The sequence below is a fragment of the Schistocerca piceifrons genome, chromosome 1, assembly GCF_021461385.2.
Source record: "Schistocerca piceifrons isolate TAMUIC-IGC-003096 chromosome 1, iqSchPice1.1, whole genome shotgun sequence".
NCBI lineage: Eukaryota > Metazoa > Arthropoda > Insecta > Orthoptera > Acrididae > Schistocerca > Schistocerca piceifrons.
Window position 1 is genome coordinate 1146602729 of NC_060138.1, and position 72089 is coordinate 1146674817.

The following is a 72089-nucleotide window of genomic DNA, read 5'->3' on the forward strand; positions in this document are numbered from 1 at the left end:
GAAACAATTCCCACTTAAAAGATTCGAGAACTTCACGAGTGGCATTTGCCGTGTGGACCCGGGCGTTGTCGTGAATCAGCAAGATCTTTGAGCCCAACTTTCCCCTGCGCTTGCTTTGTATTGCTCTTCTGAGGTTGTGCAGAGTTTGGCAATACCTTTGAGAGTTTATTGTAGTGCCTCTTTCCAGGAAATCCGCAAAAATCGTATTTCTACAGGGTTACTGATTAACCACGTGGTTGAAGGCGCAGGCTGCCGAATTTCACGACGAAGGAATTTCCAAGCTCGTCCATCGCTACGATAAGTGCCTTAATTTAAATGGCAACTATGTAGAAAAGTAGTATTTAAGTGTGGCTTTCATCTGTATATAATAAAAAAAATTCCAATACTTAATTTATTTTTAATTCCAAAACGTAATGTACTTTGTGGATAACCCTCGTAAGTCCATATTCCTTTCCAATGTGTAAACTGAAACATTTCTTGGTTTTCCTAAAATCATTTCTCCTGGAAAACTTTTTCTGTTTCGTGGAAGAATTTTGTATTTAAAAAGTAATAGCCTCGAAAAGATATACTACATTTTACTTCGTAACGTCGAAGATGCTGATTCATACTCCAAAAAATTCTTCTCAGACTAATCAGAATTTAATTTTGTAAAAATACGTTTAGTTTAGCAAAAGCACATGTTGTCATTATTTACCGCAACCAGTTAAAATTACTCATTTCATCTGTCATGATGAAAATCGACACCAATTTTGTTTTGCATGAGCTGTCCATTGTTACATCGAAAAGTTACTTCTTTTTAAAATGTAAATCTGCAGATTGTAAATATTTTATTTAAAGTTATTATATATGAAAACTGTAGTATAAACGACTGTCGTTTTGAAAGCAATGTTGACTCATTTGGTGTTTCATTTATCGAACGTGAATATCCTTTTTGCTCAGACTCCATGTTCATTTTTTGTTTGCTCTCCCTCTAACCCATTTGACAGGATTTCGTCCGTCCATTAAATTTTCGTTGTCTCTCATTTCTGGTGTTAACACCTGACAGTCTTCACATTCCTCATTGCGAACTGTATGGAAACCATTTAGGAAACCCGTACGCTTCTACACCCTCCTTCACCCCCCCCCCCCCCCTCCCCACACATACTGTAAAATCGTACTAATCGTATACTGTGCACGTTTATCTGATATAAGGATTGCAATGATAGCTACCCAGGAAGTAAAGCAAATTATAGCACTATGTACTTCCTGTTGGATGCGATACGCCTGTTTTGAAACAGCGGATCAGCCAGCGTTGTATTTTCTCCTTTCCGTTAATACGACGGCTTTGCAATTTGAGTGATACATATGTAGCGGAATGAATAAAGCGAATTATAATGAGCGCATTTCTCGTTCAGGAATGCTGATTAAAAATGTGTATCAGAGCGCGGCGGGATTCATTCGGATTTATGGCGCGAGCCGTTGCCCGCTATGTTACTGGTTTTTACTCTAAGCAGCTCCTCCTTCGAAGCTAGACGTTCCCGCTTCGACACTCACTTGCGCGAAGAGGAATAGCAACTCAAATTCAAAATAAGATGGTAATAAATCTTAGGAAAGAGAGAAGAGTAAAAAGTTTGAATATACTCGACGAGAATTCTCTCACCGAAATCTTGTTCGGGAGAAGACAGATTCTGTTCCCAGTAAGGCTATCCTATCCGAAATCGCTTTAGGCGAATTCCAGGCTGGTTTCTACAACTAGCCATGGCAGATTTCTTACCACGTCCCATGCAGCTCAGCCACTGCTGTCTCTGATATTCATGTAGTCGAGACGTTAGCTGTAACTTCTCTTTCTTGTACTAACGCATCACCTTACGGTGAACCCCACGTAGCGGTATAATTAGTCCCCTAGTCCCCCTGCGTGAGCTATTCGCGACTGCTGGCTGCTACAAGAAAAAAATTAAAGAAAGGACGTTGCCTGCACGTTTCTGCAAGAACTCGAGTACTCTCGTTGCTGTTGTTACAGGACATGTGTTATTGTAAGGAGAGATAGTAATCAGTTCTCGGAATCACCTGTGAAAACAAGTTTCAGAAACTTTTAAAAATTGTCCATTACGAGCAGGTGGTGATCGACCTTTCTCTTCCAGCGGCACCAGAATCTGACTTGTATTTGTGATGTCCGTGATGAAGAGACAAATTAATCTGTGTCTTGTTAAATTAAATATGGAAGGAAATAACAGTACGCATTTACGTCTGATTTTTGTTTTGTCGTGGAAGTAAGACTTTTCTGATGTGTGGTTCCCTTTGATTTATGGTGTGAAATTTCTTTTATTGGTATGTCATGTTATGCTGGAGTCTTCTACGTTGTCCAGGTAATAATAATAATAAAGTGCAGGCAAAATTGTGTGCGTTTCTGGAAATAACTTCTGTTGTCGAGTTAGAATAATTTTTTTCTTTGGTAAAATGTCTAGTCTAGGTTGAGTGTCTTGTTCTTGCTGAGGTTGCTGTCGTGATTTATTTTTTTGCTTCTGTTCGATGTGAGTGATGTATTAAATGGAATTGAGTGCTGTATTGCGTGTCTTATCTAATTTTAAGTGTGAAAGCTCAGATGGGAAATTATTTTTTTGTGCTTTAATGTCTGATCTTACTGAAGTAGAGGAATATGTGTTATTAGTTAGCGTGGAACAATTTGTTTGATGATGAAGATGATTACTAGTGTAACCAAGTGATAGACGAAACCAGTACACGTAACGCCAATATGGCGTCATTCATAAACCTTTGAACAATAGGGGAGAGAGTGTCACGGACATGATACAGGATTTGGGATGGGCGTCATTAGAACAAAGGCGTTTTTCGTTGCGGCAGAATCTTCTCAGGAGATTTTAGTCACCAACTTTCTCCTCCGAATGCGAAAATATTTTGTTGACGTCGACCTACATAAGGAGATCATCGTAATGCGATAGGGAAATCAGAGCTCGCACGTGTTCGTTTTCTTCGTGCGCTGTTTGAGAGTGGAATAATAGAGAATTATTGTAAAGATGGTTCGATGAACCCTCTCGATGAACCCTCTGCCAGGCACTTCGGTGTGATTTGCAGAACATCCTTGTAGAAGTATATTATGGAAATAAGCCTCTCGTGACTCCGCACGTAACGAGACAAAAGAATCTTACAGAAGGTGCAGCATAAGCGATACGCAGAACAGCTGATGTGAGCGGCACAAGCTGAAAGAACATAGAGGAGCGCGAGTCCTTGTCTATACAGATGCCAGCCGCGTGCAGACGGCACGGCGGAGGCTTCCCATAGTGGATACAGTTGGCGGTCGATTTAACTACACACGCACGGCGGCACTATACTCTGCTCACGCACACTCACACGCACTAGTAGGAGGATACGGCATTACTTGTTCATTTGTACCATCATTCCGGGGAATTAGTGCTGAAGTTTAACGGCTCATGAACGGAATGTGTGTAAAATCTTATGGGACTTAACTGCCAAGGTCATCAGTCCCTAAGCTTACACACCACTTAATCTAAATTATCCTAAGGACACACACACACACACCCACGCCCGAGGGAGGATTCGACCCTCCGCCGGGACCAGCCGCACAGTCCATGACCGCAGCGCCTGAGACCGCTCGGCTAATCCCGCGCGGCCTGTGAACGCTTGGTTGGACTCGAAATCGAAGACCTTTTATTTGAATGGTTTGCAGAAGTTATTTGAGTGTGCCCGCAAGTGTATTAGTGTACATGGGTATTATATCGAACAATAAATTGGTATTAAGAAATTTCTGTCAGGCTAGAAACTTTTCGACCCTCCCTCGTATGGCGGCGACCACAAAGTTCTCGCTTCAGTGACACCGGTGATATCGTATACGGTATCGCCAGTCTAGTAATGTATGTCTCTATTTAATCATAACGATAGTAGCCATTGCGCCAAGTTGTCGTTCAGGAGCGGTGAATGGATAAAATGGGTGTGAGGCGTTTCGCAGCTGTGCGTTTTGTCGCCTCGCTCACTGTGACATAGGTACAGAGTAGCAGATGCGGGCACGGCCGGAGCTAACGTTTGGCGTCGGCAGAGCGGCCGCCCCCCACAATGCGGCTTCATCAGACGCCGCCGTTCATCCAGTCCGCCCCTCCCTTTCCGGTTCCGCGCCGGCGATCCTCTTTCGTTCGACAAGTGCTCCCTAATTCAGACCGTCCTGGCTGTCGCAGCGCAGTATTCAAGCTCATCTTTTGACAAACTCCCCGCTGTTAGGATATCGTACACTGCGAGACGTTTCCACTGTTCTATTCTTTTTCTTACCACTCATCCGCAACAACAGGTTATTCACACTTGCTCTACTGGACACTCTTCATAATTTAGTTTCGTTTTCCTCCCTCAGCTTCCGGAATGTAACTTCATGCTTTTGCCTCGAGATTTACTTTTCTAACATCACGTTCACGTACTTACTCCACTGTATATGCCATTTCTTTGTGCGATGTAAATGTTTTTTTAAGGGGGGACCTAGGAGAAAATACACGGATACATATAAGCTAAAGTAACTTTTACTGTTGGAGAGATAACTGAACCAAATTGTGCATGTATTTTCATTATGTTATTAGCTGTAAACTGGATATTTTTCAGTATTTTTTGTCAAATAAGTTGATCAGGACATTGCCGGACACTTTCCGAACACATGCTATCGAATGAGGAACAGTTCCTCAAAGGTTACTGCAATTATCTGTTCGTAAATTTGGTAGGTAGTTCGTAGTAATTAGGTAAACAAATCCATGTTTTTTAACGTCAGTCTTAGAACACTCGTAACAGCTTTTTAAATGTATGTGTATCGCAAGTTTAAACTCGGCACTAATGCACTTTGAAAAATTTTGTAGCATAGGAAGCTGTGTTATAGTATTTACAAAGTCTGTAGCAAACCTCAGCCTTTTATGTGCGCCGGCCGGGGTGGCAGAGCGGTTCTAGGCGCTACAGTCTGGAACCGCTACGGTCGCAGGTTCGAATCCTGCTTCGGGCATGGATGTGTGTGATGTGCTTAGGTTAGTTAGGTTTAAGTAGTTCTAAGTTCTAGGGGACTGATGACCTCAGAAGTTAAGTCCCATAGTGCTCAGAGCCATTCGAACCATTTTGAACTTTTATGTGCAGTGGTTCAGCAGAAAGTGTTTCTTATACAGTAGAAAATGAAAGTTGGGAGAAATGCAGGAAAAATATTTTATTAGCATTTGTGCCAACAACAAGTACCGTAATTTGGCCATAACCACACATTTGGTCTTTTTGGTCTTCATGTAGCTCTTTTCTTCTAGTCTGATTCTTCCGGCGTGCCCTTTTGACAATATCATTCACTGACATCTCATAACTGCGAATACGGACATCATCAGTTTTCTTCAGTAGGTTTTCCATGAAGCAACCTCAGTCTTATAAGGATCCTGATTCTTCCAGCCTTACCTTCCGTCACTGAACACAAAACAAGCGACGTATGTCGAACTTTTAACAAGAGTAGATGTGTAAATGAGGTTATTAAAGCTTTCGTTCGGGTTTTGAGTTCCACTACGTGCACATTTCTTGAATAAGTCACAATTAATCGCATGGTAAGTAGACTCTCAGCCTTCTATAGTCTACAAATGTTGTCTCTAATGGCAGAAAATAATAAAATATCTCAAACAAAGCCAGAGTCGTATACAACAAGGGGGCGGGGCACTGCGCATTGCTTGTAACAAGATAGGTCTTACATCATTTGTAACATGAATTAAATTCTAAAAATTTGAGATAATATTTTTTAACATGGTCTAGTGGAAAAAAGTTTCAACATTTCGACCAGTTTTACGTGTACACCCCCTCAACGTGACCGTTCTTCAAGGTCCCTCAACCGAGCGAGGTGGCGCAGTGGTTAGCACACTGGACTCGCATTCGGGAGGACGACGGTTCAATCCCGCGTCCGGCCATCCTGATTTAGGTTTTCCGTGATTTCCCTAAATCGCTCCAGGCAAATGCCGGGATGGTTCCTTTGAAAGGGCGCGGCCGACTTCCTTCCCCGTCCTCTGACGAGACCGATGACCCCGCTGTTTGGTCTCTTCCCCCAAACAATCCAATCCAATCCAAGGTCCCTCTAAGATTGGATTATGAACTGAATGCATAAAAGGTTTAGAAATGCTATTTTTCAATTGTAGGGTGGAAAGAGCGGAATTGCGTTTCCAGCCGTGTCTCTTGGAAACGGGCACCCACTGCCCTACTTCCTACCCTGACCGTGTCTAATGTAAGAGTTTCATTTCCTACTGCTGGCGTAATTCGACCTTGTCTGCATGATCGCAAGGAAGTGTACCCGAAGCGATGTAGATTAAGGACAGAGAGGGCGGGGGGGATAGTCCAGCTCCACTGAAATTGTAGTCGACTAGAGACTATTTTAAACAGCAGTAATTTGATAAAGGAAGGATCATAATTGCATCAGTAATTGAATTCATACAAGATACAAGGATCACTGGGTGCAAGACAGAGATTACTCTACGGGAGACAACACTTGGTCAATGAAGAGAAACTAAACATAAATAAAAGGCACTTACACAAGAAAGAAATACAAAACATAATTGAGGGCGAATGAAAGATATACGGTCTGATGATGGCACACGGCAGTAGAACGAAACAGTTTACCTCGCGGCTGCGTAGGAGGCGTCCATGGTCCGGTTGCGATGCAGTTAAGAGTGGTCATTGTAATTCCAGATGGTCAGATTGCCGCAACTAGCGGGCAGCACGACCGTGCATTGCTTCTCCGACTAACCGCTACCATTATAGCGCCCTCCTGACGCGTGTAACACTCGATTAACTACCTGCACACGGCACCTAAACGGTAGGAGCATCTGGTTTGGACCGACTGTACCAGCCGTCTACACTGCAGACAAACTCGGCTCCCGATGAGGCAGAGCTCTTGCTGTCGGAGCTTTTTAACACTTCTGATTTGGACAAAACTGCCGACTTCGTGGAAGGCTTTGATTTTTACAGCCAATTTAACGGCGCCCATTTGCAGAGTTTGAGTCAGGCTAGAAAGTTAAGTTACGTTGGCTAGCACTGCCTTCCTGTGACGGTCAGGATCGCTTCTGTGGCACCCTTGGTGTACCCCTGCAATAATGACCATTCAAACTAGACACGAAGGGCTCCCTTACAACGGTAAAGACCATCTCGGGCGAACATTACCAACACCTGAATTACTAGCAAACACAGGTTGTAAAATTTATAGACCATAATCCTATGCTGTGGCATCATCACTACTTGTTTTGTATCTGTCGTCCTCTGTCGCAACCACACAAAATCGCAAATAACGTTTGATTAATATTAAATAATTTATATTACAATATCTTGCATAGCATCAAAGGTTGATTAGGCTTTAATCGAGATGTGGTGATAATAGCTTGCCACCCGTACAGTGTGTGCTATCAACTGTGTGGTATCACAGTAGCCTTAATAAAAGCCAGAGAGTCACGATTGCCTAAAGAATCTCACCTTGTAGCACATAACTGTTGAGGCTTTCGTGGTCACTCGTTGAGTATTTCTTGTTTCGTCTCTGGGTCTTCGACAATGCCGGACACTCGTGCTGCCGAAACGTGAGACCAATCATTAAACAAACCTCGGCCAAAGATGCAACACGAAATCCGTTTACCTTTGACGACTGTAAACTACTTTGTTTTCCTTCCGGTTTGGTCAACTGCTGTACCACATGACACTTAAAATTCCTTCTCATTTGTAATATTCTTTTATTCTAATATTCTGTCACATGTTCACCGTGTCTCTCTTTTTCTTTCTTCAGAGTGCTTAACACCTGCGTGAATGTGGACTTTCCCGGCGTGTGCTACTGATGAAGAGTTCTAGCGTTTCCAGTAGCGTGGCAGTGTTAACACGAGCGCGCCTGTTCACTTGCTGCTTCTGTCTTGTAATCCTTTTAAATTTAACAATTTTCTTCTGAAAATATCTCTTACTTCTGCTTCCCCTACTTTTATGTTGTGAATTTCTAAATCTTTACTTTTCCCAGAGATACTTGAAGGTTCCTTTTCTGGCAGTCTGTAGTCACTTATCTTGTATAAAGATCCAAAATTTGTCTTCTTTTCCGTTACCTTTTTTATATTTTAGTGTATTTCACCATTGCATGTTCAAGTCTTTATATGCATATAACACACACACACACATATATAGTGGGAAGAATCAGTTGTATTTCGGAGAAATGTAGGGATTTGTGCGGCAATACTGAACATTCGACTTATCTTAGAAGACAGGCCCAAGAAACGTAATCTTCCGTTTGTATTGCCTGTACATTTATAGAAAACTTTGACTGATCTACGCTCTTCGAAATTCTGAAGGTAGTAGGGATGAAATACATGGAGCGGAAGGTTATTCACAACTTGTACAGAATCCAGATTGCAGGTAGAAGAGTCGAAGGACATGAAAAATAAGCAGTGGTTGAGAAGGGAGTGAGACAGGGTTTGGTCTACCGCTTATGTCATATGTTTTGTACATTGAAAAAGCACCGAAGAAAAGAAAGGATACATATGGAAAGGGATTTAAGGTTCTAGGAGAAGAAATAAAAACTTTCCGATTTGCCGATGACATAGTAATTCTGTTGACAGGCCAAAGGATTTGGAAGAGCAGTTGAACGGAATGGATAGCGTCCTGAAAACTGGTAATAAGATGAACAACACTACTGGAACTAGGATAATGGAATATAGTCGAATTAATCAGGTAACGCTGAGGGAATTAGGTTATGAAATGAAGGATTGAAAGTAGTAGTTGAGTTTTGCTATTTGGGCATTATAATATTTCACATGACCGAAGTGTAGAAGATATGAAATGCAGACTGGCAATAGCAAGAAAAGCATTTCCAAAATCGTGACATTTATTCGTCTACATCTACATCATACTCCGCAAGCCACCTAATGGTGTGTGGCGGAGGGTACTTTCGGTACCATTATCTGATCTCTCCAACCCTGTTCCACTCGCGAGTAGTGCGTGGGAAGAATAATTATCGGTACACTTCTGCATTGGCTCTAATTTCTCGAATTTTATCCTCGTGGTCAATATGCGAGATGTATGTGGGGGTAAGTAATCTGTTCTTTGACTCCTCCTGAAAAGTGCTGTCCCGAAATTGCGATAATAAATCTCTCCGTGATGCACAACGTCTCTCTTGTAACGTATGCCAGTGGATTTTGTTTAGCATCTCCGTAACGCTCTCTCGCCAGCTAAACGATCCAGTGACGAAACGCGCCGCTCTTCGTTGGATCGTCTGTATCAGCCCTACCTTATAGGTATTCCAGATAGATAAACAATACTCTACACCAAATTTAAATTTCACCGTTATGGAATATTTCTGAAGTTGTCTGTCTGGAGTGTAATCTTGTAGGGATACGAGACGTGGTCGATAAACAGTTTAGACAAATGGTTCAAACGGCTCTGAGCACTATGGGACTTAACTTCTAAGGACACCAGTCCCCTAGAATTTAGAACTACTTATACCTTACTAACCTAAGGACATCACTCACATCCATGCCCGAGGCAGGATTCGAACCTGCGACCGTAGCGGTCGCGCGGTTCCAGGCTGTAGCGCCTAGAACCGCTCGGCCACTCCGGCTGGCCAGTTTGGACAAGAAAAGAACAGACGCTTTTAAAATGTGGTGCTAGAGACGAATGCTGAAGATTAAATGAGGAGGTACTGATGCAAATTGACGAAAAAGGAAATTTGTGGTACAACCGGACTAAAAGAAGGGAGCGGTTGATACGACACATCCTGAGGTTATTACACAGTTGTCAATTTGGTAATGGAAGGAAGTGTGCGTGTGGGGGGTTAAATTGTGGAGGGAGAACACGGTGTGAATGCAGTAAGCGGGTTCAAATGGATGTAATCTACAGAAGTTACGCAGAGATGAAGGGGCTTGCACTGGATAGACCAGCGTAGAGAACTGCACCAAATCAGTCTTCGGACCCAAGACTGTAGCAGCAACAGTTGAATTTGTGTAATAACTCTTAACAACATTTAATAACAGCAGTTTAATACTCTAGAAATTATTCTTCACATGACAGTTGCAAAAGTATGACTTGTATTCCTCAAGTGCAAGAACAGTTAACCTAGAACTTATACTGCAACACTGGCATATTCTTGGTGGTAAAACAAACATATTTCAAACATGTTAATAATTGTCAACGAATGTTGTACAATCGCAATAAAGTCAGCTCTGCTTCAAGACTGCTTGTGTCGCAGTCATATGTTTGTGATGTCTGAAGGTGGGTGTAATCCGGAAACGCGTAACATGTTCTAATAAAAGAGTCAATGGAACATATCATGACTTTATTACGATTGTACAGCATTGGTTGCCAATTATTAACATAAAAATGATCGCAGGCCTCAGACGGAATTTTATGTCCTGTATATCATATTTCAAGCAGTTAATTCAAAGCGTACCACGAAATGGCCAGTGATTGGAGCCGAACAGTATTATCAGATTGTACAATACCAGCATATCTTCCTAACATTAATTAACAGATTAATGGTGTTTGAGGTAAACAATTGAAACAAAATTAAAGAAACTGCCAATTTCGTAGTTTTTAGGCCTAAAATCAAGGAAAAAACTACGAACTTACCCGCCAGACTACAGACCAACATTGTTAACATCGGTTTGCTGCAGAATTCCAGAGCGTATTCTAAGTTAGAATATCATATGTGTCTCTCAGAGAGAGAAAAGCTTCTGTCCACGGATTAGCACGTATTTAGAAAGCATCGCTCGTGCGAAACTCCGTTTACCGTATACTCAGATGATATCAAAAAATGGTTCAAATGGCTCTAAGCACTATGGCACTTATCATCTGAGGTTATCCGTCCCCTAGACTTAGAACTACTTAAACCTAACTAACCTAAGGACATCACACACATCCATGCCCGAGGCAGGATTCGAACCTGCGGCCGTAGCAGCAGCATGGTTCCGGGCTGAGGCGCCTAGAACCGCTCGGCCACAGCGGCCGGCTCAGATGATATCTTGCGAACCATGGATAAAGGGCAACAGACAGACTTCATATTTCTAGAGTTCCGAAAAGCATTTGACGCGATGCCCCACTGCTGAGTGTTGACGAAGCTACAAGCATTTGGAATAGGTTACGAGATATGTGAGTGGCTCGAAGAATTCGTAAGTAACAGAACTCAGTATGTCGCCCTCGACCCGAGTGTTCAAAAGAGACAAGGATATAGGCAGGAGTGCCCCAGAGAAGTGTGGTAGGACTGCTCTTATTCTCTGTGTACACAAATGGTCTGACTGACAGGGTGAGCAGCAATGAGGGTCCGTTTGCTGACGACGCTGTGGTGTACGGCAAGGTGTCATCGTTGAATGACTGTAGGAGGAAACGAGATGACTTTGACAAAATGTCTAGTCGGGAACCACGAATGCAAGAGATGTTTGAGCTCCTGCGGAGGCGTATGGACAGTCGTTTTTTCCTCGCTTTATTTGCGAGTGGAACACTATAGGTAATGACTATGTCAGTACTTGTTCCAGGGGCGTTTGAAAAGTCCGTGCACAAAAAAAAAAACTACTTACGTGTTTGGGATAAACCTTTTTTGTTTTTCGACATAGTGACCTTGTAGACTTATAAACTTCGTCCAACGCTGTTCTAATTTTTTGATCCCTTCCGAATAATAGAAATTGTCCAAGTCTGCAAAATAGCTGTTGGTTGCTGCAATCACCTCGTTGTTTGAATAAAATCTTTGTCCCGCCAGCCATTTCTTCAAATTGGGGAACCAATAGTAGTCCCAGGGAGCCACGTCTGGGTAATAGGGGGGATATGAAACGAGTTGGAGTCCTGTTTCCATTAATTTTGCGACCACAAATGCTGAGGTGTGTGCTGGTGCATTGTCGTGATGGAAAAGGACTTTTTTTGCTGTCCAATCGCCGGCGTTTTTCTTGCAGCTTGGTTTTCAAACGGTCCAATAACGTTGAATAATATGCACCTTTAATAGCTTTACGCTTTTCCAGATAGTCAATGAGGATTATCCCTTCGAATCCCAAAAGACAGTCGCCATAACCTTTCCGGCCGAATGAATGGTCTTCGCCTTTTTTGGTGCAGATTCTTCCTCGGTAACCCATTGTTTGGGTTGTTGTTTGGTCTCAGGAGTATAGTAATGTATCCATGTTCCATCCACAGTGACGAAACGACGCTTAAAATCCTGCGGATTCTTCCTGAACAGCTGCAAACCATCCTTGCAACACTTCACACGTTTCCGTTTTTGGTCAAGCGTGAGCAATCGCGGAACCCATGTTGCGGATAGGTTTCTCATGTCCAAATGTTTATGCAAAATATTACGCACTCGTTCATTCGAGATGCCCACAGCACTAGCAATCTCACACACCTTAACTCTTCTGTCATTCATCACCATATCATGGATTTCATCAATGATTTCTGGAGTCTACGGGGCGTCCAGAACGTTCCGCATCACTTGTGCCCATATGACCACTCCGAAAATCTTGAAACCACTTATAAACTGTTCTAATCGAAGGCGCGGAGTCACCGTAATGTTTATCAAGCTTCTTGCTCTGAGCACTATGGGACTTAACTTCTGAGGTCATCAGTCCCCTAGAACTTAGAACTAATTAAACCTAACTAACCTAAGGACATCACACACATCCATGCCCGAGGCAGGATTCAAACCTGCGACCGTAGCGGTCACGCGGTTCCAGACTGAAGCGTCTAGAAGCGCACGGCCACACCGGCCGGCCATCAAGCGTTTTGCCTCTCATAAAATAATATTTAATCACCCCACGAAATTCTTTTTCGCCCATTTTCTGACAATCTCTCGACTTCCTTGATTCACACGAACGTCAAACACAAAGGAATAGACCAATATGGCTGAAACGTGGTGTGTGTTCTTTCCAAAGATGCTACTGACTAAACATGGCCTCGATACGCGCCGGTGGTGCAATCTCTCGGACTTCGCACGGACTTTTCAAACGTCCCTCGTACAATATAGCCCTAGTGTCAACAATTCACAATACGGTGGTTTGCGGAGTTCCACTACTGATGTAGATATTTTAACAGAAATAAATCGAGACGTATAGAAGATAAGAAACCGTCGTCGAAACATCTTTGGATAATCATCCAAAGAAATACATCGTCTTCAGCAGAAGGTAAAATTAAAAAAAGAAAACCAAATTTAATTCAACCACACTGCTGGTTACGTACCTTTTCTGAGTCATCTCTGATATCGTAAGGCGAATTGCCGCCGAATCCCTTGTGTATACTGAGGAAATTGTTTTCTCTTACAGTCAGTGAACATTTGCTGCCTTAAATTAGCCATTACTACTTAAAGGTATCTAAAATACTGCAACAATTCAGTTACGGAACTCAAAGTAACAAATGAGATTAATATGTCGACCCCATTTGGCTGCTGTCACGGGAAACAAAGTGCTTGATTTGCCAACGACGTGCTCTGGCGCTTGAAATGCGTACCGTTATTTAGAACCGAACTCAAGCCCTCTGTATCTCAAGGTCGACTGCTGCTACACAGTTGGCCCAATATATATAGCCTCAAATTAAGTACCGTATTACGCCCGAGCGAATGCGAAAATTTTTATAGCGTATAATGAATGATGGTGGAACAGTAATTGCGGTGTAACAACTGGGAGAAATAACAAGAAGTGATAACAAATGTAATGGTAGTGTGAGGTTAATTACAGGGAAATAAATTAGTGCTTCGATTAACTGAAAGCGTGAAGAATAATTGTAGGTTATACGCAATGAAAGCAGCTTGGATAACATTCGATTTTCTGTTAGGCCTAGGTCACGTTGTAGTGGATGGTAGTGTTTACAGAACTAAGCAGTATAAAGAGTTAAAAAACATAAAATGCATAATTAATTTAAAAGCAACTGAAAAAAAGTTACTGGATTGGAGGTTCTATAGCTCCCCTTACTAATGAAATTATGAGTAATAGTTAATAGTACTAGATACGTTTTCTGGTTTTATTGTTCAGAGCTGCGTCAACAGTAATAGTACAGAAGCATTCTCAACTTGATCCGGAAAGGCGTTACCATCGAAGTTTTCCCGGCGCTGGTGAGTTCCTCTAGCGGAGTGAAAAGTTGTCTATTCTATTCCCTAGCCCGATACAGAGTAGACATGTGACTGCCGTGACCACCTAGCCACCTAGCACGGCACGTAGAAAGTAAGATCGTCACTAGAATGCCCTAGGTATCGAACATTAAGACTTGAAGTAAACCTGATATCAAATCAGTGCCAGGTCGTCTTGAACAAAACACACACACACACACACACACACACACACACACACACACACACACAGAGAGAGAGAGAGAGAGAGAGAGAGAGAGAGAGAGAGAGAGAGAGAGAGAGACTTCCCGTTCGAAGTCCAGGTCCAGAGAGCAAGGTGGCTGTGGTATTTGCGAATCGTGTTACGGAAACGAACTCACAATCCTGTCGCCACGACGGTTATGTATTTCCTGTTGTGGAGCAACGGCCACCCGTATGTGAGGTGTTTACTGCAGCCGCTGCAGGCGGAACTATCTGCTATAAAGATAATATGAAGTTGTGGGTATATGAAAGTTTACATGACACATTAGACCGTCTGCGCGTCGGTTTTAGGGAGCTTTGGGCGCCTTTCTGGGCAGATATTGCATTCACTCCCCATTCACTTCGCAAATGCGCATGAGCTAGAGAGAAGAGGATGAAAATACAAATGTGCCTTTTTTCATTTTTTTTTTCATTACCTAACTTCTATCTGGAGTTTAATGTACAGGATAAGAGGAGATTTTTTTTTTAAGAAAATGTGTTGTAGTCTACAATTTGAAACGTATTCCGATGTTCTTGAAACAAGTAGCATGAAAAACTAAAAATGGAAAATCTTCATTAATGCATTAAAATTCGAAAGCAGCAACGTTTCAACAGACCATACGAAACCTATTTTCCAGAATTACATTTCACTCAACACTGATAGTAAAGTAATGCGTACAAGAGAGCTTCTACGGAATTTTTAAAGAGAGTACGGTGGATTCCAGGTGGGATCTGGTTTATACGAGGGTTGGAACTTAAGTAGTGGCAACTATTCACAACCGATACAAAAGAGTTACATGTTTGCACTTGTTACTGTCCTTCAAAGTAGTCACCAGCGTTGTGTAGAACCCGTTGCCAGCGATATGGAAAGCTTAGGGTTGTTACGTTGTTTTCTATTAGTGATTGTATTACAATCATTTTGGTAGGAATCCAAGAAATGGTGGTAAACCGATAGCATAATACCGTCACAGTCGCACACGAGAATCACCATAACTTTCACCATATTGGGACTCTGACGCACTTTCGACTTTCGCGGCGACCCATAATGACGCCATTCGTTAGATTGGCGTTTCAATTTTGGCTCGTACTATGTGGCCCATGACTCATCCAGTGTTACGATATGGTGCAAGAAAGCCTCTCCATGGCGTTCATAGTGCTGCAAGTGCGTCTGAGCAGCGTCGTAACGCAGCCATTTCTGCATTTCCGTCATGCGGAGCCCATCGTGATGCAATTTTTCGCATGCCCAGGCGTTCCTTCAGGATGCGAAGTACAGTCGTATGCGCTAATCCGGTTTTTGGGCGAGCTCACGAATCGTATGGCGTCATCACTGTCCACTGACGCGGCAACAGCATGCACGTCTTCTTCAGAGACGCTAGGACGACCTGCCCGATACATGTCTGCCACAGTTTGCCGACCTTCGTTGAAGGCTTTTACCCAACGTGCCACTGTTCCGTACGGCAATGCCGATTCCCCGCACTCCTCTTGAAGACGTTGATGACACTGTCGTGCTGTACGACCTCTGGCACATTCAATCTTGATCCAACTTCGTTGTTTCTGTTTCGAAAACATAGGGACACCGTTACGTTAGACCGCTCGCTCACAAGTGACTGTGTTTCCCTCGATTGTGCGCACGCCGTTGACGTGGGACGGGCGAGTCCATTTGCTCGGAAGTAAGGTAGGTAGGTATCACAAAGCAAACTCAACAGATTTATTTTTCCTAACCCAGAAGTTGGATATAGATAAAACTTAACAAAAGAAATGAAGATATTTTGTAATGTTTTAATGTACAAAGCGAAATCAGTAAACCCATATATCCCAGCCAAGTAACTGAAATGTTACTGTGTATTCATGGAGATAAGATAGTCGGTTTTAATTCCGTCTCTGACGTAAACTCCCGAAAATACTTTTGTTAGTGAGATAAACATCTAAAATACTAAGCTGACCAGACTCCTAAAGCAAAGGTTCCGAGTACAAGTCTTCCAGGAAATTTCATATCAGTGTACACTCCGCTGCAGAGTGAAAATCTCATTCTGGGAACATTCCCCAGGCTGTGGCTAAGCCGTGTCTCCGCAATATCCTTTCTTCCAGGAGTGATAATTCTGCAAGGTTCGCAGAAGAGCTTCTGTGAGGAGGGCTAGTTCTGCAAGTTTCGCAGGAGAGCTTCTGTAAAGTTTGGAAGGTAGGAGACGAGGTACTGGCAGAAGTAAAGCTGTGACGACGGGGCGTGAGTCGTGCTTGGGTAGCTCCGTTGGTAGAGCCCTTGCACGCAAAGGGCAAAGGTCCCGAGCTCGAGTCTCGGTCCGGCACACAGTTTTAATCTGCCAGGAACTTTCATTTCAGCGCACACTCCGCTGTAGAGTGCAAATTTCATTCTAGCTTCTGCGATGTTTGGAAAGTAGGAGACGAGGTACTGGCAGAATTGAAGCTGTGAGGACGGGTCGTGACTCGCGCTTGGGTAGCTCAGATGGTAGAGCACTTGCCCGCGAAAGGCACAGGTCCCGAGTTCAAGTCTCGGTCCGGCATATAGTTTTAATCTGCCAGGAAGTTTCAGACTCCTAAGTCTTTAAATAAAGATGTTTCTTCCGTGATCCGATTTTTATTAAATAAAGCCTACATGTTCACCCAAGCTACGCTCAAGTTACTTTCTAAAAACCACTAAAAAATTCAATTTTAGATTGACCTGTTCAAACAGAAAGACAGAAAAAAATTTTAAAAATTGTCTTACTGTATTCTCTTGGGCTCCCTAAATCACCTGAAATCAGTTTTTGGCAAATTTTTTCAGTGTTCATACATGACGATTTTTAAGTTTGATCATTAGAATAGATTAAATCGTGCAAGTGGTTTTTGCCTGACTTGGCCCCGTGGTTCGTGAAACCGAACCCAGCTCTTCCGGGATGCCAGTTGTCCTTGCAAACACTGTGTTTGTCATAGATTCTACGGGGAAGTAATTACTGAAATGAAGACTTCCTCGCTTGATGACTCCGCCCCGTATCGCCCAGCGGCTGTGAGCCGAGATTAGAACCTGAGCGGTGTGCTCAGTGTGTTTCTGCGCCCACAGAGACGCGTCTTTATGGCACGCAATCCCGGAGCCGGGCCGTTTGCGTCCGCAGCGGACATTATGACCGCCGGACCTCTCCGCAAACACTGCGCCGTAAAGCCCGTGACGTCATAATGCCGGGTCCCGTCCAGAGGCTTGCGGCCGGCGTCTGCAAACGCCCGCGGGTCCGGCCCGCCAGAGGGGCGCGGCGCACGGAAGGCTTAATGTCCGGCTGTTAGTCGAGATCACGCGCAAACTGCCGTCGCCATGACAGTGCGGGATTAGAAGGGGGGGGGGGGGGGGTTCTGTGGCGAGATTACGGCGGCGTTGGGCCAACCCAGCCCAGACCAGCGCGAGCGCACAGCGGAATCTGTCCCTGAGGTCGGCCGCTTTGTCGGGTCAAGGCCTCGGCCAGAGCGGAGGTCTCTCCGGATGTCGGATCGACAAATGCCGTGATGGCGCTCTAATGAACATGTCGCTGACCTGCCAGAGAACTCAGCAGTGCACAGCGTGTCATTAAGGGCCGATTGGATAAACATCGCTGACTGGAGACCAAATTTGACATTAGATCAGAAAGTCAACTATGTTCAGGACTCAGCTCCATTGTGTAAAGCTGAACTTGTATCCACCGAAGCAGCTTCAGATTTGCTCTGAGCTTTCGGCACCACTCTGCCATTGTCAGCGTGTTTTCGTTTTTATTTATTCTGCAATGTGAATATTTTTGTTAAATGATTATGAAATTATGTGGATATTTAGTTCAAGCAATAGATCGTTTCTTTTTGTAAATACCTTTACATTTGGTGTGCATGACTTTCCGTTTTGGTACTGAGAAAAAACGGTGTATTGCATAACTGGCGGACCTCACATTCAACAATTTTAACTGCAAACACGGCCGACACAAGGAGCTGCAAATCAAAATGACGACTACTTGAAAGTTTCCTGTGCCGTGGAATCTTAAGGTTAACAGCAACATGCACATTGCCGTTATCGATTGGTTTCTGTTCATTGGTTTCATTAGACAGTCTCTCAGCATTAGTTCCAAAATTGCTCTACGGTACTTTTCTCCAAACGGAACCTCAGTTTAAATGACTTGTTATTTAGCTCCAAGAGTGGAGTTCGCCCTTTCACAGAACGTGCAGGGAGCTCGTTGGATCTCGTCATCGTCATCCTCTGCGGACTCATGTGAATGCTCAGATATCTTAAAGTCAACGGAAGGAAACTGTAATTCACATGGCGTAGGGTCATTACAGACACCATTTTGCCCAACAGTGGTACAGAACGCTTGGAAAACGGAAAGCATGGAATGGCTTCAGTGGTATGGCATGGTAATGTTATAATTATCTTTATGACTAGTAACGTAGAGAAAGTAGTAACAAGTGGAAAAAAATTTCAAGGACTGACTGGGGTTCGAACAAGCGATCCTCTGCACTGCAGTCCACAACGCAACCTCTTTTTCGTTTTTTTTTTTTTTTTTTAAATTCTTGTTTGATCTCGTTTTTGTTCTAGATTGTTCGTTGTATTTTGTCGGAGCGGACGTCGCTTGACACCCGTTCAGGTTGTTCGTTGAGCCGTTCACTCAGTTTTTTTTATTAATTTTTATTACCGAATACGCTGAGTTACCGTGCCGGCGCCTGTGAACCACCGAAGTAAATAAAACAAAGTTATGTGGCTCGTGTATTTCAACATACTTGCTTATGTTCTCTTTATCAATACACTTTGAATTGCCATAGAAGTTTACGGACGTGTACCGGTAGTTAAAAATTAGATACGAATTGCATAGTTACGGCTGCTCGAGCCGAAAGAGAACATATATAAGTAATGCTGAACCGTTATTGGCTGCTGTCAAAATTCGCATACTTAACTGTTCACTGCAAATACTCCGAATTTTTTTAATCAAATGAAACAACAAGTTTACTGTTACCAGCCACGACAGAAGAGGAAACATTATCACAAAGTACAAAGAATACACATCGTAGCAATATTATTACAGAATAAATTTTAAATGATTTTGGTGATGTTTGTTTTGTAGTGTCGAATACATGCATTGGAATAAATATTTCAGCTGGTATATAAATCCGATTTTTACAAGTTAATATTTTTTCTCATGCCTTTGAACTAATCACTTAAATTACAAGTCGTCTGCCAGGAGCTGTTATGAGATTGATCCTTAAGTACACACGGTAGCCGGTAATATCCTTTACATAACTTTCCATATCGGAAAAACGTATTTCGAGCATCAGCGGAGTGGGAATGGCGTAGTCACATATTTACTTCCCATTTTTTGTGTTAATAACAATTTTTTTATAATTTCAGTTGGTACCCGATAAAAACAAAAGCGATGAGTCGTAGCGCCATTACACTATAAACTATTAGAGCTCAACCTAACTTTGAACGCGAATTATCGCCAGTCAAATATAATCCGTCATCACGGCGACATGATCTAGGATTAATGTTTATACAACGCAGATGACCAGGTTAAGTTTCATCCCTAAGGAAGACGGCTACATAACATACTGACTCGTCCAGTATCGTAATGCTGAACCAATACTCGGTGGAAGGTGTTAACACCATTACTTCACGTCATTCGTAGTTTTCAGATACTTATAAACAATTTTTTACCTGCATTTTCAAGTAAACTTCGTCACTATTAATGGTTATTTATGATTTTGTACTGAATAGGGACAATTTCTTTATGTTGTTGTTGTTGTGGTCTTCAGTCCTGAGACTGGTTTGATGCAGCTCTCCATGCTACTCTATCCTGTGCAAGCTTTTTCATCTCCCAGTACCTACTGCAACCTACATCCTTCTGAATCTGCTTAGTGTATTCATGTCTTGGTCCCCCTCTACGATTTTTACCCTCCACGCTGCCCTCCAATACTAAACTGGTGATACCTTGATGCCTTAGAACATGTCCTACCAACCGATCCCTTCTTCTAGTCAAGTTGTGCCACAAATTTCTCTTCTCCCCAGTTCTATTCAGTACCTCCTCATTAGTTACGTGATCTATCCACCTTATCTTCAGCATTCTTCTGTAGCAACATATTTCGAAAGCTTCTATTCTCTTCTTGTCCAAACTATTTATCGTCCATGTTTCATTTCCATACATGGCTACACTCCATACAAATACTTTCAGAAATGACTTCCTGACACTTAAATCTATATTCGATGTTAACAAATTTCTCTTCTTCAGAAACTCTTTCCTTGCCATTGCCAGTCTACATTTTATATCCTCTCTACTTCGACCATCATCAGTTATTTTGCTCCCCAAATAGCAAAACTCCTTTACTACTTTAAGTGTCTCATTTCCTAATCTAATTCCCTCAGCATCACCCGACTTAATTCGACTACATTCCATTATTCTCGTTTTGCTTATGTTGATGTTCACCTTATATCCTCCTTTCAAGACACTATCCATTCCGTTCAAGCGCTCTTCCAAGTCCTTTGCTGTCTCTGACAGAATTACAATGTCATCGGCAAACCTCAAAGTTTTTATTACTTCTCCATGGATTTTAATACCTACTCCGAACTTTTCTTTAGTTTCTTTCACTGCTTGCTCAATATAAAGATTAAATAACATTGGGGATAGGCTACAACCCTGTCTCACTCCCTTCCCAACCACTGCTTCCCTTTCATGCCCCTCCACTCTTATAACTGCTATCTGGTTTCGTACAAATTGTAAATAGCCTTTCGTTCCCTGTATTTTACCCCTGCCACCTTCAGAATTTGAAAGAGAGTATTCCAGTCAACATTGTCAAACGCTTTCTCTAACTCTACAAATGCTAGAAACGTAGGTTTGCCTTTCCTTAATCTAGCTTCTAAGATAAGCCGTATGGTCAGTATTGCCTCTCGTGTTCCAATATTTCTACGGAATCCAAACTGATCTTCCCCGAGGTCTGCTTCTACTAGTTTTTCCATTCGTCTGTAAAGAATTCGCGTTAGTATTTTGCAGCTGTGGCTTATTAAACTGATTGTTCGGTAATTTTCACATCTGTCAACACCTGCTTTCTTTGGGATTGGAATTATTATATTCTTCTTGAAGTCTGAGGGTATTTCGCCTGTCTCATACATCTTGCTCACCAGATGGTAGAGTTTTGTCAGAACTGGCTCTCCCAAGGCCGTCGGTAGTTCTAATGGAATGTTGTCTACTCCTGGGGCCTTGTTTCGACTCAGATCTTTCAGTGCTCTGTCAAACTCTTCACGCAGTATCATATCTCCCATTTCATCTTCATCTACATCCTCTTCCTTTTCCATAATATTGTCCTCAAGTACATCGCACTTGTATAGACCCTCTATATACTCCTTCCACCTTTCTGCTTTCCCTTCTTTGCTTAGAACAGGGTTTCCATCTGAGTTTTTGATATTCATACAAGTGGTTCTCTTTTTTCCAAAGGTCTCTTTAATTTTCCTGTAGGCAGTATCTATCTTACCCCTAGTGAGATAAGACTCTACATCCTTACATTTGTCCTCTAGCCATCCCTGCTTAGCCATTTTGCACTTCCTGTCAATCTCATTTCTGAGACGTTTGTATTCCTTTTTGCCTGCTTCATTTACTGCATTTTTATATTTCCTCCTTTCATCAATTAAATTCAATATTTCTTCTGTTACCCAAGGATTTCTACTAGCCCTTGTCTTTTACCTACTTGATCCTCTGCTGCCTTCACTACTTCATCCCTCAAAGCTACCCATTCTTCTTCTACTGTATTTCTTTCCCCCATTCCTGTCAATTGTTCCCTTATGCTCTCCCTGAAACTCTGTGCAACCTCTGGTTCTTTCAGTTTATCCAGGTCCCACCTGCTTAAATTCCCACCTTTTTTTAGTTTCTTCAGTTTTAATCTACAGTTCATAACCAATAAATTGTGGTCAGAGTCCACAACTGCCCCTGGAAATGTCTTACAATTTAAAACCTGGTTCCTAAATCTCTGTCTTACCATTATATAATCTGTCTGAAACCTGTCAGTATCTCCAGGGTTCTTCCATGTATACAACCTTCTTTCATGATTCTTGAACCAAGTGTTAGCTATGATTAAGTTGTGCTCTGTGCAAAATTCTACCAAGCGGCTTCCTCTTTCATTTCTTAGCCCCAATCCATATTCACCTACTACGTTTCCTTCTCTCCCTTTTCCTACTACCGAATTCCAGTCACCCATCACTATTAAATTTTCGTCTCCCTTCTCTATCTGAATAATTTCTTCGATTTCATCATACATTTCTTCAATTTCTTCGACATCTGCAGAGCTTGTTGGCATATAAACTTGTACTGCTGTAGTAGGCATGGGCTTCGTGTCTATCTTGGCCACAATAATGCGTTCACTATGCTGTTTGTAGTAGCTTACCCGCACTCCTATTTTCCTATTCATTATTAAAGCTACTCCTGCATTACCCCTATTTGATTTTGTATTTATGATCCTGTATTCGCCTGACCAAAAGTCTTGTTCCTCCTGCCACCGAACTTCACTAATTCTGACTATATCTAACTTTAACCTATCCATTTCCCTTTTTAAATTTTCTAACCTACCTGCCCGATTAAGGGATCTGACATTCCACGCTCCGATCCGTAGAACGCCAGTTTTCTTTCTCCTGATAACGACGTCTTCTTGAGTAGTCCCCGCCCGGAGATCCGAATGGGGGACTATTTTACCTCCGGAATATTTTACCCAAGGGGACGCCATCATCATTTAACCATACAGTAAAGCTGCATGCCCTCGGGAAAAATTACGGCTATAGTTTCCCCTTGCTTTCAGCCGTTCGCAGTACCAGCACAGCATGGCCGTTTTGGTTAGTGTTACAAGGCCAGATCAGTCAGTCATCCAGACTGTTGCCCCTGCAACTACTGAAAAGGCTCCTGCCCCACTTCAGGAACCACACGTTTGTCTGGCCTCTCAACAGATACCCCTCCGTTGTGGTTGCACCTACAGTACGGCTATCTGTATCGCTGAGGCACTCAAGCCTCCCCACCAACGGCAAGGTCCATGGTTCACGGGGGGAATTTCTTTATGCCTAATGTAAATTGAGAAACAATGTATATTGTGTTGTTCATGAGTACCTCTGGGATTTCAGAAAAAGACTGCACGAGATCTGCAGGAAGCATATCAGTGGGCAGAACATCTCTTCAACTTTCGGTTCGTAACACGCACCTTGGCGTAGTTGCACCAGGTCGCGGGCATTTGAGGGCATTTAGACCAGGTCGGTCAAGGCGTACCGAACTGCACCCGAGCACGATGTGCGGGGTGAGGCTTGGACTCTCTCGGATTTCGGTCGGCTGTTGTAGGAACTGCTTGATACAGTGCGTCATTCTATTTACCATTGCGGTGCGTTACTTCTCGGTCGGCGTGACTTTCTTCAATTCAGCAGAATTTCAGCGCTGTTTACACTTCGCTATTTCTTCGAGGTATAAAAGAAGTACACATGTCCAGCGGCTAAAAGCTCGCAATATCTGTTAAAGCATATACGAGGGCGTCTTGAAAAGTAATTCCTCCGAATTTTTAATGTGAAAAATCAGGACTTTTTAAATGAAACAACTCTATTAATATTCTACTTCTTTATTCTTCATGTGTACATATATACACACATCAAAAAAAGTTTTGCATCACCTCGGTTCCGAGAGTTCCGGAACCTGTACAGAAAATTGAAATAGAGATAAACATAAACATCATTTCCGCCCTTTTTATTGGTCATAAAAACCACACATTGCAAGTTGTACCACCATACAGCGAGACATTCAGAGATGGTGATCCAGATTGTTGTACACACCGGTACCTCTAATATCCAGTAGCACGTCCTCTTGCATTGATGCATGCCTGTATTCAAAAATGGTTCAAATGACTCTGAGCACTATGGGACTTAACTTCTGAGGTCATCAGTCCCCTAGAACTTAGAACTTCCTAAACCTAACTAACCTAAGGACAGCACACACACCCATGCCCGAGGCAGGATTCGAATCTACGACCGTAGCAACAGCGTGGTTCCAGCCTGAAGCGCCTAGAACCGCTCGGCCACAACGGCCGGCTCGAATCTAAAATTTGGAGTCATCTAGCGGTAGAGGGCTCTAAATCCGTAGGCACGAAGAATAAAGATGTAGAATTTTAATATCGTTTACTTTAATTAAAAATAACTTTAAAGAGTTTTCGTGTAAAAAATTCGGAGCTATTAGTTTTCTGGAAGTCCTCGTACATTCGCACATTCGACGAGTACCGCACATTACATCACCATACAGAAAGTGTATAAAGATTTGACAGTGAATGAGTAAAAAGGATAGCTGCTCGGCTGTTGTCATCCGTCTCCAGTGTTGTGGTGTTCACATCGCAACAGCCGACTGTGATCTTCATACCCTTCAAGTTAAGCGCGTTTCTCGGATGAATTTACGAAAAGTTTCAACAGCAGAATCAACGAGCGTTATATCACCGTACTCGTCTCTTCAAGAGCTTTCGAGTACACCGATCTACTCAAAACACATTTGCATCCCTATCTTTACTGATACAAAAGATGAAAATTATTACCCATGCAACGAAATTACGTTCTCTTCTGTCTGTCACAATCAAAAACCTCTTTTCGATATCACGAAATGTACGGGCGCAGCTTTACGTGATATTGCTCGTTGCTAGTCAGCCAGTTACAAGCTGTCTACCGATTGTGAAACGCGACATCAGATGTCAACACAGTCATTCGCTCCTGGAGATGACGACGACGGAGATCGTCGAAAGCTCTTACTTTGTCGAATTTGACACGTCAAGAATACCGACTATATTTTATTCATCACAGAATTTTTGCCTAATAAACAGAGCATTGGTTAACGTTAATGGATAATGTCTCACAGTGAATACTATGTTAATGTTACGTTAGTGACAGTTAACGAGCACTTTGCCGTAATTTAAGTCTTCCGTATTTGCTTATGATACGTTAGGCGTGAAAAAGTTGTTGTGCAGGTGTGTGCTTGTTGTGGAACGCGACATTTGGCGCAAGCGAGCAGGTGATGGGAGGTTCCTACCGCTTTTTCCCCCCAAACATCCCACCCCACCCCATCCCCTCGCACTGCATGTGTGGCAGCCGGCCTTCGGTCTGCCATCTGCGCATGCGCGCACGCGTTGCCCACCGCTGCCTGCCTCCTGGGACAGCCGACCCGGCCCACCATATGGTTGACCTCTCCAGATGTGAAGAGGGGCAAGCTGCAGGCGCAGGAAGCGGGATGAGCCGAGAGCTCTAGAGTACCTGTGGACTTCGGTTTCGGATTTTCCTTTACTAAAAGCACATACTGTTTCCTTACAGCTGGCGAAGTCACTGTGAAGGACAAATACTCCTGGCTAACAACGCCATACGATCATTTCATTTCACAGGCGTTATACAGCTGCGGACCTCTCCTCTTGAATGTGACATTTCTAATTACCTTCACCCTCTCCTACTTTTCATGGTCCTTGTCTGCTCCTGCTTACTGTTCCTCTTCATTTTCTCCTTCTCTCCTCCTTTCCTTTCTTCAGTTCTATATCTCATCCCTTTTTCCTCCCTTTTTTTCATGTGTCTTCTTCGCTGCCCCCCCTTCCTCCAAATCCCCCTCCCCTCAATTGTATTGTATTGTATTGTATGTTAACCGGGGACCTAGAAACGACGTAGAGGCTCCGTTCCCGCCGCAGCCGCAGTGGTCAGCAACCCCACGACGACTACCGCAGTCCACTTCACCCCTCCGCCGTCCCACACCGAACCCAGGGTTATTGTGCGGTTAGGCCCCCGGTGGAACACCCCCCTCCCCCAGGGAACGTCTCACACCAGACGATTATAACCCCTAGGTTTGCGTGGTGTACGCGAACGTGGAGAACTTTGCGCAGCAATCGCCGACATAATGTAGCTGAGGCGGAATAAGGGGAACCAGCCTGCATTCGCCGAGGCAGATGGAGAAACGCCTAAAAACCATCCACAGACTGGCCGGCTCACCTACCTCGACACAAGTCCGCCGGGCGGATTCGCGCCGGAGACCAGGCGCTCCTTCCCACTCAGGAAAGCCTTGCGTTAGACCGCTCGGCTAACCGGGCGGGCCCCTCCTCTCAATACATCTCATCCTTCTTCTTGTTTCATTTCTTCGGTTCTATTTGTCTCTCCTCACCTATAGCTTTCGTTTTATACCCATTCGTCAATTTTCTGTTCCAGACTGTAGCGCTTAGAACTGCTCGGCCACCCCGGCCGGCTCAAGAATTACAGACCAAGTTAGTTGATACTTAGCGTTTCTGGAACAGAAAATAAGATGGTGAATAATTGTAAACCTTGCGTGAACCAAATTACAGTGTGCACGAAGGGCAGTTCCAAAAGGCTACGTAATCTACAATTTTTGGCTTTATAGGAAGCTTACACTCTGACAAGCGATAATCCCGCAAAGTACACAAGAAAACTTCTGTGAAGTTTGGAAAGTAGCAGAGAGGTATTGGCAGAAGTAAAGCTATGGGCGTGGGGGCATTGGCGTGCCTCGATAGCTGTTAAGGGTATTGTACGCGAAAGGCAAGGTTTCAGGTTCCAATTCCGATACGACGCACACAGTTTTAATCTGCAAGGATGCTTCTCAACAGCGAGTACTCCGCAACAGGACCAAAGGTTCATTGTTGATTATATTAGTTTGATAGCAGAGTGCTATCTTATGTAATGTGCTCACACGACTACTGCAGAAAAATTGAAAGAATACTGAACCTGTTATGATAAGGTAGGCTTTCCATAAATCAAATGGAGCAACCGGGAATTAAATGCACTACCAAGGGAATAACAGACCACGATTTATTTGTATGAGAATATGCGCTCTAGAACTGTCAACCTTCAACTTCACCGTAGTCTAAAAAGAGGCGTAAGTTATGACCTCAGCAACGAACTAGACACATGATATAGCCGTGCCACTGGGGCAGCTTGTCTAAAGTCAATAAAGAACAAATCAGAAGTGTCAGCTAACTAGGAAGGAGCCTTTTGCCAGAAATGATTACTGCTCGTTTCTTACGATAACCGGAATTAAACTGAAGACTGCATGGAAAGCGCACACCGTGCTGTAATGGCTGAGTATGGACAGTAGTTGAGCCCCATACCCGACACGCAACACAAACATGTGCGTGTCGGCTCAGCGGGCCTGGTTGTACCCTGACAGCATGTTATTTCGGCCGGCTGTTGTAGTCAACCCTAGGGCCAGCTGTTCCTCTGGAGGTGACTCTGACCCGAGGACACTGGAAATAGTGCGGCGGAGCCAACACAAAAGCTACCAGCGCACAAATGCATGCCTTGATGTGCTACATTATTTTATTTTATTTTTTTTTTTTTTCTGTTGCTAACAGATCTACAATATAAATTCAGAAAACGTTCTTGGCAATATTCACAGGAATACACTCTTTGAAATTCTGAAGTTATAGCCATGAAATACAGGGAACACAAGTTATCTATAGCTTGTGCAGAAACCAACTGCAGTCAGAAGATTCGACGGACATGAAATGGAAGCCGTAGTTCAGATGCAAGTGAGCCAGGGTTGTAGCCTGTTCCTCATGTACACTACTGGCCATTAAAATTGCTACACCAAGAAGAAATGCAGATGATAAACGGGTATTCATTGGACAAATATATTATACTAGAACTGACATGTGATTACATTTTCACGCAATTTGGGTGCATACATCCTGGGAAATCAGTACCCAGAACAACCACCTCTGGTCGTAATAACGGCCTTGATACGCCTGGGCATTGAGTCAAACAGAGCTTGGATGGCGTGTACAGGTACAGCTGCCCATGCAGCTTCAACACGATACCACAGTTCATTAAGAGTAGTAACTGGCGTATTGTGACGAGCCAGTTGCTCGGCCACCATTGACCAGACGTTTTCAGTTGGTGAGAGATCTGGAGAATATGCTGGCCACGGCAGCAGTCGAACATTTCTGTATCCAGAAAGGCCCGTAGAGGACCTGGAACATGCGGTCGTGCATTATCCTGCTGAAATGTAGGGTTTCGCAGGGATCGAATGAAGGGCAGAGCCACGGGTCGTAACACATCTGAAATGTAACGTCCACTGTTCAAAGTGCGCCGGCCGGAGTGGCCGTGCGGTTCTAGGCGCTAAATCTGGAACCGAGCGACCGCTGCGGTCGCAGGTTCGAATCCTGCCTCGGGCATGGATGTGTGTGATGTCCTTAGGTTAGTTAGGTTTAATTAATTCTAAGTTCTAGGCGACTGGTGGCCTCAGAAGTTAAGTCGCATAGTGCTCATTTTGTTCAAAGTGCCGTCAATGCGAATAGGAGGTGACCGAGACGTTTAACCAATGGCGTTACCATCACGCCTGGTGATACGCCAGTATGGCGATGACGAATACACGCTTCCAATGTGCGTTCATCGCGATGTCGCCAAACACGGATGCGACCATCACGATGCTGTAAACAGAACCTGGATTCATCCGATAAAATGACGTTTTGCCCTTCGTGCACCCAGGTTCGTCGTTGAGTACACCATCGCAGGCACTCCTGTGTGTGATGCAGCGTCAAGGGTAACCGCAGCCGTGGTCTCCGAGCTGATAGTCCATGCTGCTGCAAACGTCGTCGAACTGTTCGTGCAGATGGTTGTTGTCTTGTAAACGTCTCCATCTGTTGACTCAGGGATCGAGACGTGGCTGCACGATCCGTTACAGCCATGCGGATAAGATGCCTGTCATCTCGACTGCTAGTGATACGAGGCCGTTGGGATCCGGCAGGGCTTTCCGTATTACGCTCCTGAACCCACCAATTCCATATTCTGCTAACAGTCATTGGATCTCGACCAACGCGAGCAGCAATGTCGCGATACGATAAACCGCAATCGCGATAGGCTACAATCCGACCTTTATTAGAATCGGAAACGTGATGGTATGCATTTCTCGTCCTTACAGGAGGCATCACAACAACGTTTCACCAGGCAACGCCGGTCAACTGCTGTTTGTGTATGAGAAATCGTTTGGAAACTTTCCTCATGTCAGCACGTTGTAGGTGTCGCCACCGGCGCCAGCCTTGTGTGATTGCTCTGCAAAGCTAATCATTTTCATATCACAGCATCTTCTTCCTGTCGTTTAAATTTCACGTCTGTAGCACGTCATCTTCCTGGTGTAGCAATTTTAATGGCCAGTAGTGTATTATTAACCCTCAGTAAAAAGAACTAAGGATAAATTCTGAAAAGGAATTAAACTCTGAAGTTAGCCGATGACATTGTAATTCTGTCAGAGACAGCCAAGGACTTGGAAGACCAGTTAAATAGTTTATTTAGTAAACCGAAAGCGTCTCGGAGATGGTCAACCAACTGCAGTGGCAGATGCTGCAAGAGAGGCATTCTTATTGTTAAAAGTTTCGAGAGTGCACATTCACAGAAGTGTCAGCCAATACGTGCTTCCTCCTACGTACGTCTCGTAAAAAGACAGTAAAGATAAAATCAGAGAGACTGGAGGGCACACAGACGCTTAATAGCGATCGTTATTTGCGCGAACTATTAGCGACTTGGACAGGAAAGGGGGAGAGTGACAGTCGTACACGAAGAACCCTCTGTCACACACCGCAAGGTGGCTTGCGGAGTACAGATGTAGATGGAGAATCGACAGTATCTTGGAAGAGGTTACAATTGTCAATAAAAGTAAAACAAGCATAACTGTATCCAGTCGAATTAAGATGACCTGTTCTGGAGGTATTACATCAACAAATGATACACAGAAATTAGAAGAGTTTTCGTACTCGACCACCAAAGTAACTGATGGTACGAGAAGTAACTACGATATAAAATGCCGACTGGCCACAGCAAAGAGAGATTTTTCTAAATAAAATCAGTATGTAAACATCACCCATCACCTCAGGCTGATGCCTAAATCCACAAAGGCCACGGCGTACTCATACCCGCTGACGAAGCATAATTCACTTACTGCACCGTTCATAATGATATCGACAATTGTTATACAAGTGACTTTGATTTCTATTTACTCAGTGACCTAGATGTTACATTTGCGAAATATGTGGATTCGCATTACATTTGTGAGACGAACTAGGGTTTAACGTCACAAAAAACGTGCATCTCGACTAAGTGAAGTATCGTACCGGAACACGCCTGATTTAAATCTTGGCACGGCCTCCGGTGCACAGTGTGGGTCGTTCCCCTAAATCGGTTCAGGGCATTCGTCGTAATGAACCGTTCATTCTTCCACTCACTAAGCTTTGACATCGTCTCTGTGAATGAGATGTTGAGTTATAAGGAAAGTGCTGCGTCAGAATGCATAAATTTTGTGCTAAGCTACGGGAATAAAAAGCAGACATTTTGCTTGATTGTCTTAAAATCCTCAGTTCGTGGCTTGATTCTTATTTTGGGCTTCGAAATACTAATACAGTCGACTCTCGAGAAGTTTAAGAGAGCTAGCAAAAAGTTTCACGCGAGTTTCACTGATCAAGGTTCCGACGATATGGCGCAACTGTTAGCACACTGGACTGACATTCGGGAGGACGACTGTTCAAATCCCCGTCCGACCAAGAAGATTAAGGTTTTCCCCTATTTCCTTAAACAGTTTCAGGCAAATGCCGCGATGATGCCTTTGAAAGCGCACACCGCGTTTCCTTTCTTATTCAGAACTTGTGTCCCATCTCTAATTATCTCAGTGTCTACGGGACATTAAACGCTAATCTTTCTTCCTATTGGTCAGGGTGGAAAAAGAAAATTTCGAAATTAAGCTATTTTAAAATGATACTCTAATTTAAATAACTTTTTAACAAAGTGAAGGAGAAAGTAACCAAAGGAACATGTAAAAATGTTTATTTTATTACATATTTATTATTTTTTAATTCATTTTAATACGTCAAACTATAGGCACACACAAATTTCGGATAGTAAGGAAATTCCAGTTTCATTGGTTTTTGCATGGGGAACAAACTGTGTTATCAGCACTCGCATTTATTCTACATCTACATAGATACTCCGCAAGCCACCGTACGGTGCGTGGCGGAGGGTACCATGTACTACTACTAATCGTTGCCTCGCCTGTTTCATTCGCAAATACAGCGAGGGAAAAACGATCTGTATACCTCCAGATGAGCCCTAATTTCTCGTACCTTATCTTCGTGCTCCTTACGCGCAATGTATGTTGGCGGCAGTAGAATCGTTCGGCAATCAGCTTCAAATATCGGTCCTCTAAATTTTCTCAGTAGTGTTCCTTGAAAAGAACGTCGCCTTGAGTTCCCGTAGCGTGTCTGTAGCACTTACGTGTTGTTCGAACCTACTGGTACGAAACTTAGCATGGCCAAGCGGTTCTAGGCGCTTCAGACCGGAACCGCGCTGCTGCTGCGGTCGCAGGTTCGAATCCTGCCTCGGGCATGGCTGTGTGTGATGTCCTTAGGTTAGTTAGGATTAAGTAGTTCTAAGTCTAGGGGACTGATGATGACCTCAGATATTAAGTCCCATAGTGCTTAGAGCCATTTTTTGAAACCTAGCAGCCCGCCTCTGAATTGCTTCGATGTCTTCCTTCAGTCCGACATGGTATGGATCCCAAACACTCGAGAAGTACTCAAGAATAGGTCGCATCAGCGCCCTATATGCGGTCTCCTTTACATGTGAACCACACGTTCCTAAAAAAATGGTTCAAATGGCTCGGAGCACTATGGGACTTAACATCTGTGGTCATCAGTCCCCGAGTCAGGATTCGAACCTGCGACCGTAGCGGTCACGCCGGTTCCAGACTGTAGCGCCTAGAACCGCTCGTCCACCCCGGCCGGCCGTTCCTAAAACTCTCGCAATAAACCGAAGTCGATCATTCGCCTACCCCACCAAATTTATCGTCTGTTCGTTCCACTTCATATCTCTTGGCATCGTTACGCGCAGACATTTAAACGATTTCACTTCGTCAAGAAGGACACTACTGACATTGTTTCCGAACATTACAGGTTTGTTTTTCATACCCATCCGCATTAACTTACATTTTTCCACATTTAGGGCTAGCTGCCATTCACCACACCAACTAGAAATTTTGTGTAACTCATCTTGTATCTTCCTACAGTCACTCAACTTCGACACATTGCAGTACACCACGGCATCATCAGAAAACAACCGCAGATTGCTGCCCACCCTGTCCGCCCTATCATTAATGTATATGGAGAACAATAGCGGTCCTATCACAATTACCTGGGCTACTCTTGACGATACACTTGTCTCTGGTGATAAACCTTGACAAATCTTCTTAAAAAAGTAGTCTTTTTTTTAAAGTTATTGAGCCACTGCTCACTTGCGCCGAACATTTTAATGCTGAGAATAACAGCCAACGATCTCGGCTTTTGTGAAGCATATAACCTCAGACAGATACGCTTATTTTTATATCTACACTGCAATAAGCATTCTTCATGTGGAGGAAATTCGTCTCGCCGGGATCACTTCCAACCCCCTTAAGATATTTTGCAGCAATCTTATCTTTCCGCTTCAGTATTGTAGTCAGCCTGAATGATGGAATCCTAATACTTCTTATCACAGCTCATTTTTTCTTTTTTTTTTCTTCAGTTCACATTCCACGGGCTGAGAATGTTGGACACATGAACTTCTTTGAAGCCATTTTTACCTCTGATTTATGCATTGTTGAGGGAAGCTGAGTTGCTTGTGGAAACAATTATCTGGACGGCTGACGAAACAAGACGACTTAACTACTATTAGACAGGCGCTGACTTCGAATTTTAGTTTGAGGTTCGGTCTGTCATGACTGTTGCTTACACTCCCCAGTGTATCGAAACACGTGGGATTTCTTAAATTTATCGAGATGTCTTCAAGGACCATATCAACAAATTCGATGTATCGAGAACACCAAATTATCGAGGGTCTAATTAGAAAGAGTCGACTGTATTTTGTCGAAGTGGAGATAGATCAACGCGCCTCTAACGGAGCATATTAAAGTCCGCTCACAGGCGAGACTCTCGTATTAAAGCGCAATGTGGACCACAGCGGTGCAAAAAATGTCGTATCGGGCGTGGCTGTCGGGAGAGAATGAACCCCCGGACACCGCCCCTAAAATTTACACCGGGGACCGGCGCAGCTGCGTGGCATAGCGTGGCCCCTAACTTAAACGGTTCGTTCCCCGTGATTGTTCCCCCTAACAATACAAAAAAAGGTGGAAAATACCCTGCACCTGGTCTCCTCTGGTCTAGGGGCGTACTAAATTTTTTTTAGCGAAGTCAGTTTGCTACTTTCCATAGATTCGACTTTTGCGCAAGGTTTATATTTGAGCTTGAATAAATGTGGAAGATGAATTCATCTCACTCCAAACATGTGAATTGTGGATGGTGAAAACCCCATCGCTATGTAGTAAGCCTCAACCATATCAATGTACTCACTAGGTGCTTCACTCAATTGTAAGCAAGTACAGTGTTGAGTCAAGACGTACAACTACACTCCTGGAAATGGAAAAAAGAACACATTGACACCGGTGTGTCAGACCCACCATACTTGCTCCGGACACTGCGAGAGGGATGTACAAGCAATGATCACACGCACGGCACAGCGGACAAACCAGGAACCGCGGTGTTGGCCGTCGAATGGCGCTAGCTGCGCAGCATTTGTGCACCGCCGCCGTCAGTGTCAGCCAGTTTGCCGTGGCATACGGAGCTCCATCGCAGTCATTAACACTGGTAGCATGCCGCGACAGCGTGGACGTGAACCGTATGTGCAGTTGACGGACTTTGAGCGAGGGCGTATAGTGGGCATGCGGGAGGCCGGGTGGACGTACCGCCGAATTGCTCAACACGTGGGGCGTGAGGTCTCCACAGTACATCGATGTTGTCGCCAGTGGTCGGCGGAAGGTGCACGTGCCCGTCGACCTGGGACCGGACCGCAGCGACGCACGGATGCACACCAAGACCGTAGGATCCTACGCAGTGCCGTAGGGGACCGCACCGCCACTTCCCAGCAAATTAGGGACACTGTTGCTCCTGGGGTATCGGCGAGGACCATTCGCAACCGTCTCCATGAAGCTGGGCTACGGTCCCGCACACCGTTAGGCCGTCTTCCGCTCACGCCCCAACATCGTGCAGCCCGCCTCCAGTGGTGTAGCGACAGGCGTGAATGGAGGGACGAATGGAGACGTGTCGTCTTCAGCGATGAGAGTCGCTTCTGCCTTGGTGCCAATGATGGTCGTATGCGTGTTTGGCGCCGTGCAGGTGAGCGCCACAATCAGGACTGCATACGACCGAGGCACACAGGGCCAACACCCGGCATCATGGTGTGGGGAGCGATCTCCTACACTGGCCGTACACCACTGGTGATCGTCGAGGGGACACTGAATAGTGCACGGTACATCCAAACCGTCATCGAACCCATCGTTCTACCATTCCTAGACCGGCAAGGGAACTTGCTGTTCCAACAGAACAATGCACGTCCGCATGTATCCCGTGCCACCCAACGTGCTCTAGAAGGTGTAAGTCAACTACCCTGGCCAGCAAGATCTCCGGATCTGTCCCCCATTGAGCATGTTTGGGACTGGATGAAGCGTCGTCTCACGCGGTCTGCACGTCCAGCACGAACGCTGGTCCAACTGAGGCGCCAGGTGGAAATGGCATGGCAAGCCGTTCCACAGGACTACATCCAGCATCTCTACGATCGTCTCCATGGGAGAATAGCAGCCTGCATTGCTGCGAAAGGTGGATATACACTGTACTAGTGCCGACATTGTGCATGCTCTGTTGCCTGTGTCTATGTGCCTGTTGTTCTGTCAGTGTGATCACGTGATGTATCTGACCCCAGGAATGTGTCAATAAAGTTTCCCCTTCCTGGGACAATGAATTCACGGTGTTCTTATTTCAATTTCCAGGAGTGTAGAACATGGGTGCATAAAATGTAAACAACTATCAACAAAATGGGGGAAAACAGTAGTTAAGGAAGTAATAAATAATAAAAGAATAGGACAGAGAGACATAGGATGACAGAGGAACAGATGGCTTCAGTGGAGACGGAATGGGCTGTAAGCCTACTCCATAAAGAAGGAGAACAAGTTTGGTTATTTACAACTATTTGTAGTATTCCTTTGATGAACATCTTCCTTAAGTTAGTTTTCTGATCCATTAGTCAAGACAGTAACAACTCTACTACAGGTGACTCGCCGGCCGAAGTGGCCGTGCGGTTAAAGGCGCTGCAGCCTGGAACCGCAAGACCGCTACGGTCGCAGGTTCGAATCCTGCCTCGGGCATGGATGTTTGTGATGTCTTTAGGTTAGTTAGGTTTAATTAGTTCTAAGTTCTAGGGGAGTAATGACCTCAGCAGTTGAGTCCCATAGTGCTCAGACCCATTTGAACCATTTGAACAGGTGACTCCTGTTTTCCGCAGGTAACGATGAGCACAACGATATGTCACAAAATCGGTTTACCTTCCGACGCAAACGAAAACGCGAGTACTGTGGCTGTTAGATATTAAATTTACACGCAGAAACTCAAGAAACTAAACTAGTAAAGCACGTTGATGATATAATAAAATTCACTCCTGGTGAGGAACTCGTAAATGTCACAAAAGCGGTTACTTCCCTGTTGTAGCGTCTTTCTCGGTTGACTATACTGGCGGGCTGATGTAGTTTACAAAGTCAGGGGGTCCACAGCTCGTGGTCGTGCGGTAGCGTTCTCGCTTCCCACGCCCGGGTTCCCGGGTTCGATTCCCGGCGGGGTCAGGGATTTTCTCTGCCTCGTGATGACTGGGTGTTGTGTGATGTCCTTAGGTTAGTTAGGTTTAAGTAGCTCTAAGTTCTAGGGGACTGATGACCATAGACGTTTAGTCCCATAGTGCTCAGAGCCATTTGAACCAAAGTCAGGGAAATGGTATTTTCCTCTTTCCAGACAGCAGCCTCGCCACTGTTTCCGAATACTAGCTTATAGAAGTAGGAAACCAAAAGATACGTCTTCAGAATTTATGGGTTGGTAGAGGTCTACTTGTGGCAGTAACTTCTCCCCCTACCTTAATCTTCCTCTGTTCCCTTTTCCTAACGTTTCGTCATCTTTTCCACCTCTTGTTCCATCACCCTCTCCTCCTGCCCTCCTCCCACTAGCTTCCTCTCTCCTCTTTGCACCCTTATATACTTTCGATTTTACTTTGTTCCTGTTCCTCCTTGTTTTCTTTATTCTTGGCAGTCCATACTTCCCTGTCTTTCGAGGAAGAGGCGTCATGTTAACACGCTGGACTCTCATTCGGCAGGGTACCACTTCTCATTCATTCGGAGCTCCATATTTGGATTTTTCATTGTTTTCATCAGTCGCTTAACGTAAATGCAGGACTCAGAATGATATTTTCACTCTGCAGCGGAGTGTGCGCTGGTATGAAACTTCCTGGCAGATTAAAACTGTGTGCCGGACCGAGACTCGAACTCGGGACTCCCTGCATTTGAAACTTCGTGACAGATTAAAACTGTGTACCGAACCGAGACTCGAACTCGGGACTCGGTCCGGCACACAGTTTTAATCTGCCACGAAGTTTCAAATGCAGGATTGTACCTTCGAAAAGGGCACAAACTGTTTCCGTCCCCAGTCTGAGGTTGTTCTCCAGTGACGTCGTCGATGGGACCTTAAGTCTTATTCCCTTTTCCTCCTCACGCCACGTGGCGAAATACGTGTAAGTACAATGTGTTAAGCGGGCTGCGCCTACACTCGCTGGTGGACGTTCCTTCTTACTGCCAGGTGCTGGTGACAGCTGAAAACCAGCGCACACTGCAGGCAGTCGCACCGCCCTTCCGGCGGCTCAAAACTCCCAGCGTGGGGCAGTTTTTCAACACAAAAGAGAAACGAGGCTGAAGTAAACGCTTAAATTCAGAGTAGCGTTTCGTCACTATTGTACTGTATGACGTGGCGTGCCTAATCCTGATATACCGCTTTGCGCAAATCATTCAAGATTTAGACTAGATACTGACGATTCCGTTTAAAATGTGTATATGTATAGTGACAATTATTGAACTACAAAAAATAAATTCGTCATTACTTCTGAACGGTTTGTGTTAGGACGTTAATATTCCACGGTTGGGCGCGGGGGATGACGGGAATAAATATGCGCTGTATGGTTTGGTTTAGCGACGAAGCCCACTTTCATTTGGATGGGTCTGTCAATAAGCAAAATTGGCGCATTTGGGGGACTGAGAATCCGCATTCGCGACCGAGACGTCTCTTCATTCTCAGCGGGTGACTGTGTGGCGTGCAATGTCCAGCCACGGAATAAGCGGTGCGATATTCCTTGATGGCACGGTGATTGCCGAACGATGCGTGAAGGTTTTGGAAGATAATTTCATCCCCATTAATCCAAAGTGACCCTGGTTTCCACAAGATGTGGTTCATTCTCTGGATCTGAACACATGCGACTCCTTTTTGTGGGGTTATATTAACGACAAGGTGTACAACAATAACCCCAAAACCATTGCTGACCTGGAAACAGCCATTCAGGTCATCGACAACATCGATGTTCCGACTATTCAGACGCAATCTTATACCATACGGGGACGTCTCAAAATTCGGACAAGGGGCTAGTGGACTCTTCCTCGAGCTTTACCGAACTATAGAATTCGTGTCCTCACTCTACAATATTATATCGCAATGAAATTCCTTCTTCAAATTACTGACATTGAAGACATATTGCTTTGTGTGCCCCTTGTTCGGACGAAAACATTCAAAATGCAACTTAAACTGACATTTCAGATGGGAAAGACAACGAACAATTTGCGTGTTGGACCATAAATTATGAAACAGAATTATCGAGGTTTATACATAATGTAATATCATCATATAAAGCACTTAATTTTCCATGATTTGTTGCAGTTTGAACTGAAACACGAATGAGGAATACCACGTAATGCAAGACAGTCGAAGGGTTGCGGTATTACTTTCCCAGTTCGTTTCGCCTTTTGTGCTTGTTCAAAAATGCTACCTTCGTTACGACAAAATGTCAATTTTTGTTAAATTTATTCCACTGTGCTATTTCCTAATTTGTGAATAGCCAACTTGTGACCACTGTAACACCCTAATGAACCCCAAAACCCAATTAGGAAAGACCATCATGATGTAAAGTAGGGATAAGTTATCCTGAGAGGTACGACAGCTTTGCCGATGATATAACACCAGAAAGTCTTGATAAACACCAACATTAAGCATTACAGAGTGTGTTTTGGTAGAAAGGAAATAAGAAAGAAAGGTCATCTTTAGTTATTTGCCAAACATCTAAGTAATAATTGCAAATTAATACCATGAAAGTTAAGTCCAGAGAAGTGTCGGTCAGAGATAACTTTTATGTGGAAGAGAGTTGTAAACGCAACGAAGAAATTCAATGCGTCTACAACACAAATTCAAGGAAAAAGTAAGTCGCTTGCTAGCTATCGTGCTATCAAGTTGTACGAGAGCAGCTCTTGCCATAGTTGAGTGGACGGAGCGCGACGAGATTGTTTTACTTTCAAGTGTCGTTGTTGCGTGACGTAGACGCACGGATTTTGTGAACTGATATTCACACTAGAGACTTGAACCGAGATAGTAAGCTGACTGTGTATACCGAGTTGTTGGACTTCATTAACGGAAGTAGGCAATATTGGACTCAACATTCAGATAAGTGAACTTATAGAAAGGAATGGACAAAGTTTCAAAAGACTATAATACACGTTTAGTCTCGAGTAGAGACACTGACACGAATACATGAAGAAGAAACAATTACGCCGAGGGTTAAAGCTGTCGTAATTGTCACGATACTTGAAACTAACAGAACTGCCAGTGCTAATTAACAGCGTGTGCGTGTGGCCTGATGTTTATAAAGTATTTAGCGAAAAGGAACAATAAAATTGTTCTTCAAAAGTGGAAATTCAACGTGTCGCCTCCATCATTCTATGAATATTTGGTAGTTGCTCATCAAAATTTAATGAAGAGTGACTATTTAACTTGGAAGTAAATTCGTGGACTGTTAGTTGTGACAAGGAAGGTTTGGACATATATATAATATTACGACGCAAGATAATTAAGACATTGTTAAAGAGTATCTGTGGATCTCGCGTCATATAGAGCGAACAATTTTGCTTAGCGGCGAACAAACAACGACCAGTACGATCTGTAATTGAACTTTTTCCTCGCTTTTGGTGATGTGGACGATGCACATGAGGGAAGATTCGTCAATTACTGCACTAAAGTGTTAACCGGGCACATAATAATTCAACTTCAAACCATAAGAGACAGAGTGCGCAGTTCGCATTAATAAGAAAACTGTGCAGGCTCGCAATCAAACTTTAATCATTACGCGAGGAGCGATTTCCTAAGAGCTTTTACAGAAGTCGTCTCTCGTTAATCGACGGAGACATTCGTCATCGCGCATCGCGTCTCGACTCCACCGACCGAGCTGTAGCAGTAACAGGTCCACGGCGTCGACAACACCAGCACGCGGCGGAGATGGGACGTCACACCACGTGTATAGATAACCTGAAAACAAACTAGCTTCATGATTTGACCAGAAATAGTGCATATCACCTATGGAACGTAGAATTAGCTGCCTAAATACGATGTTCGCCTGAAGTGATGGAGGGCAGCCACGTGAAATGTTAACCTTGTTCAACCTCAGAGTGGAAGAATTATGCACGAGGCAGTGAACACGGACTGTTGCAGCTCGTACAGTTCCTATCTCCTCACTTTGCGCTGTGAAATGAGAACTGGCGTCGTGCTTGGCGCAGGAACGCGTTATTTGGTTTCTGGAACGGCTACGTAGTTGCACGTTGCTCTCAGGTCACGTACGGCCCACGTAGTAGGGTAGCGGAGGGACATTTTCTTCTACGAGAGGCCGCGCCGCGGCCACGTGGCGCGCTGATCGGCCTATTCCAGCAGCGCGGCAGGTAGACGGCGGGGTTCCGCGCGGCTCAGTGCTGGGCCCGGAAGTACCGGCGCAACGTGCAAGGGGGGCCGCGGCCGTAACAGCTGCCGCCAACGGACGTCGCCGCTGTTTCCTGAGCACCAGAGCGCAACGGCTGCCACACTTCAATTGTGTGCGAGCCGTCGTGGAAATAACATTTATGCACATATAGTATTTCTAAAGTCAGATTTTTTCTGTTTAATACGACGTGGGCCCATTTTTTGCTGCTCAGACTTCTGCCTTAAGTGATTTATGTCTGTCTCTTCTTCTCTTGCTTGTAGCTTTCGAAATATACTTTGTCCGTGTTGTCGGTATGTTCTTTCAAGTCTGGTTAATGTCAGCCTAATAAAATGACAGCAGAATCCACTTATTATTTCCTTTCGAATTATTTCATACGATTTAGGAAAGTATCACAAAAATATAGAATATCTGTCTGTGACTAAAAGCTCGTAATGGGTTTATCTCTCGAAGAACAATTTACAATCATCTGTCTCACGGAATACTTCCATCATTTCCTCATCGGTACAGACTAGTGGTTCCAAATATGAGGATAATTACATCACAACCGCCCCCCCCCCCTCCTTGAAGGTAAAAATCAAATTTTTTGAGGGTAAAAACAACTGGTTCGATTGTTTGTCATCAAACTCAATTATTTAAAAAATCATTACTATAATCTTTTCGTAAGTCTGTGCTGTATGGTCACCTTAGTTATCAACAATTACATTTTTTTCCATATACTAGTATTAATACCTGGCACAATGTGGTGGAAGTTACAGCTTGTGAATCCAACGCTTGAACTTCATCTCCACATAGCCCACCCACTACACGTATAGGCCTACTCTGCACCATGCATCTATAACTGTAAAATTAAGACGATTATATAAATGTTGTGGAAAGTTCCGACATACAGATATATATTTAAATATATCGCGGATACACCTTCCAATAATGGACCAGGGACTACTTCATTATTCATTTTGCTACACTAACCTGGCAGCACAACAGTTACTATGTAAAGGTTACTACACAACATTATATTGCATTTATTATTATCATTATTATTAGTAGTAGTAGTAGTAGTATCAGTGGTCAGACACAAAGCATTGGCAATCTGATGTCTTCCAATTTCTGTCATAGCTGAAGTAAAGAGTCCAACAATCAACTGAATTACAAACAGTAAGTGTAGTGCGCAGTGCACACATTTTCATTTGGTGGTTTTAAATGTGTGTGTGTGTGTGGGGGGGGGGGGGGGGGTTGCATAGTATGACTGAAGCAAATGTCATTAGGGAGAGGATCGGTGCCGACGAATCATGTCTTGTAGCAAGTGTCTTCCTGCAATGTGGATAATTAATTTCCTTTTCGAAGCAGAAGTTGTAGGTAGCAGTCGCGATGCACTGAGAATTACTTCGTCATTTCGTAAATAACGGTTGTTACGAATAAGCAGTCCCACTTTTCTCATTGACTTGTTGGTTCTTGGTCCAATAAAACCCCTACAGAAACTAAATATCATTTATTTTTGTCATTTTGAAAAGAAAAGTGTTGAAAAAATTGTTTTTTATTCTAAAGTCTAGTTAGGCCCAGATTTTGATGAAGGGGTTGGTGGATTTGTGGCTAATATGTGACCAGACTTAGGGGTAATGGTCTCAGAAAGGTTGAAAATCACTGTTATAGACAAATCATCTCTAAAAAGAAACTAACCACTCTTCATCAATTAAGGCACTTGTTGCGAAGACATACAATATGGAATTGTACATTCTGTCTGACTTTAATATTTGTAAAAAACCTTGATTCTGCCAGTTTACGGACAACTAACAGTGGTCTTGTGTGAAGTTAAAATACTTTGTCTGAAGTACTGTGTAACAGTAACAACAGCGGAGTAGTACAGGAGAAGGAGTAATCGCCTCATTCCAAAATAACTGTTTTTCTCTTAACATAAGTGTATAAAGTAGTCTACAAGTCATTACCGCAAATATCAGTTGAAGTGGATTTGTGTCGATCATTCTTTGCTGCTGGTGCACTTTACACAAGTAGCCTGCAGTGTCTGCTTCTGCCTGTTAGTGTATAACAAGACTTGTTCCACATATCTGAAGATCCTACTTCATGATGGTATTCACAGAACACGATGTGCGAATGAGTAAAAGAATGTAATTATTACATATACTGAAGATACACCGATAAATACAGTGTTAAATACGAATTTTTTAGACGAAGTTTTTTTGAATACTTACTAGGTCGGCTCTGGCCACACTAATCCGAAGTCAGTGGAAAATGTCTTTCCAGAGAGGAAAAAATTAATTTCATCAAAATATCATTTGCTTTTTATTAGAATTTATGTCGCTTTTTTTCAGTGAGGCAACGGCCTTGCCGCAAAGGTAACACCTGTTCCCGTCAGATCGCCGAAGTAAAGAGCTGTCTGGCAGGGCCAGCACTTGGGTGTGTGAACATCCGGTCTGCCGAGCGCTGTTGGCAAGCGGGGTGCACTCATCTCTTGTGAGGCAAACTTAGGAGCTACTTGATTGAGAAGTAGCGTCTCCGGTGTCGTAAACTGACATACGGCCGGGAGAGCCGTGTGCTGACAAGGGAACCTCCCCATCGCACCCCCCTCAGATTTAGTTATAAGTTGGCACAGTGGATAGGCCTTGAAAAACTGAACACAGATCAATCGAGAAAACAGGAAGAAGTTGTGTGGAACTATGAGAAAATAAGCAAAATATACAAACTGAGTAGTCCATGCGCAAGATAGTCAATGTCAAGGGTAATATGAGGTCAGGAGCGCCGTGGTCCCGTGGTTAGCGTGAGCAGCTGCGGAACGAGAGGTCCTCCGTTCAAGTCTTCCCTCGAGTGAAAAGTTTACTCTCTTTATTTTGGCAAAGCTATGACCTGTCCGTTCGTTCATTGACGTCTCTGTTCACTGTAATAAGTTTAGTGTCTGTGTTTTGCGACCGCACTGCAAAACCGTGCGATTAGTAGACGAAAGGATGTGCCTCTCTAATGGGAACAGAAAACATTCGATCGCAAGGTCATAGGTCAACCGATTCCTCCACATGAAAACATGTCTGATATATTCTATACGACACTGGTGACGGCATGTGCGTCACATGACAGGAATATGTTGTCGACCCACCTAACTTGTACACTTGGCGAATGGGTAAAAAGATTCTTCTACCTTGCCCGTTTTAGGTTTTCTTGTGGATGTGACAATCAATCCCAAAAAAGTGATGAAAACATAAGAGTTTGTCACATAAACTGAAAATAAAAAATAAAACTTTTCACTTGAGGGAAGACTTGAACCAAGGACCTCTCGTTCCGCAGCTGCTCACGCTAACCACGGGACCAAAGCGCTCCTGGGTTCATGCCATCCTTGACATTGCCCATCTTGCGCATGGACTACTCAGTTTGTATATTTTGCTTATTTTTTCACAGTTCCACACAACTTCTTCCTGTTTTCTCGATTGATCTGTGTTCAGTTTTTCACGGCCTATCCACTGTGCCAACTTATAACTAAATGTGAGGGGGGGTGCGATGGGGAGGTTCCCTTGTGAGTACATGCCCCTCCATATCCGCATTCAGCGACGCCTGTTGGCTGAGGACGACACGGTGGCCAGTCGGTAGCTTTGCACCTTCAAGGCCTGTTCGTGTGGAGTTTAGTTTAGTTTTCTTTCAGTGAGGCTTCGCCAGCCTGCCAAATATCTTGTGGTCCCATTTCCTCCATGTCTACAGTTACCGGGGCTCAGTCTTTCCCTCGTGACAACAGCAATACAGTGTCCACGGAGAAATGGTCAGTATTCAGCAGTATGACAGGAACGATCATTCGAAGTAAAACAAATCTAGTAAACATGGTCTCTAAAATGCATGCCTTAGAAGCTGTGAGAACTTCCATCCATGCTACCGTGAAATACATCTCTTCCACTGAAGATGTGCTTATAGTATGTTTAGGTATGCATTTTAGAGCCCATGTTTACTAGAAAAGTTTTTCTTGTTTTGGTCTATACTACCTACCCCCAAAGTATGGGAAGCGAAGAGCTTGCGATAGAAGAGATTTGTTTCACAGTGTCAAAACTGAAGTAGTGCTAATAGCTCGTAAAGCATGCGTTCTAGAGCCCATTTTTACTAGACGTTTTATGCTTTGAATGATCGTTCCTATCATATTCCTTACTACTAACCATTCCTCCGGTGATACACTGTGTAGTTTGCTCAAGCTCGTATTACAGCTAGATAAAACAGTATGCATTTCAAACATCGAAACCATAATTGAAGCCGGCCGAAGTGGCCGTGCGGTTAAAGGCGCTGCAGTCTGGAACCGCAAGACCGCTACGGTCGCAGGTTCGAATCCTGCCTCGGGCATGGATGTTTGTGATGTCCTTAGGTTAGTTAGGTTTAACTAGTTCTAAGTTCTAGGGAACTAATGACCTCAGCAGTTGAGTCCCATAGTGCTCAGAGCCATTTGAACCACCATAATTGAATAAATATTTAGAAATTCTCAAATTATGCTAAATAGGCACTTCGAAAACTGAAAATACAGAGGCGAAGAGAGCTAAGTAACTTCAACACAAGACAAGACAAATATCATTCGTCCTCAGCAAGGCCCACTATATTGCATTGGTCTTACGCAAGCAGAAATTAGTACGGTGTGGATGTCTCCCTTAAATGTGGTACGACACAACCAAACAAGACATGCACATTCTGCTGCAATGTAGCAGAAAGCCAAGGCAAAAGTTCTGAACCACAAAACTTACACACGAGACGAGTTAGCTAACGTTGACGTCGTGCTCTACGCGTTTTGTGACGTCATTTCCTGGCATTTCACGTCGAGGAACCATTTCGTCACGTGAATCACAAATTAAGTTCTGCGATATTTCGGCAACGTGCACGTAAAGTAGAACCAATAAGAAGAAAAAACGCTACCTACGTCACTAGAAGAAAGCAAGACACGATACTGTGTTTTTCGTGTTCGCTAGAAACCCGTATTCGGTAGTTTTTATGTTACACCCCATACTCTGTGAATATATGCTGTTTCTCAGTGCCAGCACCTTTAATGTCTCTAGAACGATTCGATATTGATACGATTTGTTGTAATGAAATGACGGGAAAGGTCATGTAGGTGATTAAAGAAGTTTCGTATTTATTGCATTATAACTCGCGAATTGTGAGAGGAAACCGTTTACAACGACCTATTGAAATTCAGGAAAACGTGTCGTTTGCTGTTAGCATTTGTTATAATTAAATGCCAATCAGTAACATTACAGCGATTAAAGCCGTTACATGACCGTAACATAAAATACAATGTTGCTAGAACCAGAGTTACACCATGGGGACATTGGTTGAGCCACCGCGTTACGAAACTGAGGGGGTGATCAGTTCCCTGTGAAATTAATATAAATAATTTCTGTAATATCTGATGTTATGTAGATATAAGTGTGGTCTCTGTCAGGAGTGAGTTTGTTAGATTTGGTGAGCTTTTATAAGCTGATGTCCCTGCTGGTTGGATATGTAGCTTTCATTTTCGTCTTATTACATGTTCACGGATACTGAAGTTTTTATTTATGTATACCATAGACACAACAACATGAGTAGTATAAGGTCAAGACAGGAAATGTGCGTGTTAATAGAGCTAGCACTGGAATTCTATGGTGTCCGTTTTTGTGAACAATCTGTATGGTTTGCTTGCCGAATAAAGCTGACAACTGCCGCTAGACAGCGCTGTGAGCACAAAATCACGTTAACCAGCTCGTGCCGTGTGCGAGCTGCACTGTCTCTCATGACGTTGGGATATCTCATCTGCGTGGACGGCAACGTTAGCTGTTTCGTCCCTTGTACCGTCGGCTTTGGGATCATAATGAAAAATTAAAAATAAGCTTGGAATTGGGATTTTTGGGTACTTGAGTAGATGAAAATTGCAAGTAGTAACTTGTGAAAAGCAATTTTGCAATGATAAAATTTGCTGGATGGCTCAGTGGTGAAGGTCTCGGTTTCGATCCCTGGTCAGTCCTAGGTTTCTTGGCTGTCGTTAATCACTTTTTTTACCTCTGTGTTTCTTACTCTGAAAAATGCAGAATTGCGTCGTGGTTCCGAGTTCACGCTAAATTTTAGGTTCCCATGTAACTGGCTGGGTAAATTATTTCAAAGATTTCCAATAGGACCATTCCTGGTAATGCATTATGTCCTTTAAACCAGCTTTCAATCTTATAATTTAACAGTACAATGAATGTCAAACTGTTCCATACACATAAAACGACCACAGGAATTTGTAACAAGGAATCTGTAAAAGGATAGCAGTGAGAAGAACTTCCACTTCTCCGCTCTCTACTGCTCACTTGTTAATTCCATCTTGCGACAGTCACTTGACACCATTGTCCCGCCAACGTGACGTTTGAGGGTACTTGATGTGACTTGATGTTAACTTTCCGTGACGTTCTGTTTCAACGGCGGTTGGTGTCAATTTTGCCATTTGGAATAGTTCGTGGAACGTTGTGACATGACGGACAGCTTGAATCGACTGTACTGTACAGTTGTGACCTGAGGTCCTTTTGCTGTGACAATGTGCTGTGTAGATCACAGAGCGCTTTACCCAACAAGGATGGTCGATATGGTGCTTATCTTGCAGTAAACTTGCTGAGTTCTCACGCTGATCTCGCACACCTTGGTGTGCATCGGAGTCAGCGTTCGGTGCTTAGTGACAATTAAGTCTCCTGGAGCTGATTCACGACCGGACGATCGACGAGAATAGTTACTGCCGCAAATCTGTCTGAGTCTTCATGGCGAGGTAAGTGCGCATGCGGGTAGTAGAATGCGCTGGAACCGTTCATTAAAGTTCGTGACTTGCGTTCTCTGGTGCACGAGAACCGCATTAGCGTTTTGCGGTAGCAGTGCCTGTCTGTTACCGGTGGCGCCTTTCTTTCGTGGTGAAGAGAGGCGCACGATTCTGGCCTCGTACACGCACTCAGTTCAGCATAGTTTAGCTCTGTCTCCAACTGCCTCACATACTCTCGAATATTCTTCGGGCACAATATTTTGCTGTCATCCCCCGTTGTCACAGAGTTATTTTATCAGATATTGGATTCACCAATACAAAAAACCTCGTCCGTTATTTTCTGTCAAGTAGAATTCAGCTCCTGGCTGCTTTGTTGTTCGAATTGTGGTCACGTGACCTGATTACAGCTCATAGTTTCCGGAAGTGATAGTATCAAACTGGAATTAGGAGCCAAGTTTCTTGTTACGTATAAGCAACATGAGCGCCTTTGGAACCTACGACGTGTTGGTTATTAAAAAATAATAACAGTAATAATAAAATAAGAGTAATATGCAGGTTACAGTCAGAATGACAGTTTATACTGGAATGAAATTAGAGAGAAATCTAAGGACCTTTCCCTGGTTAGCCATAAATGTCGCTGCTCAGTGTCTTTTTTTTTTTCCTTAAGCGTATCGTCATCCTCCTTGACAAATTGTGAAGCAACTGTAGAGCTATACTTCGAAATGCTGCCTTAACACTTCTCCGCAATTCATGAGTCTTGTACCGACACTGTGTCAAAAGTAGTTTGATTGTTCCCCATAGCGAGCTGTCTGGGTTGGTAAGACACTATAGCGAGATGCCTGGGTTGGAAAGACACGGAAAGGCGTCGTGATGACATCCCAGCATAAATCGTAACGTGTGGCGGGCTGCATTCCAACTCTTGTAATAATGGGGTTTGCTTTTGACCAGAGAACCACGTTCCTCCTGTGTGAAATCCGGTACATCATCAGCAAATAACAATCCTGAACGAGACTCGATTTTCGGAAATCAAGCTAACAAAGCACGACAGGCTGCAACCCGCTGCTCCATGTCGTTGTCAGATAATTCATTCAGAGACAAATAAATTGAAAACAACTTACATCGTTTCCACTGTAAAAAAAACAAAAAAACTATATATATATATATATATATATATATATATATATATATATATATATATATATATAAAAAAATAGAGGGAAACATTCCACGTGGGAAAAACCTCTTAGTTCATCCCTATGAAATCCCCAAACCACCTTCCCTACCCTCTGGCTCCTACCCTTGTAACCGCCCCCGGTGTAAAACCTGTCCCATGCACCCTCCCACCACCACCTACTCCAGTCCTGTAACCCGGAAGGTGTACACGATCAAAGGCAGAGCCACGTGTGAAAGCACCCACGTGATTTACCAACTGACCTGCCTACACTGTGACGCATTCTATGTGGGAATGACCAGCAACAAACTGTCCATTCCCATGAATGGACACAGGCAGACAGTGTTTGTTGGTAATGAGGATCACCCTGTGGCTAAACATGCCTTGGTGCACGGCCAGCACATCTTGGCACAGTGTTACGCCGTCCGGGTTATCTGGATACATCCCACTAACACCAGCCTATCCGAACTCCGGAGATGGGAACTTGCCCTTCAATATATCCTCTCTTCCCGTTATCCACCAGGCCTCAATCTACGCTAATTTCAAGTTGCCGCCACTCATACCTCACCTGTCATTCAACAACATCTTTGCCTCTGCACTTCCGCCTCGACTGACATCTCTGGCCAAACTCTTTGCCTTTGAATATGTCTGCTTGTGTCTGTATATGTGTGGATGGATATGTGTGTGTGTGCGCGAGTGTACACCCGTCTTTTTTTCCCCTAAGGTAAGTCCTTCCGCTCCCGGGATTGGAATGACTCCTTACCCTCTCTCTTAAAACCCACATCCTTTCGTCTTTCCCTCTCCTTCCCTCTTTCCTGACGAAGCAGCCGTTGGTTGCGAAAGCTAGAATTTTGTGTGTATGTTTGTGTGTCTATCGACCTGCCAGCGCTTTCTTTTGGTAATATACACTCCTGGAAATGGAAAAAAGAACACATTGACACCGGTGTGTCAGACCCACCATACTTGCTCCGGACACTGCGAGAGGGCTGTACAAGCAATGATCACACGCACGGCACAGCGGACACACCAGGAACCGCGGTGTTGGCCGTCGAATGGCGCTAGCTGCGCAGCATTTGTGCACCGCCGCCGTCAGTGTCAGCCAGTTTGCCGTGGCATACGGAGCTCCATCGCAGTCTTTAACACTGGTAGCATGCCGCGACAGCGTGGACGTGAACCGTATGTGCAGTTGACGGACTTTGAGCGAGGGCGTATAGTGGGCATGCGGGAGGCCGGGTGGACGTACCGCCGAATTGCTCAACACGTGGGGCGTGAGGTCTCCACAGTACATCGATGTTGTCGCCAGTGGTCGGCGGAAGATGCACGTGCCCGTCGACCTGGGACCGGACCGCAGCGACGCACGGATGCACGCCAAGACCGTAGGACCCTACGCAGTGCCGTAGGGGACCGCACCGCCACTTCCCAGCAAATTAGGGACACTGTTGCTCCTGGGGTATCGGCGAGGACCATTCGCAACCGTCTCCATGAAGCTGGGCTACGGTCCCGCACACCGTTAGGCTGTCTTCCCCTCACGCCCCAACATCGTGCAGCCCGCCTCCAGTGGTGTCGCGACAGGCGTGAATGGAGGGACGAATGGAGACGTGTCGTCTTCAGCGATGAGAGTCGCTTCTGCCTTGGTGCCAATGATGGTCGTATGCGTGTTTGGCGCCGTGCAGGTGAGCGCCACAATCAGGACTGCATACGACCGAGGCACACAGGGCCAACACCCGGCATCATGGTGTGGGGAGCGATCTCCTACACTGGCCGTACAACACTGGTGATCGTCGAGGGGACACTGAATAGTGCACGGTACATCCAAACCGTCATCGAACCCATCGTTCTACCATTCCTAGACCGGCAAGGGAACTTGCTGTTCCAACAGGACAATGCACGTCCGCATGTATCCCGTGCCACCCAACGTGCTCTAGAAGGTGTAAGTCAACTACCCTGGCCAGCAAGATCTCCGGATCTGTCCCCCATTGAGCATGTTTGGGACTAGATGAAGCGTCGTCTCACGCGGTCTGCACGTCCAGCACGAACGCTGGTCCAACTGAGGCGCCAGGTGGAAATGGCATGGCAAGCCGTTCCACAGGACTACATCCAGCATCTCTACGATCGTCTCCATGGGAGAATAGCAGCCTGCATTGCTGCGAAAGGTGGATATACACTGTACTAGTGCCGACATTGTGCATGCTCTGTTGCCTGTGTCTATGTGCCTGTGGTTCTGTCAGTGTGATCATGTGATGTATCTGACCCCAGGAATGTGTCAATAAAGTTTCCCCTTCCTGGGACAATGAATTCACGGTGTTCTTATTTCAATTTCCAGGAATATATATATATATATATATATATATATATATATATATATATATATAAAGGTTAGTCGATGAGAATTGTTCCATCAATTTGTTTTTACGTATTCACAATGTAGACAGTTTCTTCGTACAGGTACTACTACTACTACTACGTGATCAGGCCCAGTGGACCGCATGCATCTACAAGTTTCCTCCTCCACTGTATTCTGTCCATTGCTGCTATCCGCCATCCGTTCACATCTATTGACACTTGGTTTAAATCTTCATGGAGTCCATCCCTCCAACGCTTCTTGGGTCTCCCTGGCAGTCTCTTTCCTGTAGGTGTGAAATCCAGGAGCTTCCGAGGCCGTCTGTGATCCTACAATCATTGCAGGTTGGAGACCAGTCCTACAAGAGAGTGTAAGAATTCAAATACCTAGGGGCACTTTTCACTGAGAACTCGTCGTGTGAAGCAGAGATCAATGCCAGAATACAAGCAGGAAACCGATCTTACCACAGCCTTGCACAACCGCTTCGGTCCAGATATCTCTCCAGACAGTTCAAGATTCGACTGTACAAAACCCTGATCCAGCCTGTTGTTCTATATGACTGTGAGACATGGAGTATCCGGAAACAGAACTTCCATAAGCTCCTTGATTCGAGAGAAGAGTGCTTCGGAAGATCTTCGGTCCGGTTCTGGATGCAGATACAGGGGAATGGAGGATCAGATAGAACCAAGAGCTTGAGGAACTACACCAGCAGCGCAACATAGCAGGAACTGTCAAAGCCAAACGTCTAGGTACTACAAAACCTTAACTTTCCGCTTTCTGCTATACACTGATGTGGCAAAAGCCATGCGGTAGCGATATGCACATTAACAGATGACGGTAGCATCGCTTACACAAGGTGGCAGTGCTGACGTTTGTACTCAGGTGATTTATGCAAAGAGGTTTTCGACGTGATTATGGCCGCACAGCGGGAATTAAAAAACTTTGACTGCAGAATGGTAGTTGGAGCAAGACGCAAGGGACATTCCATTTCGGAAATCGTTAGGGAAATTCAATATTCCGAGATCTATAGTGTCAAGAGCATGCCGAGAATACCAAATTTCAGGCATTACCTCTCAGCACGGTCAACGCAGTGGCCGGCGGCCTTCGCTTAACGACCGAGAGTAGCGGCGTTTGCGTGAAGCTGTCATTGCGAACAGAGTAGCAACACTGCGTGAAATAATCACAGAAATCCGTGTGGGACGTACAACGAACCTAACCGTTAGGGCAGTGCGCGGAAATTTGTCGTTAATGGACTAGGCGGCAGACGACCGACGCGAGTGTCTTTGCCAACACCACATCGCCAGCAGCCCCTCCTCTGGGCTCGTGATCATATCGGTTGGACCCTAGACGACTGCGAAACCGTGAGCTGGTACATGAATCACGATTTCAGGGGAGATGGTAAGGTAAGAGTGTGGCACAGACAAAGACATGGGCCCAAGTTGTCAACAGGGCAGTGTGCAAGCTGGTGGCTCCATAATGGTGTGGACTGTGTTTACATGCAATGGACTGGCACCTCTGGCCCAACTGTACCGATCATTGACTGGAAATGGATACGTTCGGCTACTTGGAGAGCACTTGCACCCGTTCATGGACATCATGCTTCCAAACAATGAAGGATTTTTTGTGGATGACAGTGCGCCATGTCACCGGCCCACAGTTGTTCGCCATTAGTTTGAAGAACATTCTGGAGAATTCGGGGAAACCACAGAGTGCGTTCCATAAGTAATGCGACCAATTTTTTTCTGACGCAGCGGTACACCACAGCGTGTTGTAACCGGCTGGGGTGTCGAGAGGTGTGTCAACTTCAAAACGCTCTGTGTGTTATTCGGCTGCGAGCTGCCGGAGAGTCAGGACGTGCGTTTCCGTCAACCCCGTTTTGAGTTTATGTAACACGGCACAATGGATCATTCTGTAGAGCAACGGTACTCTATCAATTTTTGCGTTAAACTTGGGAAGTCCGCCACCGAAACGTTTCCATCACTTCAGCTTGCCTTTGGGACTAATTGCTTGTCCAAATCACAAGTTTTCCAATGGCACAAGTCGTTCATGAAATCACCGACGAACCATCAACCATCAACCGCACGAGTCGATGAAAATGTGACGCGTGTGCGCGATTGTTTGAACTCTGACAGACGGCTGAGCCTTCAGTTGATAGCACAGACTCTGAACATGTCAAAAACAACCGTTTTCCGCATTGTGACCGAAGACTCGAACATGAGAAAGGTGTGTGCCAAATTCGTCCCAAAAGTGTTGACCGACGAACAGAAGCACATGCGAGTGCTGCGGTGCCGAGACATGTTGGAAATGTTTGAAAATGATCCTCATTTTTTAAACTCAGTTTTCACTGGTGACGAGTCGTGAATTTTTGAGTGCGACCCTGAGACAAAAAGGCAGAGTTCAGAGTGGCACACCCCATCGTCGCCCCGTCCCAAGAAGGCACGCATGAGCAAGTCCAGGATCAAAACCATGCTCATTGTCTTCCTTGACGTCAGAGGCATTGTCCACCACGAATTCGTGCCTGCCTGGACTGCAGTGAACTCAGCTTTCTACTTGGAAGTGCTCAAAAGACTGAAAAGGAGGGTCTCGCGCTGCCGAAGCGACATCAAGGACACGTGGAAAGTTCACCACGACAACGCGTCGAGTCGCAGCGCCTTCATTGTCAACCACTTCCTGGCCAGGACCAAGACCCCATTGGTTCCCCAGCTTCCCTACATCCTGACCTGGCTCCCGCTGACTTTTTTTTTATTTCCTCGGTTAAAAAGGGTCATGAAAGGAAAACATTGGGACACGATTGAAAGCATCCAGGCGCATGTTACATCAGCTCTAAAGGACATTCCAGAAAAGGCATTCCAGGATGCCTTCCAGGCATGGAAGCGCCGCCTCCAGAAGTATATCGACGCAAGAGGGTGCTATTTTGAAAATTTTTGATTATTTGTACGAATATATTCAATAAATGATTTTTTTATGAATTTGGTCGCATTACTTATGGTACGCACCTTGTACATAGCCACTCATCGAATGTTTATGGGACATAATGGAGAGGTCAGTTCGTACATAAAATCCTGCACCGGCAACGCTTTCGCAGTTATCGACGGCTATAGAGCCAGCATGGCTCATTATTTCTGGAGGGTACTTCCAACGACTCGTTGAGCTGCTGCACTACCCCGGGCAAAAAGAGGTCGGACACGATATTAGGAGGCATCCCATGACTTTTGTCACCTCGGTGTACTGGCACTTTAGTGCAAGAGCCATCATGGAAAAAGTATCCAAATCGTCATGGAACATTTGCATTGTGTCACGAAAGCAAAGGAAAGAACAAAATTAGTGTTCAGAAGGACCACTGTAATGTAAGTGAGCGCGCCGAGATTAGGTTCACTTCCGATGATAGCAGAAGACGCCACTTTCTCGCTCACTAACGTCCGTCAGAGCTTCCCGAGAAACCTTGATATCCTGTCCGTTCCGCTGAGGGCCTGTTCGTTCCGTTGGCGGCCTGTGTGAGTGGTGAAATGCATTATGGAATGTTTCGACGATCCGCTGGGTCGAGTGTGAATCGACCTCAAAGCGGCCGAGCGGTGGGCCGTCGCACGCTCTCTGGCGGTGGGCGAGCGACCTCCATGCTCAGCTGAGGCCACTCCACTGAAATCCCGGCTGGCCTTTTTTTCCCCTTCACCAGTTCCCTTCACAGATCGTTTGCTGCGCTGCCGCGCTTTTCTCCCTGAATTAGGACTAATGGCATTGCCCGCCTCCTCCGGCAACAGTAGAGAAAGCGGCGCAAGGACGGTGGTAGTGAATGAGTGTTCTTGATAGCTGCAGCGAATTTCAGTTCGAGAAGCAGCACTCCACTATTCGAGGTTTACGTCTGTAGCGGCGATGTCTACATTGAAGAACCGTGTCGCAGACATCATTAACGACCTGAAGGCGATCCCTCAATCTGTGTCTATATCTGTGATCTGCGAATAACTGTAAAGAGCTTACGAAAGGGTGCCTTACTTTGATTTTAAAATCTTAAACATGCGAATCAGCAACTTTGTAGATCTGAAGAGGTCGAAAAAATAAACCAACCAGTTGCAAAACAGAGGTTTATAAGCCCTTGGCCTGACTCTCCGGCAGCTCGCAGCCGAATAACACACAGAGCGTTTTGAAGCTGACACCACTCCTCGACTTAGACCAGCCGGTTAAAACACGCTGTGGTGTACCGTTGTATCAGAAAAAAATTGGTCGCATTACTTATGGAACGCACTCTGTAGTTCCCTCGAATGCTCCAGAATGTTCTTCAAACTAATCGCGAACAATTGTAGCCCGGTGACATGGCGCACTGTCATCCATAAAAAATCCTTCATTGTTTGGGAGCATGATGTCCATGAACGGGTGCAAGTGCTCTCCAAGTAGCCGAACGTATCCATTTCCAGTTAATGATCGGTACAATTGGGCCAGAGGACCCAGTCCATTCCATGTAAACACAGCCCACACCATTATGGAGCCACCAGCTAGCACAGTGCCCTGTTGGCAACTTAGGCCCATGTCTTTGTCTGTGCCACACTCGTACCTTACCATCTGCCCTTACAAACTGAAATCGCGACTCATGTACCAGCTCACGGTTTCGCAGTCGTCTAGGGTCCAACCGATATGAACACGAGCTCAGAAGAGGCTCTGCTGGCGATGTCGTGCTGTTGGCAAAGGCATTAACGACAAATTTCCTAACGGATAGGTTCGTTGTACGTCCCACACGTATTTCTGCGATTATTTCACGCAGTGTTGCTACTCTGTTCGCACTGACAGTTTCCATATTTCTAAAAATATCTTCTTCAGGAGGAGAGTGCCTTGTTACATCACATAATGGTACAGTAGCTTAGCTGAAGCCGAGCGGCTCTTGTCATACATAAAAAAACTGACAAATTCTTGTTTTGTTAATTTTTTATATATGACAAGAACTGTTCGGATTCAGCTAATCATTGTACCATCATGTCATGTAAAAAGGCTCACACCTAAAGAAAACATTTTTAGAACTATCGAAACCGAGGTCAAGGGCTAATAAACCTTCGATTTGCAATTGCTTGACTGATGTTTTTCAAGCTCTTTTGACTGATATTATCTTTACAGTATGTGCTGCACTCATATGTGACAGGGAGCTGATCAGTATAGCTGCCGCCTTGGAAACCAGTTCTGGAAATTATCGAAGCTTGTTCAAGATATGAGACTTTCTCAGACTGTGTTTTATTAACGATCACTCATTCAGCATACGTGATCGATTTCGGAATAGACATTTCGATCACCAGACTTGTCTGGAAAACTAATCACATAAACAGAATGATTCAGCTGACCCTGCCGATGTCGTTTTGTGTAATACGCTATGTTAAACGTACACTATGTGATCAAAAGTATCCGGACACCTGGATGAAAACGACTTAAAACTTCGTGGCGCCCTCCACCGGTAATGATGGAATTCAGTATGGTGTTGGCCCACCCTTAGCCTTGATGACAGCTTCTACTCTCGCAGGCATACGTTCAATCAGGTGCTGGAAGGTTTCTTGGGGATCGGCAGCCTATTCTTTCCGGAGTGATGCACTGAGGAGAGGTATCGATGTCGGTCGGTGAGGCCTGGCACGAAGTCGGCGTTCCAAAACATCCCAGAGGTGTTCTATAGGATTCAGGTCAGGATTCTGCAGGTCAGTGCATTACAGGGATGTTATTGTCGTGTAACCACTCCGCCACAGGCCGTGCATTATGAAAAGGTGCTCGATCGTGTTGAAAGATGCAATTGCCATCCTCGAATTGCTCTTCAACAGTGGGAAGCAAAAGGTGCGTAAAACATCAATGTAGGCCTATGCAGAGATAGTTCCACCCAAAACAAGAGGTGCAAGCCTCCTCCATGAAAAACACGGCCAAACCATGACACCACCGCCTCTGAATTTTACTGTTCGCCCTACACACGCTGGCAGATGAAGTTCACCGGGCATTCGCCATACCCACACCCTGACATCGGATCGCTACATTGTGTACCGTGATTTGTCACTCCACACAACGTTTTCCCACTGTTCAGTCGTCCAATGTTTACGCTCCTTATAACGTGCGAGGTGTCGTTCGGCATTTACCAGCGTGATGTGTGGCTTATGAGCAGCCGCTCGACCATGAAATCCAAGTTTTCTCACCTCCCGCCTAAGTGTCATAGTACCTGCAGTGGATCCTGTTGCAGTTTGGAATTCCTGTGTGATGATCTGGATAGATATCTGCATATTACACATTACGACCCTCTTCAACATTCGGCGGTCTCTGTCAGTCAACAGACGAGGTCGGTCTGTACGCTTTTGTGCTGTACATGTCACTTCACGTTTCCAGTTCACTATCACATAGGAAACAGTGGTCCGAGGGATGTTTAGGAGTGTGGAAATCTCGCGTAAAAATGTGTGACACAAGTGATACCCAATCACCTGACCACGTTCGAAGTCCGTGAGTACACTGTGGAGCGCCCCATTCTGTTCTCTCACGATGTCTAATGACTACTGGGGTCGCTGATATGGAGTAACTGGCAGCAGGTGGCAGCACAATGCACCTAATATGAAAAACCTATGTTTTCAGGAGTGTTCGGATACTTTTGATCACATAGTGTACATGACATTCAAAAACCACGCACGAGATTGTCATATTCTCTCGATCGCTAGGTGCAAACTATTGGTCCTACACAAAAAAAAAAAAAAACAAGAATCGTTTTGCAGGAAATGTAACGTAGTTAAATTTTGTACCGGCACACATTTTGCGCTAGAGACCGTCGTGTTAGAGTTATTCGAGAAAAACGTACAAAAATTACTTGCACCTCCATACCCACACTCAGCTCCAACGGTCTGGATTCTACTATGTGTTGTTCATGATACTAGCTGCTACCACTATACAAAAATTTGCGACTGCACATTCGGCGTTTCTTAGTCTTCATTGACTGGTCTTACTACGCCACTGGCATATTCGAGCATTTACAAATTGTAAAATTGACATTTGTCTAAATTTTATCTAATAATTTTGTGAATTTTAACAGTATAAAATGTAGAATTACATCTTCGAATCCGACAGGCCTTCTGACTACGAAACTACTGTGCTTATAAGGATTAAGTTTGGATCGAATTGCCAACATAATTAGTTTTAACGTAACGTTTACAAAAGTAGTTTTCCTTTCATTAGCTTCACAGGTACGAATGTTAGCGAAGTGGCTGACTATGCAGATGGTGTAACAGCCCTATCGGGAACAGTTACTGTAATCAGAAATTATTTTACAGTGGGAGGATGGAGTGTCGCGAAAAACATGCTAGAGAACTTGACTGGTGAGGGATGAATGTGGGGGGGGGGGGGGGGTGGAGATGCATTTGAATGTCACTTTTGTACATTTTTCTTGAAGAACTCGGAAAACCTTGGCGTCTAGCGAAAACGTATCACAGCACAAAATTTAACCACATTGCATTTCCTACAGAAAGGTCCTGTTCATTTTTTCTGTAAGACCAACAGTTTGCGCGTAGCAAGCGAGAGAATATGAAAATCTCGCGCGTCGTTTTTGAAGGCTAGATATAACACTGCGCGTTGCATAAAATGACATCGATAGGGCCAGCTGAATCTCCTTGCAAATACCACTACCTAGGAATTACAAATACTAATAATCTAAGTTGCAATTATCATTTAAATAATGTTGTGGGGAAGGCAAACCAAAGACTACATTTTATTGATAGATGACATAGAAGATGTAATAGGTCTGCTAAAGGGACTGCCTACACTACGCTTGTCCATCCTTTCCTAGTGAATTGCTGCGCGGTATGAGATCCTTACCGGCTAAGGTTGACGGTGGACATCGAAAAAGTTCAAAGAAGGGCAGCGCAGGCGACTTGAGGTGATAATTATTAAAACAAAGGCGTTTTTCATTGCGGCGAAATCTTTTCAAGAAATTTCAATCGCCAACTTATTTGCGCCGACCTATAGAGGAAGAAATGATCACAATAATAAAAGAAGAGAAATCAGAGCTCTTAAGGAAAGATTTAAGTGTCCATTTTTTTTCACGCGCTGCTCGACAGTGGAACAGTAGAGAAATAGCTTAAAGGTGTTTCGACCAACATCCTGCAGAGCTGTCATGTAGATGTACATGTATATCGATTCAGTGAAATGCATCTGTGGATGGACGAGCAACACATCTGATAACGGAATATGTATTCTGAAATCGATCATGTACGTCATTTGTATAAGAAACAATAAACTGCAACCTCAGGTAGCCTGTAATCTTCCACATGATGGAATACATTTCGGCTTCATGGGGCCTAGAATCCTTTTACACTTGGTGCCCCCTTTTCTACGTGTGTACCTGATATTCTCGATTAGGCGTTGCTAATACAGCAAACACACACACACACGCACACACACACACACACACACACACACACACACGCACACACACACACACACCACTTACCTGTGCTGCAAACACTTTTTGTAAGCAATCTCTCGAGCTTAAATAGCAGTTTTTTCCTATCAATAAACCGGAGCCGGCCGGTGTGGCCGTGCGGTTCTAGGCGCTTCAGTCTGGAACCGCGTGACCGCTACGGTCGCAGGTTCGAATCCTGCCTCGGACATGGATGTGTGTGATGTCCTTAGGTTAGTTAGGTATAAGTAGCTATAAGTTCTAGGGGACTGATGACACAGATGTTAAGTCCCATAGTGCTCGGAGCCAATAAATCGGAGGTTCTCATTTGTGTTACCTCTGAGCCTGTGTGATCCCCACACATATTGCTTTGTTTGATACACCTGACTCCAGTTGTGAGTCGTAATACTTGGCCAACGCTGCTAGGTTTTTACGCTATGTGACGTGCACGTTCTATTTCTCTGTGTTAGAGGATAGTAAGTCTCCGAGCCACGTTGATATTTAGTCCAAATCGGACTGGATGATACCGGTAGTTTTACTAGTTACTTGAGAAAAGATACTTGAAGGTCTGGACACTGGTTTGCGGAAACGGATCCAGTTCCTTCAGGTGGACATGAAAACCTTAAACGAACTATAAGTATATTTAAAATCTTTTTATTTTTGCCTGGAACCTGCTTCCTGTAATCTAGAACACCAGTGCCGTCGGATATCTGTGACTCAGATTTGATGTAGATTCATTGGGTTAAATACTAACTTCTATACCAATTTATTCCAGTAGATTATCGGTTGGCTAAAAAACTGAGTGGATGTAGAATATCACGAGGACACGGGAATAACGGTTACTGGGATTCAAACCCAGCACCAACTCGCTACTAGCAATTTGCAGGTTACGGCGCCACTCGTAAGCATCACTTACTAATATGGACACAATACTGCTTGGGTAGCAATGTCAAAGATTCTCTACAAACCACTCTCGTATAAATATCCATGTGACACAAAGTCCCCTGTCGCCGTCTCCTATATTGTTTATTCACCGTCTCCTATATTGTTTATTCAGGAAGAATTGGTCATAACATCATGCACTGAATTCACTCTTACTGCGGCGTGATTCTTTCCGTTATGGGCCAAAATACTCGTTGGCAGTCTTTTTGAGTTTCAGTTGTTTTTTGACCACTATTGTCGTATGTGTTGTTGGCAAAATGTTTTTCAGTGTCCATAGTACAATATGCTTCATACTTATGGAAAATTTGCACCTTCCATTTCAGGTTAACCTCTGGTCCCCACAAATGAAGCCACCATCTTTTGCGTTCCATTTCATCTGTTTTGACCTTATATTAGACGCAGAGAATGAGCTAGACACTTCACTGAATCACCTAAATAGTCACTTTTACTCCCGGTCTACTTCACCAAACCGTTTTTGCCTGACACACCTCACGTTATGTTGTTTGTAGCAACGAGAAGTTATCACCTTCGACACACGAGGAGCGCAATGCAATGGGCAGGTGCGGGAGGAGGGCATGTATGAGGGGGTGGGGACTATGCTAGTGTGAGGATGGGGAGACAATGTGCTTGGGGAGTAGGGGCCGATGCTTGGTGACAGGAGGGGTGAGTGACATGTGGGGGGGGGGGGGGCGACGCATAGGGTTGAGGGGCCGACACTTGGGGGCACAGGGCACATGCTTGGAGGTGGGGGCCCATACTTGGAAGGACAGAGGGGGGGGGGGGGCGACCCTCGGGGGGCGGAGGCCGACTTTCGGGGGGGGGGGGGGGGGGAGCAAGATAATGCTTGGGGCACGGTCGTCTATGTTTGGTGGTATATTTATTATTTATTTATTTGGCTCATAACATCACACTAAAAATTACAGAAACAACACGATTTTTAAAAAAATCACCTGTGTATAAACAGAACAATAAATAACAGTTTGTATATAAGGACACCACCAATTTTAAATTCACACTCACAGAAGAGCAATCACAAACAAACGTCCAGCTTAGATAATATATAGTCGACTGCCTCTTGGGTCGCCATTAGGAAATCCTGTGGGTCACCCTCATATGCCCTTGGTGGGCATTCCTGCATGATGTGTTTGACCGTCTGTCTCTCAGCGCCACAGTCGCAAGCGGCCGAAGGAAGCTTACCCCATCTATGCAAGGAGTCGACGCATCTCCCACAGTTGGAGTCCGCAGCTCGTGGTCGTGCGGTAGCGTTCTCGCTTCCCACGCCCGGGTTCCCGGGTTCGATTCCCGGCGGGGTCAGGGATTTTCTCTGCCTCGTGATGACTGGGTGTTGTGTGATGTCCTTAGGTTAGTTAGGTTTAAGTAGTTCTAAGTTCTAGGGGACTAATGACCATAGATGTTAAGTCCCATAGTGCTCAGAGCCATTTCCCACAGTTGGTTCTGATGCGATTAAGAGTTGACCAAGCTTTGCGAGGGCAATCAAATCCTTTTGGTTTACTAAAGATGCATGGCATACTGTGGCAGTTTGCTGCTGTTCTGCTCTCCCAGTCCTCTTTCCATCGGTCATTTATTTTAAAGTTGGTTTGGTGCAGCGCCTGTGTGGTCTTTAGTGGAGGATGCCTAGACCAGAACCGGTTTCCTTGGATGTCGTGAGTATTTTCATGGATTTGTAATTGAGGGTTGTCATAATTTTTTGAAATTCCCTTACCAGAGCGTGTTCTCGGCTCAGGTTAGGAGGGGCTATGTTACTGGGAACGGGCAGCCACGCTGTAGGAGTTGGCCTGATTGTGCCTGATATAATACGCATTGTTGCATTAAGTTGGCTATCTACCGTGTGTGTGCGTTTGCTGTTGAGCCACACTGGGGCACAGTATTCTGCCACTGGATACACCAAGGCAAGTGCGGATGTTCTTAAGGTAGATGCTGTTGAGCCCCAAGTGGTGCCACAGAGCTTCTGCAATATGTTGTTGAGTGTTTTAAGTGTCGCTGCAGTTTTCGTCAGGTGTTCTTCGAATGTTAGTGTCCTATCTAGGGTAACCCCAAGGTACTTTGGGTGTTTGTTGTGATTTAGTAATTTCCCGTCTAGATACACATGTAGTTCTCTGTTCGCCATTTTGTTGTTCAAATGGAAGGCAGATACTTCCGTCTATGTAGCACTAGGTTGTAGCCTCCATTTTCTAAAGTACTCGCGGAGAATCCCTAGGTCACTCGTAAGGGTATCTTCGGCAGTTTCTATATTTCTGTGGGCTGTTGCCAGAGCCCAGTCGTCAGCATAACCAAATTTGTGCGATCTGGTTGCGGGCATGTCAGCGATGTAAATGCTGAAAAGAAGGGGCGCAAGGACAGAGCCTTGTGGGAGTCCATTATTCAGTCTCATCTGTTTACTTCTCTCATTCCCCATTATTACTTGGGAGGTTCTATTGGTATAGAGCCACTGTTTAGAGCTGAAGTTTGGTGAGGTGCAGACAATGTCTGGTGGTATGAAACTTCCTGGCAGATTAAAACTGTGTGCCCGACCGAGACTCGAACTCGGGACCTTTGCCTTTCGCGGGCAAGTGCTCTACCAGGCACACTCCGCTGCAGAGTGAAAATCTCATTCTGGAATGTCCGGTGGTGTGAACCAATGTTTGGCGGCTTATTGTAGGGGCACGGGCGAGTAGCAAGGTGAATGTCTATTTTTGTGTCCAGTGAGCTTATTTCGATGCATCAAGGTTAAATTGCAGCTTTTACCGGCCACTGCCTCTCTACTCTGTATTTTGCTGCTGCAAATGTATTGTTTCACCGCTGGCGTACATTAACCATCAAACAGAAGTGTTCCGACTGAAAATCTGAACCTTTACTGTATCAGACAGGCGTTCGTTTCTCTCTTCGTCCTCAGCAAGGAACAGAAGTGGACAACTCCAGCTCCTGCCCCGTAAACGTATCGACTCCTTGCAGTACTTGCCTTAAGCCTGAATTGCCTATCCAGCCACCCAGCCGCGACGGCGACAGGCGCGCCTGGCCCCGGTGCTGGATGTCTTCTCTCATTAGAGAAGCGGCGCTCAGCCGCCTGGCAGGTGTTCGCAACACGAGCCGATCGCACGTCACGGTCGATTAGCGCGGACGGGGCGGCGGGGGCGGGCGCGGCCCCGCTCGCGGCCTTTGTCTCTGGAGCCGCATTCCAGTCGGGCCGCCGGCGAGCTGCTCCAGAGCTGGAGGCAGCGGCAGCCGAAACTCGCCAGCCGGCCGGCGGCGGCCTTGAACCGGCCAGTCACGCTGGAGCTGGAATCTACGTCTCCATTGCCAGCTCCCAGCTGTGGTGGCCACCGCTCGCGCTCTGCTCCAGCGGCTGCCACGGCTTAGCTCTGGTAGCGTGTACTTCATTTGGGTTCAAACCTTCGTTCTCTAATTCATTGATCAGGAACCGTTGGCAAGTTACAAAAGTAATCAGGGATTGTCAGAATAGAACTAGACCTACCGGATTCTTGTAGCTCGTTTAATCAGCGCGAGAACGTATTCGAATGGAAGACGCTACAAGAAAGACGCCATGCATCGTGTAGGCACTTAATCCAAAAGTTCCGAGAATCCACATTCAATTAGTAGACAAGAAACAAGTTATTTCCTCCAACTACCTAATAAACTGGACGGCGGTGCCTCAGTGATTGGATAACACACTACAAACCCAAAGGCCTGTCCACCGACCCCCATGGGTCCTAGGATTTTTATCTGGAATGGATCATTTTTTCACCTCTGCCAATGTATGTTAATGTGAAAAATACCCGAATTGCGCCATGGTTTCGAGTCAACGCTAAATTTAAAGTTTCCCCTGTGAGTGGTTGGTTAAGTCACTTCAGAGGCCAGAGGAACTCAAGGTCAGACCACTACTCATATGATCATACCTGGTGAAGCACTGTGGTGTTAAAATCATCCGGTCTGTGTGGCCGTGCGGTTCTAGGCGCGTCAGTCTGGAACCGCGCGACCGCTAGGGTCGCAGGTTCGAATCCTGCCTCGGGCATGGATGTTTGTGATGTCCTTAGGTTAGTTAGGTTTAAGTAGTTCTAAGTTCTAGGGGACTGATGACCTCAGCTGTTAAGTCCCATAGTGCTGAACCATTTGTTAAAATCATGGTACATGTTGTTGACAGGTTTATTTAACCAAAACGAAAAAAATTAGAATAATTGTGGCGTACACGAAGGAGTAACGATAATATTTATTTCTGAACAGCATCTGTTAGCAGGGCAGGATAGGGGAAATAACTATGGCACACCATGTAACTTGATCTGTGCAGCATGTATTGCGGTACAGATTTAGAACTCGATGAGCGATAGTTACCCATAGTCATACATTATGTTACCTGAGGGTAAAGACGCGAGAAATTCGTGCGGATCTCGCCGCTTACTTTGCAATTTTTGTCCCACGACGTACTTTGGCAAGTAAAAATTTACGCGTATCTGCTTCTGCATAGCTTCAGTCTGCGCTTTAGAACCTTCATGTATTGGGCAGTGTCTTCCTGCACCTTAACTTCTTCGCTATCATCGGGACGTATGTGTCCCACAGTAGATTGTCAGAGAACCAGTGGTAATTTCTTGCAAGCTGTTGCTGTGTATCAGTGTCCCACTGGCAAAAATAAACCTGCTAATGGTTTGCAGGATTCTTGTGGTTACAAATTGCGCATGTAGGCTGTGCTGTCTTCAAGCCTGCCAGCTATAACAAAAAGATGACATTGCCATATCGAATTAGTTCGCGCCTGCATATAGGCAACCCAAAGAACAGATTTGCAAAACGGTTCGCTGTCGCGGTTTCCCAGACATGTTGTCTCAGTTATATTCACACGCACATTACATGTTCGGTGCGTCAAAAACTGTGTACATATTGAACACCTGTTATGTACGTTGAAAATTTGAGATGATCTATCCACTGAAGTGTCTGTCTCCTGTACGTCTAGTAGTTTTCTGATGCCATGGAGGTACTTGGGGATAAACCTATATGTCTGACCCCTCTCCGTGCTGGAAAACAAAAAATGGGGAAATATATTCTTTCGTATTGTTGCTTCTAACTTGGACATTATTTACATTAACTGTACATCAATGTCTTTCACTGTAAAAATAAATTCGTAGTTAAAGTGTGGACTGGTGATTTTTGCCTTTACGTAATTGTTGTAGTCCATTTTCTGGTGCCCCCAAACGTCCTCTTGTGCTGACTTCAAATTATTTGAAGTTTGTTTGCTTCGTACGCATTTCCTACTTGTATCATCTTCTCTTCCATCTCTACCTGCTTCTTATCTTTCATCTTATCTGCCTCCTTACCCTTAATGTCAGCGTCTCTTTATCTTCGTCCCCACCTAATTCTCCCTGATTACTATCATGTTTTTCTCCTTCCCACTCTTTCCAGTGCATCTGCAGTTGAGGATTTGCTTAGCATATGTCGATGGGGTAACAATACTTAGTGACTCGTGACATCTGTTTGATTTGGTTCCTGCGAACTACTCGGTTAATAGTGTACAGTTCGTTAAAATGGTACGTATATTTTTATAGAGCCACCGAAACACATGCTTACATTAGACTCAGTTTTCTTTCCATAGACCCAAAAAATGAGATGATTCTCGCGGGTGTGGACATGTCAGAAAGTATAACATAAAAAACGTAAAACATTTGAATATACACTCCTGGAAATTGAAATAAGAACACCGTGAATTCATTGTCCCAGGAAGGGGAAACTTTATTGACACATTCCTGGGGTCAGATACATCACATGATCACACTGACAGAACCACAGGCACATAGACACAGGCAACAGAGCATGCACAATGTCGGCACTAGTACAGTGTATATCCACCTTTCGCAGCAATGCAGGCTGCTATTCTCCCATGGAGACGATCGTAGAGATGCTGGACGTAGTCCTGTGGAACGGCTTGCCATGCTATTTCCACCTGGCGCCTCAGTTGGACCAGCGTTCGTGCTGGACGTGCAGACCGCGTGAGACGACGCTTCATCCAGTCCCAAACATGCTCAATGGGGGACAGATCCGGAGATCTTGCTGGCCAGGGTAGTTGACTTACACCTTCTAGAGCACGTTGGGTGGCACGGGATACATGCGGACGTGCATTGTTCTGTTGGAACAGCAAGTTCCCTTGCCGGTCTAGGAATGGTAGAACGATGGGTTCGATGACGGTTTGGATGTACCGTGCACTATTCAGTGTCCCCTCGACGATCACCAGTGGTGTACGGCCAGTGTAGGAGATCGCTCCCCACACCATGATGCCGGGTGTTGGCCCTGTGTGCCTCGGTCGTATGCAGTCCTGATTGTGGCGCTCACCTGCACGGCGCCAAACACGCATACGACCATCATTGGCACCAAGGCAGAAGCGACTCTCATCGCTGAAGACGACACGTCTCCATTCGTCGCTCCATTCACGCCTGTCGCGACACCACTGGAGGCGGGCTGCACGATGTTGGGGCGTGAGCGGAAGACGGCCTAACGGTGTGCGGGACCGTAGCCCAGCTTCATGGAGACGGTTGCGAATGGTCCTCGCCGATACCCCAGGAGCAACAGTGTCCCTAATTTGCTGGGAAGTGGCGGTGCGGTCCCCTACGGCACTGCGTAGGATCCTACGGTCTTGGCGTACATCCGTGCGTCGCTGCGGTCCGGTCCCAGGTCGACGGGCACGTGCACCTTCCGCCGACCACTGGCGACAACATCGATGTACTGTGGAGACCTCACGCCCCACGTGTTGAGCAATTCGGCGGTACGTCCACCCGGCCTCCCGCATGCCCACTATACGCCCTCGCTCAAAGTCCGTCAACTGCACATACGGTTCACGTCCACGCTGTCGCGGCATGCTACCAGTGTTAAAGACTGCGATGGAGCTCCGTATGCCACGGCAAACTGGCTGACACTGACGGCGGCGGTGCACAAATGCTGCGCAGCTAGCGCCATTCGACGGCCAACACCGCGGTTCCTGGTGTGTCCGCTGTGCCGTGCGTGTGATCATTGCTTGTACAGCCCTCTCGCAGTGTCCGGAGCAAGTATGGTGGGTCTGACACACCGGTGTCAATGTGTTCTTTTTTCCATTTCCAGGAGTGTAATACTTACTACCCTGATCATATGTCAAGAGATTATCAAAATATGTGAATGCAATACAACAAACTGGAACAGCTGATGTTTACAGAATTAATACGCTGTCAGACTGAAACACTGTTGCCGGCCTCGGTGGCCGTGCGGTTCTAGGCGCTGCAGTCCGGAACCGCGGGACTGCTGCGGTCGCAGGTTCGAATCCTGCCTCGGGCATGGATGTGTGTGATGTCCTTAGGTTAGTTAGGTTTAAGTAGTTCTAAGTTCTAGGGGACTGATGACCTAAGATGTTAAGTCCCATAGTGCTCAGAGCCATTTGAACCATTTGAAACACTGTTGCGCGCTATTAATAAATTTATCATACACAAAATATCTAATCTTGGCTGTTGTGACCAGGTGCTGTCAAAAGTGAAATCTAACAGAAAATTTTACTTAAGCTGGCCTAACAGTCTCTGTTAAGATGTTCCTCAATAGAGTAGAAGGAGTTTCCTATCAAAAAGTCTTTCAAATTCTGTTTAAACCTTGCTTCATCTGAAACCAAGTTTTTAATGGTTACTGGCAACTTTTTGAAAATGTGTGTTCCTGAATACTGGACCCTTTTTGGACAATGGTAAGTGATTTTAGGTCTTGTAGATTGTTCTTATTGCTAGTACTGACACTGTGTGTTGAGCTGTTGGTTGGAAATAGATATATATTACTCGCAACAAATTTCATTTAGGAATAAATATACTAAGAAGCAGTGGTTAGAATATAAAGTTCCTTGAACAGGTTTCTACCACAAATGATTCTTATTACGCGCTTTTGCACGCTAGAATCTTTTGCTCCGTTTGATGAGTTACCCCAGAATATGATCTCGTATGACAATAGAATGAAAGTAAGCAAAGTATTCAAGTTTCTTATATTTATATCTCCTACATCTGACATCATTATCACTGCAAATACGGATTTGTTTAGGCGCTTAAGCCATTCTGTGGTATGCCCTTCCAAACTGAATTTACTATCGAGTTGTAATCCCAGAAATTTAACACTGTCAACCTCTTCGATCTGCATGTCTTCGTATGTTATACACATGCTGGAAGGAAATCTCTTAGAGGTTCTGAAAGTCATATAGTAGGTCTTTTCAAAGTTTAATGACAGTGAATTAGCATTAAACCATTTATTAATATCAGTGAAAATTTGATTGGCAGCTATTTCTAAATCCGTACTTGACTTGCTACTTATTGAAATGTTTGTATCATCTGCAAATAAAACAAACTTAGCATCTGGAAATGTAACAGACGAGAAGTCATTAATGTAGACAATAAAATGCATTGGACCCAAGACGGAACCTTGAGGATCACATGTTATTAATTCCCAATTAGATGAAGACTGACATCCTATACGTTAACTGCAGAAGTTTCAAGTTACCAATTATTAATATGTACTACAGTATTCTGCAGTCCACATCTTTTATAAATAAATGCGCTTGCATGTTACGTGACTACTAATACGTCTCCATAACTATTCCAACAGTTCATAGTGGTTTCTCAGCTAAGAAAAACAATGTTTGTAATTAGAATCTCATAGAGAGCACTATCTGTAGTAATGGCTCTGTTTATCAGGTGTAACTGATAAATTGGACGGGAATGATGAAATATTTCATTGTCTTACCTATTGCTTTATTGGTACATAGCGAATCCTGTTAGATAGCACTGCCATAAACACGCCGTGTAATTTGTGTTTGTCAGTCAGAACAAGAAATACATTCGAGGCGACCTCCTCCTGCAATAGACTCCATTCCAGACAAGTAATCGCGTCGTTCGTGTTTACGGCTCCGCGCCGGCGAAATGAAATTACTCGCTTGGTTCGCTGGACAGAGAACAGGTTTGCGACGATGGGTCAGCCCCTCCCTCAGAGTGAGTCAGCCGGCAGCTGTGCGTCACTGCCGCTGAGCCGGAATCGAACCGGGGACCACTGGACCGGTCTGAGCGCGCGGCATCCCTCCCGATGGGGTGAGAGGGTGGCGATCGAAGAGGGTGGAGGGTAGCTGGGGTGCTAGTCATACGGAAGGCAGCTGCGAGCTGATTACGAAAACAGTGCAGACGATTCCAAGCTGTAAAACGCTGGACTTGTCTTTCATGTGATGGACAAATGTTTCACATCTAGTAAAGGTTCTGAGAACTGTAGATCACATGATGATCAGTGGTTGAAATTCTTTATCTGCCCCGATTCCATCAGCACTTTGCAGATCATCTAGCTTATGTACACAGCTGATAAACCACTCCAGAATACCCCAAACGGTCTTTTTCAGTTTCAAAGACAGGGTGAGGAGGTGTCACTCTGCTCGATTTGAGGACATGTGGAAATGACGTAGCCGGTATCACAACCAAGGGGACGTATGTCCTGCCTAACGAAGTCAAATGTGCTGTCCCTCTCCGTGCTGCGGTGTCTTTACTCACAAGAGAAACTCCCCATTGGCGCCTCCTAAGATTTACTGGTAGGATGGTCCGGTGGATACCTCGTCAAAAACGGGAGACACATCAAGCACGAGTACAGGAAGAAGCTATACTGAAGTGTGAAAAAAAAAAAGGAGAAATAGAAACAGTGAACGGTTCAAGGTTAACAAGTACAACATCGAGCGTCATGGTTAAGTGGTCACGGTATTGAACTGCTACACGGACGACGAGGGTTCAGAACTCTTTCGTGCTATTTATTTTCATTTTATTTTATGTTTTTCACAACATTATGAACTGTTCCGTCCAGTCATTGAAATGTTTGTTCTCTTTCTGTAGTCTTGGCAATTGTCACACTATTCATTGGCTATAGAAGATGAATCATCTGGTAAGAATACTTTACCCTCGCAAGTAAACGTTATGAATAGCGAGAGCGGGCTTTATACCACATAGACGTCTCACAGAAATGAAAACAACAAATAAAAGGGTGTGAAATATGTTCCAATAAAGGAATTCAAGAGTCAAAATTTGGAAAACGGAACGCAACTTCAAAAACGATAAAAACATATGTTTTGACAGCGCACAGAGAGACTGTATGATTGTGAAACTGTTGCAGCTTATGTGACAAACTATTACGTTTTCATCATTTCCTTGGGAATGATCACATTCACATTCTTACGAACACCTAAATGGGGCAAGGAGGCATATCTCACCAGGCGTACAAATTTAGAGCGTCGATAATATGACACACGTACTGTCACTAATGCCGCGTATGACACACCAGACATGTTTTCCGGTGTAGGACTCGGTTGACTTGTCGCCTTGTCATCAAACATTTGCGGTTCCCTTTCGAAAGCCACTTCCTTTCGGCTGCTAAAAGAGTAGTTGTGCAGAATCAGCTTTCATTATACGTTCCTTCCTTCCACCTCGCTGTTGCAAGCGTACGTTGCAACACGTCACAGACACAAATTTGAATACATCGAACACAAAAAAAGGGGTGAGTGAGCTTTGAACACTGTTACCACGTAACCACGATGCCGTGGCTCTTGTGCACTGTCCTATGTTGCACTTGTTGTGCTTGAACCGTTCGCTGTTTCTATTTTGCTTTTTTTTCACAGTTCGGTACACCTTCTTCCTGTTGTCATGCTTGATCTGCGTTCAGTTTTTGAGGGCTGTCAACTGGGCCCTCTTACCACTAAATCTGAGGGAGCTGAGATGGGGAGTTTCCCTTTTGAGAACTTCCGTAACCGTCTGTTAAAGTAAGAGTGGCTGAGCGTGTTGTTAAGTGTTTCGTGATCAAAGGAAGGGACTATAAGGCCGTGTCGCCGTCATTTGGGCCATTTAGACGTGCTTAAAACGACGGCTGGAACTTTTAATAGTGGCAAATATATATTTACAACTTACACCTACATCTACATCTACATGATTACTCTGCCATTCACATTTAAGTGCTTGGCAGAGGGTTCATCGAACCACAATCATACTATCTCTCTACCATTCCATTCCCGAACAGCGCGCGGGAAAAACGAACACCTGAACCTTTCTGTTCGAGCTCTGATTTCTCTTATTTTATTTTGATGATCATTCCTATCTATGTAAGTTGGGCTCAACAAAATATTTTCGCATTCGGGAGAGAAAGTTGGTGACTGAAATTTCGTAAATAGATCTCGCCGCGACGAAAAAGGTCTTTGGTTTAACAGAGGACGAACGAGTGTAGTGTAAGCTGTCTCTTTAGTGGACTTGTTGCATCTTCTAAGTGTCCTGCCAATGAAACGCAACCTTTGGCTCGCCTTCCCCACAATATTATCTATGTGGTCTTTCCAACTGAAGTTGTTCGTAATTTTAACACCCAGGTACTTAGTTGAATTGACAGCCTTGAGAATTGTACTATTTATCGAGTAATCGAATTCCAACGGATTTCTTTTGGACCTCATGTGGATCACCTCACACTTTTCGTTATTTAGCGTCAACTGCCACCTGCCACACCATACAGCAATCTTTTCTAAATCGCTTTGCAACTGATACTGGTCTTCGGATGACCTTACTAGACTGTAAATTACAACATCAAAGCAGACACATGTTTCAAAGTTTTCCTGTCCTTGAGAGTAGTAACCAGCATTGTGTATAACCCCTTGCCAGCAATGCGGAAGTCGTAGGACACATTTAGCAGCGCCAGATGTGTTGATACATCGAGTGGAGCGGTCTACTGCCTGACGAATCTCTGTAACAGTTCTGAAATGAATGCCATAAAGTGGTTCCTTCATCACAGGAATGAAGCCCCATCGATCGTCCAAATCAGTCGCAGGTTGGTGGCACACGAGACCGGGCGTTGTCCTACAAAATGATGGGCGGATCCTGCAGAAAGTGTCACCGCTTCTTTCTGTAAGCTGTTCCTTTTTGAAACACAGCCTGCAATCCACCGCAGCCCCAGGACTTAGGCCCTTGTGATTTCAACTTGATTCCTAAGATGAAGGAAGCACTTCTCGGCATTCGTTTCAGAACTGTTACAGTGATTCGGGAAATAGACTGCTCCTCTCGAACAATCAACACAACTGATGCTGCTAAAGCTATCCTACGAATTCTACATCACTGACAACTGGTTATACACAATTCTGGTCACTACTCTGAAGGACAGTAAAACTTTGAAACATTTATCCAGTTGGTATATTAAAGTTCCAACCCTCGTACATATTCGAATAGGACACAGCTTATTGTTGTATGGCTTTTTTCTCGGACGATGAGATTCAAATGGGTCTGAGCACTATGGGACTTAACATCTATGTTCATCAGTCCCCTAGAACTTAGAACTACTTAAATCTAACTAACCTAAGGACATCACACAACACCCAGTCATCACGAGGCAGAGAAAATCCCTGACCCCGCCGG